This window comes from Alosa alosa, chromosome 2, assembly GCF_017589495.1.
Source record: "Alosa alosa isolate M-15738 ecotype Scorff River chromosome 2, AALO_Geno_1.1, whole genome shotgun sequence".
Taxonomy (NCBI): domain Eukaryota; kingdom Metazoa; phylum Chordata; class Actinopteri; order Clupeiformes; family Clupeidae; genus Alosa; species Alosa alosa.
This window is the reverse complement of record NC_063190.1, coordinates 5486305-5558393: the sequence shown is the minus strand read 5'-3', so window position 1 is coordinate 5558393 and position 72089 is coordinate 5486305. Positions and strand designations below refer to the sequence as shown.

The 72089-nt window shown below is 41.5% G+C and overlaps 3 protein-coding genes across 4 annotated transcripts in view; 2 read left to right on the top strand and 1 right to left on the bottom strand.

Moving 5' to 3' along the window:
- Positions 1 to 1452, bottom strand: part of hsd20b2 (hydroxysteroid (20-beta) dehydrogenase 2) — a 10347-nt gene extending 8895 nt beyond the window's left edge. The window contains exon 1 of the mRNA XM_048237465.1: positions 1423 to 1452. The gene's annotated coding sequence lies outside the window, so the exon portion shown is untranslated. The remainder of the gene's footprint in view (positions 1 to 1422) is intronic.
- A 41625-nt stretch (positions 1453 to 43077) lies between these two features.
- On the top strand, positions 43078 to 60188 carry gucy2d (guanylate cyclase 2D, retinal). The gene is made up of 20 exons (XM_048237963.1): positions 43078 to 43403; positions 46392 to 47459; positions 47806 to 48107; positions 48846 to 49218; positions 49326 to 49401; positions 49575 to 49677; positions 50068 to 50175; positions 50497 to 50580; positions 50683 to 50859; positions 51068 to 51224; positions 51506 to 51652; positions 51878 to 52026; positions 52284 to 52447; positions 52778 to 52970; positions 53182 to 53356; positions 55624 to 55722; positions 57798 to 57892; positions 58013 to 58098; positions 58496 to 58591; positions 58788 to 60188. Exons 2-19 carry the CDS (start codon positions 46619 to 46621, stop codon positions 58578 to 58580), a joined length of 3414 nt encoding a protein of 1137 aa, XP_048093920.1. The 5' UTR covers positions 43078 to 43403; positions 46392 to 46618; the 3' UTR covers positions 58581 to 58591; positions 58788 to 60188.
- A 5579-nt stretch (positions 60189 to 65767) lies between these two features.
- si:ch211-284e13.6 lies at positions 65768 to 69813 on the top strand. 2 transcript variants are annotated; one of them, XM_048235753.1, is made up of 3 exons: positions 65768 to 66107; positions 67802 to 68846; positions 69028 to 69813. In XM_048235753.1, the coding sequence occupies exon 2, from the start codon at positions 67827 to 67829 to the stop codon at positions 68838 to 68840; it is 1014 nt and encodes a 337-aa protein (XP_048091710.1). In that variant the 5' UTR covers positions 65768 to 66107; positions 67802 to 67826; the 3' UTR covers positions 68841 to 68846; positions 69028 to 69813. The 2 variants fall into 2 exon arrangements, with proteins under 2 accessions (XP_048091710.1, XP_048091702.1); XM_048235745.1 differs by having other exon boundaries at positions 65768 to 66112.
- Positions 69814 to 72089: the final 2276 nt, after the last annotated feature.

Genomic DNA, 72089 nt, shown 5'->3' with positions numbered 1-72089 from the left:
TTCCTTCAGGAAATGCTTTTCTAGTTAGAGTGCATGAAAATGCACTCTACTGTTATCCGATTTCTTCTTATTACAGTGCATGAAAATGCACTGTACTGTTCTTCCTAGGCTTCTTATTCTTCTTCTTCTTCTAACGCGTTTAATGCAGCTTCAACCGTTTAACGTAGAAACTTCATTCAAACTATGTTACGTAGGTCTTACTTAGGACAAGAGTGCTATGTATTTTTCATCTTTGTAACTTTTATACTTTTAAAACTATCAAAAGTTTCCCATTGACTTAATATTGCCCTTTATGACATCACAGCAATTAGAATCTTCTGCCAGGTGGCCAGTGATGTTTCATCCCAATAATGTCAGGTGATGACTTTTTTACATAACTGCTCAACTAACTGACTAACTAATAGACTCGATAGTCTCTTTTTCAATCAGTCTTTAATCAACTCTCTTTTTTGCCCTTCTTAGAAAAAAGTTTAAAGAGAAACTCTGTTCTAACAACAATATTAGGTTGTGGTAGCTAAGGAGGATGCAGTAGTTTGAAAAGCTGTGGGTTCAATTCCTGGCTTGCTTGAGCAAGGCACTTAATAAGTCACTTTGGATAAAAGCTTCTGCTAAATGAATAAATGTCATGTAAAAGTAAATCAATAACCTTTTCTTTGCTGTGGGCTAGCTAGTGGGGAAACATGGACCCATAGAACATTCTATAAAAATGACGAGAAAGTTTAGTTTTCCCCCAAGTCTTTATTTTAGATTATTTGCATAACCAGGTTTGAACTTTTCCTTCCGTTTTTGGTCTATAGTTCACTCTTTTGAATCACTACACTGACCACATGTAGGCTACTACAATAAAAGCTTTTTGGAGAATTTTTTTTAACAAATGATGAATTCTGCAGCGATATCTTCTCAATGTACTGTACAATGTAATGCTACTTCTTTTGGAATAAATACTTGAATGAACATGAAGAAAAGTGCGTGAGTGTGGGCGTGGTGCGAGTTCACAAGACATAAGTACATATTATTGAGAGTATTACTTAGGGCAGACAGACTATAGCATAAAGGTCTACTAAAAGAGTTCATTGTTGACTTTGGTAATAACCACATATTCACGTGTCATATTGATTGCTGAGTTATTTATAAGCAATAATATAACCAATATAAAAATGATGAGGGACATGGATGGGGAAAGGAAGGGAGGCCACAGAGACTGTTCATGCCCAGAGTTGATTGTAACGTCGCTGCAGGTATAGTCTGCATGCATTTTAGGAAATAATAATAACCTAAAGGCTTGCTAGACTTGACTCTTTCTGGTCTATATGTGGTCTGTTCATGCGTAAGCGGGTTATCCAATTTCGTCCGTTCTTAGAAAAATCCTTTGCAAAGGTCATAATAATCTAAGACATGAGAAATAAAGAAATAAAATCTTACCCGCCCACTGTCCGTACACTCTCAAGTCAGTTTGCCGAAATTCTGACAGGAGGTAAACTCTGAATCCGCACCAACATTTCCATGACCATTTCAACAGGATAGAAACCAGGGTTGGTTGTCACAATTTTTACTCATGCATGAATTGCTCATCTTCAAAAACTCTTTCAGCAGTAATTCCTACATGAAATGAAAGCTTGGGGTCTTGGCTTTAAATGTGTATAATTTTTACTTTTAGAATGTATTGTAACAGGGAGCAATTAACCATCAAAGACACTCTGACACAATGTGACAATCAACCCCATCACGGGGTTGGTTGTCACAGGGTATGGGGTTGGTTGTCCCTATAGAGTTTCAATGGGATTTCAGTGATAAAATGGGATCTTAAAAAATAATGTGTAACTTTTTAGTTTTTTAAGCTAGAAACTGCAAATAAGTTTTAATATGAATACCACCCCTATGATAGTTGTCATCAATGCCCCTTATGTTTAAACAATGGGATTAAAGGAGGTGATCAGTTACTTGAATTGTCTACTGTGTTGAGAAATAAAATGAAATCATTTTCAGTGCTAAAACCTCTTTATTATCATGTAAGTTGCAAACAAAGTTGCAAACACAGTGACAACAAACACATGTGACAACCAACCCCACGAGCTATGTGACTAACCATCCCCAACTGACCTCTTGACAAAGATGTTAACCTAGCTGCTACATGGCTTTAACTTGATAGCTAAAATATGACTCAAAATAAAGCTACTACCTTTGGCTTTTTAACGAGTGTTTTGTTTTTGAACTACTAAAATCCTACAAGCTCTCAATACAACAACAACACCAACATGAAACTTTACTCTGACCCATGAAATTTAAAAATTGTCTCCTCACCTCAATGCTGTGTTACTGCTCAGCAAAATTTCTAGTGCAAATGAGTAAGCTATCAACGGGTAACAGTTTGATATCAAAATTTTACCACAGCATCACCTAGTGTGCCCGGAATAAGCAATGTGACAACCAACCCGTGAGACAACCAGCCGCGGTCTCCCCTAATGTATCCGACGACGAACACCAATTTCTCTGCAGAGGGAAATTTAGCTGTTAATTCCATGTCCGGGAAGATATGAGGGTTTAGTAGCCTGTTGTCCCTTATGATGGTAACGGCAGTTAAATGTATGGCAGGACTACTGTAGACAGCAGGTTGGTTTTATTGACTGAATTGTGCCCAACACCGCCCCTCGGAACTCTGTCATTTTCTTTCATTGGTTACTATGGCCCGGCGGCCTGGAGCAGCAAATTACTTCATACTCATGTAATATAACGCCACCCCTATTTAAGTTTTTTTGGCGGACGACTTGCGTGTCTGCATTAGGGATTGATATTTTTCAGCAAAATGAGATGTATAACCCCTTATTGAGAATATTGAGGAATTACTCTGAGGCATTCAACTAGGCTGGCCTGGTCATTTCAAGCAACACTAGGCTAAATGCAACACGATAAGCATATGTGTTCCCAACCTGACCGTGACCTTAATCATTAATAGGGGCAAAAGAACACAATTTATGTTAACTTGAATGACTGAATGCCTATAAACTGTGTTCGCATCCAGCATGGACCGAAGTCCTGCTTGACGGCAACAGTCAGAATTATGAGACAAGTGTCCGTGATTTGTCCTCTGAGAATAAATATCCTCATTAAAGCGATATTTTACAAATATTCATTATATAAACTGGCGAAATGTGTTAAAGCAAGCCATCCATTTGGTGTTTTCTAGGCCACTCTTAAACAAATTAGCCTATTCTACAGCTCCGCTATCGCGAGAGAGTGCAAGCCAAATCGTTCACTCGAAGTTAACACAACGTTTCTTAATTTTTGCAAGGCATCCGTGAATCTGACTGTTTACTTTACAGGTGCCTGTTATCCTGTCATCACCTACATCCAGTAGCCTAGGCCTAAATATCATCTACATCATCACACCTAGTAAATATAATCACCCACACCCAGTTTTCAAAACGCATTGGTAATCATATACATTATCTGTGTACCATGACGCATCAGTTTGGCAGCTGAAATTATGACTCTGACAACTCATTCAACAACCATATCAGTTCTCGGTTATTCAGCCTGATGTTTACGCATAGCACCGCTGACTGGAACAGATAGCACGTTCATTGACTGGAGGTGAGTGTACAAACCATTTTAAACAAGATATCCTTTTTGAGAAATTTGCTCAAAAATGTTGGCAAAAAGTCTATGACGGAAGTTAGCAATCAGGCAAGTCGACAATTTGCCCGTCGCCTCTGCGCCACGGTCCCTCGTGCATCATAGCGTGCACATCATGTTCCTTCATAAATGAGAGCTGGCCGCGCACCGTTAATTTAGACATCAGCACTCCGAATAAGACTATTTGAATAAATTGTTCTGTATACAGTAGGTTTAGCTACATCAGCTGTGGCTGTTACAATAATGACCACACAAATAATGTCTCAGGTGGTTCTTCTTAGATAGATAGAGATAGATAGATACTTTATTGATCCCCAAGGGGAAATTCTTAGGGGTGTATATAAAAAAGGACCCAGAGGGGTACTAGTGGCAACATTCATCCATTAAAGTTTACAATAGATCATTCTCTGGTCAATATAAAATGGGTGGCTCATCCATAAATTGTAAGCCTATTCCCATAGATTGTAAGCCTACTTCACCTTCAGGCCCAGAACTATCCTCACCTGCACTCTATGGTGCAGTTGCTTGGTCTATCCACAAGGTCAAAGAAATCAATGAGCAAGAAATAAGCAATATGGCAGGAGTGAGAGTGCGCTTATGGGCGCTATGGGCCTACCCACAGTTGCAGTTTGGCTGTAGGTAACAAAAACACCAACTGTTTTATTGATCTTTTCTGAGATCGCTCCCTTTTGTCGTGACTTTTATTGACATATATCCTTTAGTTTATATATCTTTTATGTAGTATCTTTATTCTGTGTAATATCACTGTTTTGTGAAACTGAACTCTGTAGTATGTTCAGTGTGGGGGAAAGGAAGACTGGTTTAAGGGAAAGAGCAGATGGCTGACAGGGTCATCAATAAGGTTTGGCGCCAGGAAATGTGATCAAAACCTAAAGAATGGGGGAATAACAGGATGAGAGGGCAAAGGTGAAGTACCATTACTTGGTCAGTTATCTGTAAACAAAGAGTGTCTTGTCTGGGATGACTTGAAGGGGTATAAAGGCTGGACAACAGCCAGAGGATGCTAGCTTACTGAGCTCACTTTGCTCACTGCTCACTTTCTTACTTTGCTTAGCTTAGCTTGCTTCACTAACTAATGCTCCGGAGTGCATTAAAGCCATCATCTGCAGTATACATCCACGGTGTGCGGACTTCTTTTGATGTTGTATTATTTAATGTGGATTTGACACCACACTTTCACTGTAGTCTCCCACTTCTGATACTACTTCCTGACACTCACATTTACTGTGCACTTATGCAAAGGCAGATCTCACAACTTCATAACACTTGAATTCAGGCTGCAACAATACGCAAACCGAAACCAAAATCGCCCCCCATAAATAAATAAAAATAGTAAAACAATTAAAATAGGTAAAATATAAGAAATGAATCATGGATAAAACAAATGTATCATCCTATCTAAGAAATATCTTAAATTATAATACAAATATAAATTAAATGAAAATAAAACAGAGATAATTATTTTTGGTCCACTCAGCTCTGTTCCTAAGATAAGAAATGCACTTGGGCCACTGGCTGTAAATTGTCACAGTGAGGTCAGAAATGTAGGTGTTTTCCTAGATTCCTCTTTGAATTTCAATAAGCAAGTCAGTAGTGTGGGTAAGGGAAGCTTTTTTCAACTAAGACAAATAGCTAAATTAAAGCCCTGGCTCTCATATACTGACTTAGAAACTGTAATCCATGCTTTTGTTACATCTAGGCTGGACTATTGTAACTCTCTGTATTTAGGTCTGAACCAATCTACCCTTGCTAGACTTCAATTAGTCCAAAATGCAGCAGCTAGGCTTCTTACTGGAACAAAAAAAACATATGCACATAAGTCCTGTGCTGGCCCAACTCCATTGTTAGCATAGTTATCATTTTTGACAAAACTATTAGAAAACATTAGCTAAGTAACATGGTTAGCATAGTTAACATAGTTAACATTGTTAGCACAACTGCTAAAAATGAATAGCTAAGTTAGCTAAGTCACATGGTTAGCATATTAGCATTCTTAGTATTTTAGCATAACTGCTTTAAATTATTAGCTAAGTTAGCTAAGTCACATAGTTAGCATTGTTAACATAGTTAACAGCATTAGCATTATTAACATTTTTTAAAAACTGCTAGAAAACATTAGCTAAATTAACTAAGTTAAGTAACTTGTTTAGCATTATTATCTTTGTTAACATAGTTAGCATAACTGCTAGCAAACATTAGAGCCATTCCAACTGTCAGTTATCATCAACTATCTACCTAAATTATTTAACCATTTAAACTATCCACTTATTTAACTGTTCAGTCATTCCAACTATATTAAACCTCATCTACCTAGCAACCAATATAGTTTGTTTTTACTCTGTATGATATTTTACATCATATTTTTGCATTTTCATGCACTGTATTTCCTTCAGGAAATGCTTTTCTAGTTCTTCTTATGCTTATTCGTATTCTTCCGCTAACACATTTAATGCAGCTTCAACCGTTTAACGTAGAAACACGTTCAAACTGTGTTGCGTAGGTCTTACTTAGGACATTGGTGCTATGTATTTTTTAGCTTTGTAACTTTTATACTTTTTAAACTATTGACTTGATGTAACCCACAGTTCAAATAGAACCATAAATAACATTAGTAATATAAATATTTATACGAATAAATAGCAATACATACTCAAATAGAACCATAAATAAACTTAGTGATATAAATATTATATAAATATTTATATAAATATTTATATGAATAAAGAGCAATAAATATATAAATAAGACATTAAGTTATTTATGTATACATTTATTAGAACCCACAAAACGTGTTCAAATATTGTTTTTGTAATAGTTTCAATGCTTTCAATGATGTTTGAACCATCCCTTTAATTTAATATCACTGCCCCTTAAAGACCCTGTCCCAGCTAGACTATGCACAAGCTAGTTTTGAACACAAACAGCAGACGCTAACGGAAAATCAATACGATAGACACAGAAATCCAGACACCTTGAATTAAGCTCCAAATAAATAATAAATAATCTCTCTAATAAATCTCTAATATTGTTCAACTCTCTAATAAATCTCTAATATTGTTCATCAAGAATCAACTCAGTAACATCTTAGCGGTGGTTTTGATGAAGGTGTTTTGAAGACGGTTTTGGTGAGTTTCACTGTGTTTTTAATGTCTATTGAATTGAATGAACATATCACAGCGTAATAAGCTAGCGATGTAAAATGTACGTGTATACCTAGAAAAACACAGTTACTCAAGGTTTTTTCACTAGTTTATGAATGTTTTATGTTAAAGAAGGGAAATGTATGTAATGTCTAGGGGAAAGTAAAAGCATGTATGCAAGTGTTCATGTGGGTGTGTGTATGCCAAAGTCAGTATGATGTTCCAAGGTAGAAAGAAGGTGCCAGTGGGAGAGCTCTAACCCAAAGGTACCAGCAACAGAATGTGCCTAACAGAAAAGTGCCCAAATCAAGAGAGAGAACAACCCCTTAAAGGAAAAGGTATTCCGGTATTTAGCACTTTGAGTCCCTTTTCTGGTTTGTTTTGGATGAACTAGAGTGGTGGACACCGAAATTTTGATGATTGGTCCTGTCTCGACTTTTCTGACTCGTTTTGAATCGCCTTACTCTGACTACTCAGAGTGGCTGCCAACAGGCATGCTCAAACATGTCCTAAAACAACCCTTAACGTTTGTTTTCAAAACTGTGCAACTCACCAAGTGACCATTCGGTGAGTTGCAGTTTTGAAAACAAACGTTAAGGGTTGTTTTAGGACATGTTTGAGCATGCCTGTTGGCGATTCAAAACGAGTCAGAAAAGTCGAGACAGGACCAATCGTCAAAATTTCGGTGTCCACCACTCTAGTTCATCCAAAACAAACCAGAAAAGGGACTCAAAGTGCTAAATACCGGAATTTTCCTTTAAATACCCACACCTCTTCACCAAATGTGCTAGGCCTGCATTGCCCGTGCACTGGCCATGCCAGGCCTGAAGGGGGCATAGGGGGTCGTAACATTATGAATTTAAAAAAACTCATACATTTAATTGATTTAGCAAAATAATGGATGATGGTATAAAAGATTTTTTGAAAATGTTTCTTGTTGATGTAGGTATTCTGTATCTCCTTCCTGAAGGGAGTCTTTCAAAAGTGTGATATAGTGGATGTGAAGGGTCCTGAGCTATCTGTCCTCTTAGTGTGGGTTGTGTACAGTTCCACCAGCTGCCTCTGGGATTTCAGTATGATTTTACTGGCTATATTTATAATTTTTGTGAGCTTACTTTTGCTCCTAGCCCCTAGATTCCCATACCAGCATGTGATGTTGTATGAGATGACACTTTCCAGCAGACTGGAGTAGACCATCCTCAGGACTTCTCTACTAACATCAAAGCTTTTTAGTTTCCTTAAGAGAAATAATCTTTGGGTTGCCTCCTCTACTAAGGACTTTAAGTTCCTGGCCACAACCATCACCAACACACTCAAATGGGACAATAACATCTCCCAACTAGTGAAGAAAGGCCAGCAGCGCCTGTTTTTTCCTCCGCCGCCTGAAAGGACTACAGGTCAGTCCCCCCATCTTGGTACAGTTCTACAGAGCGGTCATTGAGAGTGTGCTAACATCCTCCCTGACAGTCTGGTTTGCCTCTGTGTCAGCCCATGCAAAGGCCAGGCTACAAAGAGTCATCCGGGCAGCAGGGGGCAGCTGATGATGTGCTCTGCTGTACAGATCCAGGTCCATTAACAGATCTGTGAAGATGGTGGCTGACCCCTCTCATCCTGCCAATAGTCTGTTTAATCTTTTCCCAAGGTTAGTTGGTTGTCGAAAACAACTCCTAGATTTCTTGCAGCCCTGATGGGTGAAACGGACAGGGAATCAAATTTGATGTTGATGTCATGGCGTATGGTAGGTTTAGCTGGAAAGACCAGCAGTTCCGTTTTTGAGAGGTTTAGCTGGAGGTGATGTGCCTTCATCCATGTAGCTATGTCTGAGAGGCAATCCGAGATCCATGCTGAGACCTGAGAAGGGGTCATCAGGTGGAAAGGACAGATAGAGTATCGTCTGCATAGCAGTGGTATGAGAAGCCATGCGAACGGATAATCTGTCCCAAGGAGGTGGTGTAGATAGCAAAGAGAAGGGGGCCCAGCACTGAGCCCTGGGGGACCCCTGTGGTGAGATAGTGAGGTGCAGATAGATGTCCAAGCCATGATACGTTAAACGAGCGTCCTGTGAGGTAGGATTCAAACCATGTTAGAGAGTATAGAGAGAAGGATGCGGTGATTAATCGTGTCAAAGGCAGCCGATAAGTCAAGCAGAATGAGCCCTGGCCGCTGGCCTGGCCGCTTTTGAACCCAGACTGATTTGGATCCAGAAGGTTGTTCTGTTAAAGGTAATCAGAGACCTGTTTGGAGACTGCTCGTTCAATGCCTTTGGATAGGAAAGGCAGGAGTGAGACAGGGTAGTAGTTCTCGACTTGAGCAGGGTTGAGAGAAGTTTTCTTAAGTAACAGTGTTACCCGGGCTGTTTTGATCGCTGTTGGAAAGCAAAGCATTGATCACGTGTGATAGCTGGTGCGATGATCGGGCTGATGGACTGAAGTAGGCTCATACGTATAGGGTCCAACGAGCATGTGGAAGAATGACTACATGTCAGGAGTCTAGATACTTAACTCTCAGAGAGAGGAGCGAATGCTGAAAAAGGTGTTCCAGCAGCCCCCAGAGGAATGCATTGGGTATGTTGCCATAACATTTATCGCGTGGGGCAATGTTGTAGAGTTGGCAAGTGACTGGAGAGATCGCAGTTGTTAAAATCCCCAAGTATGAAGATAGGCTGGTCCACCGAGTGTGAGAGTGCGTTGTTATAAATCTCACTTATCCGATTCACGGCTTCCTCATATTTGGGTCCCGGTATATACTGTATGTCAGAATGTTGGTGATTTGTCCGTATTCCATCGCTAGATAAAAAGTTCTGAAAGATACCGAGAGCAATTTATAATCGGGGGTACACACTTTCTCATGAATGTTCAGTTGAGTGGCCCAGTTATTGTCCACAAAGATACACATGCCCCCTCCAGTATACCTGTATAAAAGACACCTGTCTCAACTTGTTACCTGTCCACAAAATCAATCAATCAGACTCCAATCCATCCATCATGGGAAAGACCAAAGCAGGGACAAGACCTGCACTACAATGGGCTACAAGACCATTGGCAAAAAGCTGGGTGAGAAGGAGACAACTGTTGGTGCGATTATTCGAAAATGGAAGAAACACAAAAGGACCATCAATGACCAGCTTGTGGAGTATCAATGATCACGAGAAAGGTGAGGGATCAGCCCAGAACTACACGAGATGAACTTGTTAATGATCTAAAGGCAGCTGGGACCACAGTCACCAATAAACGCATTGGTAACACACTACGCCGTAATAGATTAAAATTCTGCAGCGCTCGTAAGGTCCCCCTGCTCAAGAAGGCACATGTCTGGCCCGTCTGAAGTTTGCCAATGAACACCTGAATGAGAATTCTTAGGAGAAGGTGATTTCTTTGGTATCAAGAAGGTGAAGTCTTTGGTATTAATGTGACTCGCCGTGATTGGAGGAAGAGGAATTCTGACTAGAAGAACACCATCAAGAACACCATCCCCACCGTCAAGCATGGAGGTAGAAGCATTATGCTTTGGGGGTGTTTCTGCACTAAGGGGACAAGTCGACTTTATTGCGTCGAGGGAAAGATGGATGGGGCCATGGACTGTGAAATCCTTGGTGACAACCTCCTCTCAGCCAGGACACTAAAAATGGGTCGTGGATGGGTCTCCCTGCACAACAATGACCCAAAACATACAGCCAAGGCAACAAAGGAGTGGCTCAAGAAGAAGCCCATTAATGTCATGGAGTTGCCTAGCCAGTCTATGGACCTTAAAGGTGCTCTAAGCCAGGGGTCCCCAACCTTTTATGTACCATCAGAGCCCGTCTACGGAGAGCCTCCCCACTCTCTATTAATCCCATACAAACCGAATTTGGCTGCAGTTCACCAGAGTTCACCTAGATGGCGATGCAAGGGCGAAGTCCAAAATACATGGGGTCCTATGGAGCTACATGGCTACATTTATTGTTTTCACCTATTTAACAACTGAAACCCTCAGATTTTATTTAATTTTTCGCAAAATGGAAATGGATTATCAATCAAAAGTGAAATAATCCGGGAGTCATGTCCTTTCTTGACTCAAGTCATGTCCTTTTCTTACAGGTTGGGTCGTTGTTGCCCATAACACGCTAGCATTGATGCTATGCTATGCTATGATCACGCTAATGAATGACGTCATTGACACGTTTGAAAGGCTTTTTAGAACAATTAAGTGACTTTAAAAAATATAATACTCAACCAAGTGTATTGTCTTTGCCTCCCCTTTCGAATACAATATTCAAATGACTTCCATTCATTCTGGACTTGCCCGCGAGCGCCCCTAGATGCAGTACCACACCGGAAGAGTTCCAAGAGTGAAGGTTCTCCCCTTATTAGACATTCTCTGGTACCATGGACCGGTTTGATTCCTATTTTTTTTTCACGGACCGGCAGGGGGAGGGGGGTGGTTCGGGGGTTCCATGTTCCATATGTGATGTGCATGCATTACTTGAAAAGAACTAACTCCAGTTATGTATGAACAGTGAAGGTAACGATCTCTTAAACATGTGAAAAACTTGAACTTGAAGAAGTGAAAATTGAACAATATGAACTATGAATATTGAACAACTTGAAGCTACATCTATAAGTATGAACATGCTTAACAAAATATGGGAACAAAACATGGGAACTAAACGTGCATTACGAATATAATCAGTGGGAACCCTGCTTGTTTCCCTGCAACAAGAAGGTTCCATCTGGGGGTGATGGAAGACAGTGACACCCTCAGTGTGTTTGAAATGTCCAATCGATTGCGCAATTTGGTCTTAATTGCAGTCATTGCCGAAAACCCGGCCTCGCATATAGATACGTGGTGGGAAACGTTTTCAGCGCTTTTATTCTGCTTTGGTTTTGATCCAAAAACCCGCCAGAGAGGTTTCCTTATACACATTCTTTTTTTTATTTTATTTTTTTTATATTTTATTGTTTTTCCAGGGAAAGGGGAAGTGGGGAACAACACACATTAAGAACATGAACTATGTACATACAGGGAGTTTGTCACATACATATTCATACAATAAGATACATTTACATTATAAAGTCATATTAATAAGTTCGGGCTGTTAGGCCACTTGGCTGGAGCAAAGAAATACCATTTCAACCATCGCTCTAAGAAGAGTTCCATTTTTTGGTTAACATAGGCTGATATTTGTTCCATCTTGCAGAGGTGGAAAGTAACGAAATACATTTTCTCACGTTACTGTATTGAGTAGTTTTTCTGTGTATTTTGTATTTTTTAAGTAGTTTATAAAATCGGTATTTTAAATTTTACTTGATTACATTTTGAGTGAAGTATTGTACTTCGCTACATTAAAAATCCCATCAGTTACTTGAGTAAAAAAAAAGTTAAGACTAACGAAAACGGAAAGGGAGAGAAAGAAATCGCGCCCTAAACCACTAGCCTAGTGATATCAAGCTGGCGCCATGCAGTCTTTCTGAAAGTGATGGATGGAGACTGGATCACGAGATGCATCAGATTAGCCTAACCTATGAAAGTGTATTTTCCGCTATTCCAATCGGTTGTCTCAGTTTGTTTTAGCACTAATGATTGCGGAGATATTTAAGCAAACACCATGGGATTTAGTGTTTTGACGTTTGTGCTCACCTTTCTTTGGAAAGAAGTTTATTAGCAGTTGTTTCCCCTCATTTTGATGTCTCTCTTTTTCCTGTTTTGGCCTTTGTTTTTAGTAACCTGACTTGGCTTTCTTGGAGAAAGACACTGCACCAGCAGCAAAACAATTAGCGGTCCACTACTAGCGATGCTCAACTAAATAAACAAAAGATAGGCCTAGACTATGAATCGTGCAGGTGGACTGAACCATTAGCTCTTTAGCAAGGGAGAGTGAGAGTGACCTTACACAGTTTTCACTATGATTTGTATACAAAATCCAGTCAGTCAAACTTTAAATTTCGTCTGACATTCATTTTGACATTTAATTTGGAAGTTAAAAATTCAGGTAAAATAAATATATGTTGGAAATAAGTATTGAATGCTTTTTTTCCCCAGTAATTAGCCTAAACTTCCAGTGAGTCTATTCGTGTATTAAAGTGGAATGACACAGGAAAAAAGTATTGAACGTGCCTACTGAAATTTCTTCAATACTTTGTGGAAAAGCCTTTGTTTGTAAAGACAGCTTCAAGACATTTTCTGTATGACAAAACCTATTGGTAGCAGTATCAGGTCTGATTTTGGCCCATTGTTATAAACAGATTCCAGGGGTCCCTCTTGTGAATCCTGATCTGTAGTTACTTCCAGAACTATTTAATTGAATTGGCTGCCTTCAAGTCTTTCTGGAGCTTTCTCCGAGTGGTCCTTGGCTCTTGGAATTGACTATCCTTCTGACTCCCTGGTCAGAAATATTACGAGGAGATCCTGTGCATGGCTGGTTGATGATGCAGTGATGTTTCTTCCACTTGCAGATAATGGCTCCCATGCTGCTTACTGGAAGATTCTGATGTTTTGAAATGCATCTGTAACCAGTTTCATTGATATGTTTTGCAACAATAAGGTTGCAAAGGTCTTGGGAGAGCTTTTTGCTTTTATCCATCATGAAATGTTTCTTGTGTGACACCTTGGTAATGAAAAACCTTTTTATAGCCCATCAATATGTAGGCTACTAACCAAGCTTATATTAATTTGCACAGATAGAAAGGATAACTACTCTCTATACAGATTCCAGCTCATTCCTTCCCTTTTCTTTGCCTTAGTGCTTTTTCTTAGCATGTTCAATACTTTTCCCCTGTGTTATTCCACTTCATTACATGACTCTACTTATGGAGTTGTTTGGATTTTTTATGTGTGGATTACCTGAGTTATTACTAATGCTTGGTGAAAATGTTGTGCCCCCTGTATTCCACTTTTCACGGGCCCTCTCCTCCATTGGGGCCCTATACTTCCCACCCCAGTACGATGCCCTTTAATCTGCTGAACCTTCTGCTCGTTTCGAAATATAAAAAAAACTCTCTGCAACTCAACATTGGCCTGCCTGCCTCAGCTGCCTGTGAGGGGCTTTTCAGTTGTGCTGGATTACTGTTCACTGCAAAGCGACCCAAGGATGAGTGCAACTAACTTTGAAAATCAACTACTGCTCAAACTTAAAGGAGAACTCCGGTGATTTTTCACATAGATCTCCATTTCTCAACGTCCTTTTCAGGCAAGTACCTCCACTCGGTGGCCATATTGCAACACTTTTTGGGCGCTTATCGCATCTATTTCAGCAGAAATGCGTGCGCGGGGCTTCCGCGACACCAATCTTGCTCCAGCAGCGAGATCACAACAGATGATTGGCACGATGTCTTCACAGCACACCACATGATTGGCTCAATGTATTTTACAACACACCACATGATTGGCTCAATGTATTCACATGTCGACGTTTTGCATGAAGGGTTGTGATATGTGTAGACATATGATGTGTAGACAACTGCCATATTGGCGTTACAAACTAACCCCATGCATTACTATGGAGGATTTTTTGAGTGCTATATCTCCTCATTAGAAAGTCTTTGGTAAAACTGGTTGTTTTGGTACCCCCCTTTTAACTTGTAATTGAGTAATATTTCATCAAGGTATTGGTACTTTTACTTGAGTACAATATTTTGGTACTTTTTCCACCTCTGCCATCTTGTATATTTCCACAACAATGTCTCTCCATGTACCCAGTGTTGGGCTTTCTGGTTGTAGCCATTTTCTTGTGATAGCTTTTTTGCTGGCCACCAACAAAATGTTCATTTTAATGTATTTATCCACTTTCAGCCAGTCCTGAGGAACACATCCCAGATATAAAGTCTTAAAGTCCAGTGGCAAATCCTCTCTGAAAATGTCCTGTATTGAATTATGTATTTCTGACCAAAAACCTTGAATTTTTAGGCAATCCCAAAAAACATGGTGGTGATTTGCACTTTGTTGACCACATTGTCTCCAGCAGGTAGGGGTGGTGTCACTGAATTTAGATTTTTGGGATGGGGTAATAAAATATCTAATAAAGTTCTTCCAGTTAAATTCCCGCCAGGTCATTGAACTGGAGCATTTCCATTGATATTGGCATATTCTTTTCCACTCTTCATCTGATATTTCACTCCCTGTTTCCCTTTCCCATTTTGCTTTAATATATGCTGTGGAGTGGGTGTTGTTCTGTGATAAGCAGTTATATGTGGCTGATATACAGTAATACCTTTACTTAAGTTTGAATTATATGTTCTTCAAAATAGTTCAATAAAACTGTGATTTATTTCTGTCATATTTTTAACCTTTGTGTTAACATAATGTCGCAGTTGTAAGTATCTGAAAAAGTCTTGCTTATCTAATTGGTGCTTTTCCTGTAATATCTCAAAGCTGAACATTGAGTTATCCTTCATAATGGTACATAAAGCTGTTATTTCCTTTTGCGGTCCAAATTTGGAATCTATTATCCATTGCATTTGGTGTTAAATCAGAATCATATGAGCACCATTTCAGGAGGAGCCAGTCTCCCTCTAATTTATAAATTTTCAACATTTTTTCCCACACTTTTAGAGTAAATTTTACCCGTGGGTTGTCTGTTTGGTGTATGTAGTGTTTTAATTTAGAATCTGCTACAACTGCCTGTATAGGGATGGGAAGCAGCCTGTATTCAATGTCTTTCCATTGTGCATGGTATGATGGGTTGCACCAGCATATAATATTGTTCTTGTCTGGGCAGCAAAGTAGTATTCTCTAAGAGATGGTAAGGCCCAACCTCCTTTTTCTTTCATTAGTTGTAGTGTTTTGAAGCGGACCCTTGGTCTCTTCCCTTGCCATATATATCTGGACAACATCTTATCCCATTCATTGAATTGACTCTGTGGTATTTCTATTGGTAGAGTCTGAAATAAATATAGAAACCTTGGTAATATGTTCATTTTGATGGATTGTATCCTGGAGCTGAAGCTAAGAAAGGGAATGAGGTTCCACCTTGAAATGTCCTCTTTAATCTTTTTATCTAGAGGGGAGTAGTTATAATCTGATAGTTTTAAGAGATCTTTTGGAATAGTGATACCCAGATACTTAATATGTTTTGTTTGCCATGGCCATGGGTATTTGGTCTTTATCTCAGCTGGTGTATCATAATTATAAGCTAATATTTGGGTTTTGCTTACATTGACCTTATACCCTGACAGTTCCCCGTACTTCTCTAGTGCTAGGATTAGTTGGGGCAAAGAGTGTGTTGGGTCACTGAGATAGGTTATCACATCATCTGCATAACAAGCTATCTTCTGTTCTCTTTCTGCAAGATTTATCCCTTTGATTTCTGAATTTTGTCTTATATATTGAGCAAGTGGTTCAAGAAAAAGTGCAAACAACAGTGGTGACAAAGAACATCCTTGTCTTGTTCCCCTCTCCAAGGTGAAACTATTAGAGAGCTATCCATTAACTTTGACCCTTGCTGTGGGATTGTCGTATAATGTTTGTATAGTGTTAATGATCCTATTGTGGAAATTAAATCTGTGAAGGACTCTGTATAAAAAGGTCCAGGAGACAGAGTCAAATGCTTTCTCTGCGTCGATACTAACCACTATTGCCTCCATTTTGGTCTTAATTACGTGGTAGAATGTGTAGTGTCCGTCTTATGTTATCTTGTGTTTGGCGTTGATGTATAAAGCCTGTCTGATCATTGTGGATCAGGTGGGTCATTAGCTTCTCAAATCTCCTGGCCATTATGGAAGTAAACATCTTGTAATCTAGATTTAAAACAGATATTGGTCTATATGATGCACACTTTGTTTTATCTTTTGGAATGGCTGATATAATTGCCTCACTCCAGCTTGGAGGTATTTGTGATTTTTCCAGGGTCCAATTTAGTGTGGGGAGTATGATTGGGATTAATTCGCTTTTAAACTCCTTGTACCATTCTGCTGTATAGTACAACCGGGACGATTGAAACGGGGGACGAATGAAACATTCCGGTTTTCTCCGAGTGCAACGATGATAGACAGTCATCATTTGGACAAAACATAGAGCATATTAACCTCCGTTGCTCAGCCAAATTCCTTCCTGTTACGTCCTGGTATCACGGAGTTACAGGCGATAAACGATTTTTGATGGTCACAAGTTTACTTCATTAGCGGTTTATTTTTTTTTTATTATTAAAGAGTGTTTTTCATTTAAAGTTTTGACTTCATGCTTATTCAGTAGAGTATTTAGTGATTTCCCCAATCCCAGACGTTCACATTGCATGTTTGTTTTTAATGGATGCAAAACAGCCTATAATGCTAAATGTCTATGGCGGGACGATTGAAACACCTGTTTCATTTGTCCCGACCAGGCAGTAAACCCTATTTATTCTAAGTCAATGCACACATATCTGTGTTTATACTATATTTTATGCAGGTGAGACATGGAAAAGCAGTTTTAGAAAGATGCAAATATATTTGGGGCTATCAGGTAGGGGGTCGAGTTTTTCCATGTTAACCTATGCAGACTGACGGCCTGTGGGTCATGAAAGGCATTATTTGGATGTGTGGTGGCTTTAACCAAGTAAAAACAGAGTGAAATAACATTTTGTACTATAGAAACATTATATAATTCGAAACATGCAGTATTCTAGCTATATTAATGGCATAGTGCATGCTATTTAGACCGCGAGATATGCGCTTCACCATGACGGCAATGAGTTGTTAACAAACATGAACCAAGACATATAGCCCAGCTGCAATCTATCTAAAATAACACATACTTGAAGTACCATTTCTGATATTTTGTCAAATATTGAAATTGTGGAAGTTTACATAATTTAAGCTGTATGTTTCATTTGTCCCCCATGCTGTTTCATTCGTCCCAGCCAGGAGGGACGAATGAAACAAAACGCACGTTCGACTTCTCCTTAAAAAACTCTTGAACGGTTTTGTTCAGAGCTGTAAATGAATCTGTATTTGACAGAGGATAGATGTAGGTTGCTAGTGACAAAATATTAACTTTCAGTGTTTTACGATGTCTTTGTAAATTACGTTTAATTAAGAAGTGTTTCATTCGTCCCGGTTCTCCCCTATCCGTCGGAGCCTGGGGATTTACCCACTTTCAGTTTATTAATTGTGGCTAGCGATTCACTTTCTGTTATCTTTGCTATAAGTGTATTGTTCTGCCCCTCTATCAGTGTAGGCAGTTGCAATGAGTTTAAAAAGATGTCAGTCTAAAGTATGCTTCCACCAGGGACTCTGATATACAAGCTTTTGTAGTATTTCTCAAATGCTTCATGAATTTCACTTAAGTTCTTTTGTTAATGGGTCGTGTATTTTATTAACTGTATTTTCAGCCATTCTCTTCTTCAACTTCCATGCTAGCAGTTTCATTGATTTGGAACCACTTTCATAGAATCTTTGTTTTAAGTATATAAGGTTTCGTTTAACATCCTGTGTAGTTATATTTCTTATTTCGGTTCTGACTTTCCTGTAGTGTATTCCTATCTGAATTCAATGTGCTTTAATTCCAGATCCTTTATTTTTTTTGTAGTCTGTCAAGTGCTCCCTGCCTTTCTTTTTTCTTATGTGAGGCTATTGATATAATTTTCCCTCTTAAGACAGCTTTCATGGTGTCCCACAACATGGGTGGTGATGTTTCCCCATTATCATTAAGTTCTAGGAAAGTCTTTATTTCTTTTCTAATTTCTTCCTTAAATATAGGGTCATTTAATAGGCCAGAGTTTAGCTTCCATGTAGTATTTCTGGGTCGTAAGTTAAGATCAACTGTGAGATACATAGGTGTGTGGTCACTTAAATCTATTGTCCCAATATCACAAGAATGTATTTTATCCTTGTCCTTTCCAAATGTCATAAAATAATCTAGTCTTGTATATAGGGCATGGGGGGCTGAGTAGTGGGTGTAGTTCCTTCTCCCTGGGAACAGCTCTCTCCAAATGTCAATAAGACCAACATCCTTAAAAAGTGTGTTGATGTTTTTAACCAACCTTGTTTCATCTAATTTCCCACTTGAACAATCAAGTTTTGGTTGTAAATGAATATTGAGATCTCCCCCACATATAAGAAGACCCTCAGTTTCTGTTATCATCATTTCAGTTATTTTTTGAAAGAAGGATATATCACTTCCTGGGGGTGCATAAATGTTTAGTAATGTGACTATGTTTCCATCTATCTTTCCTTTGACTAAGATGTACCTACCCTCTTTATCCTTTATTTCAGATAGTTTTTCGAAAATAACTTTTTTGGAGATAAGGATCGCCACTCCTCTTCTGTGTCCTGATTTATATGATGAGAAAAATAATTTGTTAAAACCCATTGTTCTTAGTTTTCCATGTTCCATGTTCCATATAGGTGGGTCTCCTCTAAATAAACCACGTGCCCTTTCTCTTTTCATTTTAGATAGAATTTTAGATCGCTTAATAGGATTTAACAGCCCCTTACCATTATATGAGATTACTTTGGTGTTATCACCAGCCATTTGTATTGTCTGTGTATCCTTATGTTGTGACCAAAATCAAATATTTCACTCCCTGTGAGAACGATGTAAAAAGAACTTACAGTGTACATACCAAAACAAAAAACAAGAAAACAGGGATTCCAAGGCAGGGGTCTCTAAACGACCCTTTGCTGATCTAGTATGAACGTCTAGCATGGGAGGAAAGCCTCCCCTGTTCATGAGGTGAGGGCCTCCCCTAAAAAACAAAAAATATTCATGAAAGACATACAAAAAGAAATTACAGGTGGTTTTAACTCCACCTGTGTCTCCAGCTGCAGTTCTCTTCTGCTGAGTAAAAAAATAAGTCTCTTCCTACAACAAGAGGTGTATTTGCACCCTGTCCTCTGTACACCCATATAATATGAAAATTAAGTACTTGTGAAGTGAACGGAAGATTTGATTATCCAGACTAAAATCGCCAGCTATGGGATATATAAAACAGAAATAAAACATTGGCTGCCTTTCAATATATAAATGTATAAGTAAAAATAAATAAATAAAAATTGTGACCATTGGTCAGCTTTAAACTTCAACCAAAATATTCTCTTTTCCAAAGGCAGGGAAATTAAAAGTATTGTATGATTTAAATTACATGGAAAACAATTTCCATAATGGTTTGACACATTAAGCTCACATAGTCAACATAACCATGTCGCATTCTCTCTCAGTGCGTTAAGGAATGCTGAACGAGAGGAAAGAAAAATAAAGAGAGAGAGAAAAAAGTGGCTGGCATATTAATAATAAGAGTAGTAAAACAAAATATGTCCCCATAGTTCTCTATGAGTGCATACCTAAAAGGCATCACTCTGCATTTGAAACGGTCTCACCAGGTACGTTGACAAATCCATGCATCGCTCGCAGTAGGTTGCCGTCTATCGGCGCTCGGCTGCTCTTCCCACTCCAACCCATGCGATGCCGATCTCTCTCCAGTCGTTCCTCTTTGGATAGCTCCACTTCGATTCCCAAGTGTCGCAGGCCGTCTGCTGCCTCCCACGCAGAATCGAAAACCAGGGTTGTATCTTGAGTGAACACCTTCAACTTCCCTGGGTAGGGGCTTTGGAATTTGATTTGTTTAGCTTTCAATTGCTTTTTGATGGACGCATATTCCATTCTCCTCTTCTGCAGCTTAGGTGAGTAATCATGGCTCAGCGTAATTTTCTCTCCCTTATAAGTTAGATTCTTCTCCTTCCTTCTCTAGCACTAGTAGTTTAGTTTGAAAGCCGTGGAATTTCAAGACAAAAGACCTGGGACTTGCCGTTTTGCTGGTGGGTTTTTGTAGAAGGGACCTGTGAGCGCGGTCCAGTCGTAGCTCAAACTCGGCCGGCAGTTTAAGAAGTTCGTGGAGAAATTGGTCAATCCACTGGACTGTATCTCCTTCCTCTGAGCCTTCTTTAATTCCGTAAATCCTCAGATTCTCTCGACGTGATGCATTCTCCAGCGTTTCACAGCGAGCCTCCAGCTGTCTGTCACGATGCAGGAGAAAAGACAGTAGCTGTGTGTGCCGGTTGTGCTCATCCTCCATAGTGCTCACTCCTTCCTCCACCTCGGTAATTCTCCCCCCCAGACCTCGGACAGTTTGGTCCATGTTGGCAACTTGTTCGGAGAGTTTTTCAAGCGTCTCATTTACTTCTTGTCGAAACTTTCTGAGTTCAGTTATGATGGTGACACTGATGTCACTGTCAGGACCTTGCGTGGTATTGCTAGTCTCACCAGTCATGGCTAGGTTAGCTGGCATGGATGTGCTATCCTTGTTGAAGTAATTTGATTTTTCCTCTTCCTTTGACTTTGTGGCTTTAGTTTTTCCTTTGTTATGACTCATCTTTATGTTAGGCGTCGAGTTTTTCAAACTATGGGGACTAGTTCGTTTTTAAAAGTTTATATTAATAATATAGGACAGGGAGCGAACCTCTCAAGCAGCCGCACGGCTCATGACGTCACCGGAACCCCCCTTATACACACGCCCCTGATCCACTAGCACGCGATGCGAATTCCCCAAATCACGACGCTACCCTCCATGAAGACGCTTTGATGGGCGTCCCCTTTTGTAGATGTGTGGTAACGGCAGGGCAAGAGCAGGTAGCCTAGTAAACAACCAAACAAAATGTTTCCCTCCACTATTTTGAAATTACCGAGGGAAAGTCACATCTATAAATTAGTTTGCAATTTGGGCGGACATTTCAATCATGAAGTTATCCATGTAGGATTCTAGCCACACATCATACAAACACGGAAATGTAGACACTGCTATGATTATTTTTTCTCATCTGACATGTTTCTGTACATTGGCGGTAACCACACTACCGGAAAATTAGGTTTTGTTTAGGCTACGTGATGATGGACCTCCCCCGCGCTTTTGCTCTACTATTGGATTTTAAGCCACGATGGACGGATTCATTTGCATAAAGTTGGGGATTGTTGAACTTTTGACGCCGCAGCAGCCGTTAGCACTCGCCGCACCGCATACCCAGAGTCCCATGCGGTGCGAAGTTCTCATAGAAATGAATAGGAATACTGCGTCGCGGTGTTCGCATTGCATGCTAGTGGATCAGGGGTGACACTCTTAAGACCATCGTCATTTGCAATTTTGATCAACTGATCTTCCTCCTGCGCTGACAAGTTAGGACTATTCGGGATATTGACAAATTTGCGGACCCACTCATTGGTTTGCCGTGGATCTTTGGAGGATGGGAAGTAACGCCAAACTCATTTGAAAGCTGGGTGATCGCGCAGACCAGCTGCGAGAAAAGGGCCCTGCCTCAGTCTCTCCCAAAACCCCCACTACTGTTTGGAACATATCAAATACACCCCGGTCCACTGCCGTCCCCACAAATCAAGCTTGGCTTTAAATGCAGCGACTTTATCTGCCAGTTTAAAGACAGTCGTCATTCTCCCCTGGAGTGACAGGTTGAGGTCATTAAGCAACCCGAATATGTCACACAGGTAAGTGAGTTTTGACACCCAGTCCTCATCACTAAAATGTACAGCTAACGGTGACTTTTTTTCTGTAAGAAATCTCTGCAGCGGCTCTCGCAACTCAAACACTCTGGCCAGTGACCTGCTAAAGATGCTTGTTTTTTGTTGCTCATTCTAGCAGTTTAGCTAACTTCGTGTGACACTACCGCTTAAGCCAAGAACTGATCAAGTGAAGTGAGCTGACCTGAGGCTGCGCCTTGGCCAGCTGAAGGCAATATGTAAAAGTGTTGAAGGCGGGACAGACAGACGAAGAAAATAGACCTTTGCAATGCAAACATGCGTGCAATCAAATAACTGCATATAAACCTATGCCATGTAAAAACGTGACATTATTGCGAATTAAATTTAGTTTAGTTTGCATGCATTTTTTTTTTAAACTCATGTCGTAGGCTACGGCCAGGTTAGGAATGTCCCGGTGGTTGGGGACCGCTGCTCTAAGCGATGCTGGGTAACGTCACTTCTGTTGAGCTAGCTCACTACTTCCTCCACCTCCTTCCCCTGCTGCTCCTGTGCAATTGAAACTCTGCTAAACGCGCATCTTTTCTGTGATTTGCTGGAACAGTTTGTTATGTTTTTATGGGCTAGGTTTGCCCAGGTGGTTTTTGTTGCCGTTTTTGGAGCCTGGGCTGTCCACAGAGATCGCGTTTTTTTTACAGTGTCAGGACACAGACAGCTAGCGGTTGGTTAGGTGATGTTTGCAGTAAGTGACATAAAATGTTTCAGCCTAAAAAACGTGTGGCATCGCTTAGAGCACCTTTAATCCTATAGAAATTCTGTGGAGGAACCTGCAGCTTTGACTTGCCAAGCGAGTGAAGCGACAGCCTCAAAACCTTAAAGATTTGGAGAGGATCTGCAAAGAGGAGTGGTCCAAAATTCTTCCTGAGATGTGTGCAAACCTGGTAATCAACTACAGGAAATGTACTTCTGTACTTGCCAACAAGGGTTTCTCCACCAAGTACTAAGCAATGTTTTGATAAGGGAACAAATGCTTATTTCACTCAATGAAATGCAAAATAATGTATATAGTTTATTTAATGAGATTTTCTGGATGTTCTTTTTGATATTCTGTCTCTCACTGTTAAAATAAACCTATGTAAATTATAGACCGTTAATTTCTTTGTCAGTGGGCTAACTTAAAAAATTACGGAACCCTAGAGGGGTCATTGCAAGATATTTTTTGGTATATATCCAGAAAACGTGCGCTCATTTTACTAAATGTGTGCACATTTTACTAAATCATATGCACGTTTTACTAAATCATGCGCACGTTTAAATTGTGCTCTCAATTTAGTAAAAAGCGCACTATTTCGTAAAACGTGTGCACAATTTACTAAATAGTGCGCACGATTTACTAAATTGAGCACACATTCTCTCGATACACAAAGATATATTGCAATGACACCTCCTGGGCTCCGTACAAAATCGATGAGGGATCAAATCATTATTTCCTTCTCTGTATTTTACACATACTGTACACACAGGTTGTGTGCTTGGTTGGCACTTTGTTTTTGGATTGTGTGCAGACTGTATTTAAATAGTGTGGTTTGTATGTTAACAAATCCAAAGTAGGCTACGCCTAAATTATGTTTTTGGTATAATTCCAGATGTGCATTGACCCATTCAAACTTGCTTCGTTAAGCAATCATTAGGCCTATATCATTAAAGGGAAATCATTGCTAAGAGGAGAAATTGTATGACTTGCAGGGGGGACCAAATCTGTGGTGGGGTCTGAATTTCAATACATTTCCTACCATGCAAAAATATTATTAAAAATCACAAACAAGTCGTTAGTTAGGTCAGTCAATTAGGTTATTCCGAACTTCTGACGGACATAGGCATGGCATGGATGGATTATGAACCCCTGGACACAGATGCCCCCCATCTGGTGAGTTTTGTAAAAAGAGAAGGGTGGAGAAGTAGCAACTTCACACAGAGGCTTGGGCTTCAGGGCCCCCTGAGCTCTTGGGCCCAGTAAGCCCATTCAGGAATCCATCCCTGGACCCGTGACTCCATGTCACCTCCATCACCTCATGTTACCCCTGTATGCATTATAGACTTAGCCTAGAAATCTAGACGCGTCCCTAGCGGCAGCGAATTACATTTGCTGCCAGGGCTAGTCTAGCAACTCTCCGTTGGCTTGTGAGCTCCAGAAATCAAAACTTAATCAGGCCAATGAAATCGTGTATAGAGTCGTTAGGTGGGCTTAACATAATGATTGATGGCAGAGTTGCAACGGTTTGGCTACTTGAAAACAAATAAGATGGATGTTGCTGCTGGCGAACAGTGTGACACGAGTTAAGCTTTTATTAAGTTGGCAAACGTTTGAACTAGCCAACTAGCTCCGCTGGTGGGACTCATAGCGCTGCCGCTGTCCTATTGCGTGCAGAGGGAATTTGAAAGACAACTGATTATCCCGCCCTCGGACTGAGCACTGCGAACGGTGAGTGTCCAGACCCTACATTTTAATGTGGGTCTGGCTCGTCAGGCTATTATAGACTGGCTTCTGACAGAAATTACATTTTGTGCCAACATGTAGAAACACAAGGCCTACTACAGCCTTTAATTGGTGAATGGAGGTGCAAATTCCTTTCTTTGGTTATTGTCCGCGATTCACATTAACTGTAGGCTATCACGTATTGTAAACGTGTTTTCCAACTTGTGTGCCGTCGCCACATTTGATCACGTTTTGCCTGCATTGATGCGCGATTGAGTGCGCATCTAAATAATATGCAAGATGCAACAATCATTTCTAAGAGGCCTATAAACTATACATTTCTGGCATTACTACTAGCATATGAATGCATTATTTATGTTGAAAGACGTGAAAGAAATGACAGGCTTGCACAAATTCATAATTTAAAATAAAACGTTTCACTTTCGCTATCATTGCGAGAATAGGCTACAATATGGAAAATGTTCCCTTTCAGTCTGATCGGCTCCAAACGTGTATGGTATTTCCTTAGCCTGTGCTACACCTTTCCAAGAAGTTTTGTGAAAATTGTACCGGTAGCTTTTGCGATATTGTTGACAGCCCTACCTCACCGCAGTAGGGTGCAGTAAATGGAAGCTTTTGATTGCGCACGCCAATAACGAAAAACGGAAAATCACCAGGACAAACCACTCAGGGGTGTAGGCTACTCTGGAACCATAGGTCACTAATGTGTGCGTTATTTACGTTTGATTACATTTCAGATGCGTGTTGGTTTCCTGTAGGCCTAGTATAGCGCTTTATTCTTTCTTTATTTTTCTTTGTCCGTATGTGGGGGACATTTTGGTCATATTTGAATATTGGTGGAGACACGTCCCCCTCAATGTCTATGGTGACTATGGCCCTGGGCTAGCCTACTTAACGAAAATAACCAACAGAGGACGCTAGTTCCTTATCCATATGAATGACTGTCTGGCTCTGGGTCATTTATCAATTATTTGCTATTTTAGGCTGTTGCTAAACAACGTTTTTTGTGGAAGATATTTGTCAAACGTGTTTTGGTTTATTAGGGAGCTGCAACTGCGTTGTAGGGAAGACTTTGACTTTATTCCCTTGTGCTTTTATTGTGGCAATGTTCTTAACAGAAATTGAAAGCATTGCTGTACACTTTCATTTTTGAGTGGGGACTTAACCCAAACCAACCCTTAAACACCAAATGCACATTATCTTTTAGTTTAGAAAAAAGCCTTTCTGGAAATAACTTCTGACCAAAGAGGTAGGCTACTAAAGTCCCATTACTTTCATTATCTAAATTATTATCTTATCTAGAAAGTTTACAAAACCATAGCCTAGGTCTATAACTACGTGAGAAAAACGGAATGCGTCAGGTAGGCTATCGTCTTCGAGGTTGACTTTGTACCCTACCTCTGTCTGTTATTTAGTAGAAGCTATTCAGTAAAACATATTTTTCTTGTCAACTATCTGCTTATAGCTTATAGCCTACTAAAAATATGCTAGGCTACTAAGGATTCATACGAGGGTTAACTCATGTCGTCTTCGAACAAATATGAGTCAGAGAACACAGAAACAGTATAAAAGTAATGTAGCCTACAATGCAAGTACAAAATGCATTAACCAGAAGAATTATTAAGATAATAGAACTTGTTGAATCGAGATTCGCAAGTTTCAAATAAGCACCAGAGTATAGTCGCCTACGTCCTAGGGTGTCAGAGAAACAAAAGCGCTTACAGTAAAGCTCCATGCAGGTGAAACTCCCCCTGTTCTGTCCTTGAATATCCCAAACAAGGATCTGTGTCCTCTTAAGACACTATAGTTGCAATCAAATTAAGATGATATTACCGTATCAATCAGAGTCAGACCAAGACGATTGGTGAATCTTTAATGTTAGTTTATTGACTTTGAGTTCCATGTTCATGTTATAGGCCTACTGGCAAAACAAATTCAAAAGATCAGAAGAGATCAATTTCAATATGGCAATGTCAATATCAGTTGTACAAATACTGTAGATTACCATATGATTCAAACATTGTACCTAGTATTGTACCATTGTATAGGCCTGTGCTGTAATTGTAAACCAATGAACCCAGTTCCAGTTTGATATTGCCACATTATAGAGACTGTTTATGACCACACAATTGCATGCATGTTGTTAAAGACACCTGAAGATGTCAGTCAGAAAAAATAAAACAATATGATTACAGCTTACCTAAAAGTCAGGTCAAAGCAATAAAATGTGTCTCAGTGTCACATCAAAAAGCAAAATCCCATATTATATGCTGCTCATCAGTAAGAGGAGTTGCATTGGTGACAAAAACTGAAAATGTTTTTACTTAGGATATAAGAAAGAGGATAGGAAGTGATTGGCACAGTGAGTCCACTTAGCGTGGTTTATTTGTTCATTCAGTCATTGAACATTTTCTGACTATAATTTGAGGAAAATAAATATACTGAGTGAGTAATATGAATGAATAAATAACGTGTTAGAACCCATGCACAATCCTTTGAATCATATAGAGTTAGGAACAAAATTATTCATACCCCTGGCAAATATTGATTTAATGTTGGTTTTCCCAATATGTTTGTTCTGACTAGCGTCCTCAGGCGGAAAACCAACCTTGCAACATTGAGACTACCGTCTCTAAGTGAGAAACAAGGAACTAGTTTTAAGTTGTGTTTCTTACCTTTTAACATCCACATAGTTCTGCCAAACTTATGCTAACCGTTCGCTAGCTTGTAAACAAATCTATGTGCTTTATCGTTACCTTTTCCCACAGCTTTAAATAGCATAATGCACAATTTCTCCAGCAGAGGGGGAAATCCTGCCAAGTTTCTCTTTAATTCATAGCCTCACACTGAGAGGCCTGACATGATTAGTGTGAGTGAAACAGTAGCTGCACTTCACTCCTCTCTGTCCTCACCTCACTTGACCGCCTCTCTCCTCCTCTGCTGTCTCATCCATAGACATAATATACATAGACGCCGCATCGACCGCAACTCCCTACTAGTGCTGACGAGACGTGGGGCCGCCATCTTGGATCGGTCATCCACTCCACTCAGTGTAATCTCTTTGGCTGGTGCAGTGAGCTGTCAGCGCATTAAATTAATCATACCTCACTGAACCGAACAGATTTTCACACGTTTTTTTTTTTGCTGCAAAGGTCATACATGTAGCTATGATACAGGCCACATTGTTCGAAAATACAAAATACAACCAATAGTACGGTAATGTTAAATCTTACTTGTGAAAAGTAAATCCCCCGAGTATGGTCCGCCGATTTGAGCAGGAACATGCTGCACAGTGCTGTCATCTTGTGTTTTCTGCTGCAACGTAACGAGGAGTATGACCGGTCCAAGATGGCGGCCGCATTTCTTGTTTCCAGCAGCCAATGCGGCGTCTATGTATATTATGTCTATGTCTATGTATATTATGTCTATGGTCTCATCCCTCAGCCCTCCACTTCCCCGCCACCATGGCTTCCGCTTTGGCCGGAAACAGACTGATGACAAGTGTCGCCTCCAAGCAGACACAGGTAAAAGGACGTGATGTCTTCTTTGGGTTGATATATTTTTGTTTGTCTGCTTGTTGTCATCTGTAAGATGATTATTGTTTGTAATATTGTTTGTAAAAAAAGGACAGTATGACGTCAGTGATGCACATGGGTTTTTTTTTTTACGAACGAGGGTGAAGTGTAGAAGGGGCTTATACGTGGTGAGGATTTGGTCCTGGGTGTCCTGTGTTTAGTTAAAGGCATTATTATGACCACCGCTAGCATAGCGGTCACCGAAACACCGGGGCACATGAAACTTGGTGGGCCACATAACGTAAATTAATTTATGTGTACATTTAGTGACTGTACACCCATCAGCCTGTAGATGGTGGTGTTGAGCGAAGGGTTGCTGGTAGAGGATGATGAGGAGAGGAGCTGCAAGGCAGGACTGCCTCATACACACACACACTCTCTCTCTCCCTCTCTCTCACAGACACACACACACATACTGTAGAAACATGCACACGAACACACATGCATGCATGCACACACACGCATGCACACACACACACACATCCACACGCACAGACACTAGTGTTAATTTTGGCATCTATTTTTTTTATTTAGTCTTAGGGCCAATCTCAATTCTCTGTTTTACCCCTTCCCCTTCCCCTATCCCTTCATCTTACCCCTAGCCCTTGTCCCTCGAAACCGAGTGGCAAGACATAGGGTGAAGAATATTCCCTTGGAAATGAGATACCACTAGCCAACCATAAGGGAGAGCTGGATGATTGAAACACTTGAATTAACGTAATTTACAGAGATCGCAACCACACTGAAAGCTAATATTTTGTCACTAGCAACCTGTCGCCTGTCAAATAGGCTATAATTGCATTTTCAGCTCGAATAAAACCGCTCAGGAACAACAGCTGAACGTGCCTATGTTCGTCAAGAGCCTACCTTGGTCCGGTGAATGAAACAGGGATGGGGACAAAATAAACATGCAGTTTGCTATGTAAACATCCCACAACTCCTTTGATATTTTACAATAATATCCAAATGGTCGCTTACTTGACATCAGAAGCAATCGCTACCTGCCTATGCGAAAGCAGGCCTATGCAGCATTCATATCAGACGAAGGTAAAAAAAGTTCAGCTTAATTTAGCTGCTGTTGGACTTTACATTTCTGACATGGTATGCTGCCAATTCAAGGGTAGACATGGAAATATGTAAAATGCGAGACATTCACAAGAAATAATGATGTGCTGTTAACATTCACAAAACAGCGATTTTTTAAAACTTCCTCGTGAAGAACAGGACCTTCAATATATGGTCACAAGATTGAATGCAACATAAAACAATTACCATTTTAATTTTATAATCCTTATTAATGCCAACACTTCATGTCAATGAATCTCTCGGTGTGCTTATTTTTCCGGTGAGCGTGTATGTTGGGTATTTCTCTTACCCCTCGGTTTCAAGTAAGCTCCCGATCTTACTTGGTTTTAAGGGGTATCTACCCCTTGCCCTTATCCCTACCCCTCGATCGAAATGAGAATTGAGATAGCCCTTCGTCTCACGTGCACGCGCAAAACTAAGGGGAAGGGGAAGGGGTAAAATAGAGAATTGAGATTGGCCCTTAGACTTGGGTTCTTTCTCCCAGAATCCATTCTTCCAGAATCGCATTTGTGAGGTCACACACACCGACGAGAAAGCCTGGCTCTCAGTCTCATCAGAGACAGAGACTGTCAGAGACAGAGACTGAGTACAACAGAGTTTGGTGTAGATGAATTAGACTGGCCTGCACAGAGTCCTGACCTCAACCCCATGGGCCAGGCCTTCCCATCCAACATTAGTGTGTGACCTCACAAATGCGCTTCTGGAAGAATGGTCAAAAATTCCCATAAACACACTCCTAAACCTTGTGGAAAGCCTTCCCAGAAGAGTTGAAGCTGCTATAACTGCAAAGGGTGGACCCACATCATATTAAACCTATGGATTAAGGATGGGATGTCACTTAAGTTCATATGCGAGGCAAGGCAGGTGACCCAATACTTTTGGCAATATAGTGTACCTTTGTTAAAATGACTGCCGTTGCCTAGAAATTTCATTTTCATGAAATGCTCATGTACTGTATGCCCCCTCTCTCTGCCCCTTCCTCCCTCTCCTCTCCCCTCCCCTCGCCCCTCCTCCACACCCCCAGTGCCCCCGCTGCCTCCAGCCCGACGGCCGCGTGGTGGACGGCCACCGCTCCGTGTGCCAGCGCTGCTCCAAGTCCCTGCGCCGGGTCTACCAGTTCTGCTGGGCCTGCAGGCGCGAGTGGCCCAGGACGGGCTCCCAGGCCCAGGGCCACGCCTGCACCCTCCCTAACTGTGCCCTGCGTGCCGCCCTGCTCTCGGAGGAGCGCATCATCGACCCCAAAAGCGCCGCTTTCAGCTGCCCCTTCTTCAGGGCCTGCCCGAACTGTAAGGAGCTGATGACCCACAATGGTGTGGGCTGCAGGTGCATCACCTGCACCAAGTGTTACACAGAGTTCTGCTTCCACTGCCTCCGCAAACAGTATTGCTCATCGACTAATAAAACCTGTTTCATAGTGGATAACAGTGCAGCACTTCAAAGCCTGTAGCTTTGAGGATGATGTTTGTTTCGGAGGTGCAGGATCAAATCATTGCTATTATATTGAGATTGTGATTTCAAACCATTTTGAATATCAACCAATTTTGATAATTGTCTTCATGGACTGTTGATTTTCCACATGATGCCTGTCATCACGTACATCCAGTAAAAATCATCTACATCATCACCTACACTCAGCAAATATCATCACCCACACCCAGTTTTCAAAATGCATTGGTAATCATATTTGTGTACCATGACGCTTCAGTTCGAGAACTGAAACTCATGCAACCAAATCAGTTCTCGGTTATTTAGCCTGATGTTTACGCATAGCACAGCTGACTGGAACAGATAACACGTTCATTGACTGGAGGTGAGTGTACAGACCATTTAAACAAGATATCCTTTTGAGACATGTACTCCGCAACTGGCAGTATGTTGGCAAAAAGTCTATGACGGAAGTTAGCAATCATGCAAGTCGGAGCAATTTGCCCGTCACCTCTGTGCCATGGTCCCTTTCAGAGATGGGAAGTAACCAAGTGCACATTCTAAGTAAAAGTATACTTAAGTAGCATTTTCAGGTATCTGTACTTTACTGGAGTATTTATTTTTCAACTTTTTACTTCATTCCCCTTCATTTTCTGAGAAATATCTGTACTTTCTACTTCTTACATTTTCATAACTCTCTTCAAAAGTTGTGATACTTTTCTATTAATATATTTGAGGTGAGTTAATTGTGCGCTTTCCCAATATCAAGTCTGATTTCAACCTAAATCGATGGGACAATAGAGATGCAAAAAGGGGAATGACTTTGCAACTGGGCCACTAAGGGCATTATCAAAACAATCAGTACATGATAATGGAAAACGTCAGTGTCTAATTCAGTGCTTTATTACAATATGTACAGACATAAGAACATCATATTCTTTGTTAGCTTTTCCATCTTAAAAATGTGTCAAATTAAAATATTCTGCCTTTTTCCTACTAGGTCTATTCTGCCAGCGAGCTTACCTTAAACAAAATGTTTGTCTCTCTGGCCTCATCCCTGGCTTGGTAGTAGTTTTTGTGTAATGCCATAGGGACAATAAAATAGTTGTTAAGGAGTTACAGTTTCTTTCTTCCTTTAACATACTGTAAACAGCTGGTAAAATAGTCCTTCAAAATGGCTCGGATAGTTTTTACTTTTATACTTTAAGTACATTTCAGAGTCTGTAGCCTACTTTGTCACTTTTACTTGAATAAAGAACTACTTATACTATTATTTTTACTAGAGTCTTTTGTATCTGTATTTCTACATGAGTATGGAAAGTGTGTACTTTTATCATCATTGGTTGCTCGTGCATCATAGCACGCACATCACGTTCCTTCATAAACAGATGAACCATTAGTTCTCTTAGACATCAGCACTCCGAATATGATTATTTGAACAAATTGTTCTGTATACCCTGGGTTTAGCTACATCAGCTGTGGCTGGTACAACAATGATCACACAAATAATACCTCGGGTGGTTCTTCAGGTGTATGTAAAAAAAGACCCAGAGAGGTAATAGTGGCAACATTCATCAATAGTGACAACATTAATCCTCTCATACTATACTCCCAGCTTCAAGGCATAAATATTGATAAACTGTGTGCACTGTGTCCATTGTACACTGGACTTTCTAAGGAACAGAATTCAATCAGTCAAGGTTAATAATGCTACTGTACATCACGCCTTCTGACTCTCAACCCTGCTGCTCCACAAGGCTGCTATCTCCTCTGCTATTCTTCATCTATACTAATGACTTGATATCTCACCACCACTCAGTCAAAATCTTCAAATATGCAGATGACACCACCATCATTCACCATCACACCACCTCATAAGTGACAATGATGAGTCTCAATACCGCAAAGAGGTCAACGGGCTGTAGACTGGTGCGGCAGTAACAAGCTGCATCTCAACACCTCAACGACTAAGGAAATAGTTGTGTATTTGAGGAGGAGGCCTAACACCAAATGGCGCAGTTATTATATGTGACCAGGCCATAACATTAAATAGATTTTTTAAAAGTCCTGTATATCAGCAACAATTTGAAGTGAGAAATTAACACCACTCACATAATCAAGAAGGCTCAACAAAGACTACTTCCTTAGACAATTAAAGAAGTTTCATGTGAGCAATCATCTGCGGGTGCATTTCTACAAAGCCATCATAAAGAGCATCATTACTTCATCCATCATTATTTGGTATGGGAGTTCAGACTGTCGCACCAAAAGGAAATTAGAGAGGGTTGTCACCAAAGCCTCTGACATAATTGGGTGTGACCTCCCTACAGTCCATGCTCTGTATTCTGAGCGCACCTTAAAATCGTGCTTCAAGAACAATTTAAGATCCCTCTCACTTTTTCCAACTTCTCCCCTATGGATTACGTTACAGATCTATAAAAACTGAAACCACATGTTTCAAAAACAGCTTCTACTCTTCAGCAATAAGACTCTTGAACACAACTAAACTTAAATGATCATTTCTTTGTTTTTGTATATCTTAATTCCTTCTGTACCACACTATTACCACCAACATTGTTGTGGGGCAATAAAGTATATCTATCTATCTATCAATCTATCTATCTATCTATTCATCCAGTGAAATTTACAGTAGAGTAAATGCAATGTCTGGTAAATGCAAAATGTTTAGTACAGCTGGCCAGCCATCTTTATCAAGGGGGAAATCATTGCTATAGTCAAGAGGAGAAATTGAAAGACTTGCAGCTTGAAAGAAGCCTACGTCTTGGTGAATTATGAGGCAAAATTAATAAATGAAAATAACCAAAAGAGGGCGCTAGTTACTTGCTTATTTCAGATCCCTAAATGACTGTCTCTGGCTCATTTATCAATTAGGCTACTTTAGGCTAAACAACGGTTTTTTGTTTGTTTTGTGTGGGAAATATTTGTCAAAATATTCAAATTCATGTCATAGGTATACATAGGAACATCTACCACAGGTAGACACAAACCTATTCTCATCTCTACTGGCCTATTAATTGTAAACAAGTAGCCTAGCCTATCTAATCTAGCCTAGGCCTATAATAGGCTGCCACTGCTAAATCTCTCACTGAATCTCACTTAATCAAAGCATATTTAATCATCATGTTTAATTAGAGTATGTTTTGATTTAGGGGGATGCAGTAAAACGTATCTTTGGCTTCATAGGCAGTCTTTATTGTGAAAATAGTTTTGAACTTAAATTGAAACCATAGTATAGGCTAGGCTTAGCCTGGCGAGCCAGACCCACATTAAAATGTAGGGTCTGGGCACTCACCGTTCGCAGTGCTCAGTCCGAGGGGCGGGATAGTCAGTTGTCTTTCTAATTCCCTCTGCACGCAATAGGATATTTGTTTTCACGTAGCAGGGAATTCAAGCCAAACCGTTGCAACTCTGCCATCAATCATTATGTTAAGCCCACCAAACGACTCTATACACCACCAACTTTTTCAGACCAAGGACCACTTAACCAATGAAAAAAACCTCATGGACCACCTAGCTAAAAAAAAAAGAAGAGTAGACGTACTTCAACAGTATATTACACAATAGGCCTCACTGGCTTATTGTGTCAGAGGATTCATATGATTTAAACTGGCGTAGTAGGCTATACATAGGCATGTTGCAGAACTGTTTGAATTTACATACAAGTTGGTTCAATATTGTAAACAACTCATCTATATTATATTCTACCACGTCTGCTCGCGGAACACTTGGGATAACTTGCGGACCACTAGTGGTCCCCGGACCACACTTTGAGAAACACCCCAGATAGCAAACATACATTGGGACGGAACTGGGCCACACCTACCACAACGTCCGGCACGGATCTGCATAATGGACCTGATCCGGCGTCCAAACGCACATCGGTCCAAAATTGGTCTGGATCCGTTTGACGGATCTGGTACCAATAAGGGCTAAGACTGGCCCAGTTCCGTATGGTAGTCTGTGTTACTGACGTGTTCCAGTTCTGTTTATCATATGCAATACGGGTCCGCTTATTGTGTGTGGTATGGACCCGTTTATCAGACATCAGCCGGCTTTATTGACATGTGAAATGTGATTGGTAATTAGGGCTAATTATCCTGAAAAATCTGTTTGCTACACATTTGCTAACAGGTTCGTTATAGGTTCACCCAGGCTAAAGTTCGTAACGTTTTCCCAACAGCTCAACTGATAATCTGACACAAACAGACACAAAAGTAGTCAATTGTTGACACAAACAACAATTGACTACTTTTACCACTGCTAATAAAAATAATGAAACGAACATGATCAATATTGAGCCAACTATATCTTCTTTTCCAGCCTTACTGTAGAAATGAAGTGGCCATGGGAACATAGAGCACCCCCATGGTTTCTAAATTTGTGCCATTCCAAAATACCTTTTTTTTCTTTAGCAGCCAGTTGACAATGAAGTAGGGAAAGGACTGTCAATTTAGCAGAATCAGCACCTTAATTAATATCATTACCACCTGGGTCTGCTGTGAAAAAATGGTCCTTCGGCTCATATCCGTATCACAGGTTTGGGCCAAATCAGTGTTTTGTATTTTAAACGCATCTCCTGACTTCCAGTTGAGTTGCGGAAATTGGACCTGGGACAAATCTGTAAATTGGTGATAAAACAGCATAGCAGAGCGGAAACCTGTATCAGGTGTAGACCTGGCCCACAGTCAGATACCGTATGTCCGCTACAGGCGGATCTAAAGGCTCTTATGCGGATCCGGCCCAAAGGAAATTGCTATCTGGGACTGCTATACACGATTTCAATGTCCTGATTAAGTTTCGATTTCTAGAAGGTCACAAGCCAACGGAGAGTTGCTAGACCTGGCTGCCGCTAGGGGCGCGTCTAGATTTCTAGGCTAGCCCAGGCTTACTTTCATTTTTGAATGCGGACATCCCCCAAATTGAACCAACAAATTCACCTTCTCTTTATATAGAGAAACAGAGTTAAGTTCCGAAGCATAAAAAAGGGATAGTGAAAAAAAGGTCTTTCTGGAGGAAACGTAACCAAAGAGGTAGGCTACTCAAGTTCCATTAGGCCTACTGTCATTAGGCCTATCTCGATTACAGAATATTTGATCTAGAACATTCACTAAACATAGGCTAGGCTAGTCTAGTCTATCTACATGAGAGAAAAAAACGCAGATGAAAAACGGGATGCATAAAGACGTCAGGGGTCGTCTTCGTGTTTAGCCTGCCTCTGTTGTTCAATAGCCTATTGGCCTACTTATTTAGTATAAACTTTGCTTCTCAACTAGCGGTCAACTATGCTACTTAAGGATTCATACTAGGGTCAACTCATGTCGTCTTCGGACAAACACGAGTCAGAGAACACAGAAACAGAGGTACAAAATGCATTAAGTAAAAGACCACTATAGATAATAGCTAAATAATTGTCTTGTCGAATTGAGATTCGCAAGTTTCAAATAAGCGCCAGGAGTAGCGTTGTCTTCAGACGTCAGAGAAACAAATGCGCTTCTCAAAGCGTGGGGCGGGCCCCCTTAGTGGGGACTAAAGGTGGGGCACGATGAATAGGAGGATTTTTTTTTTGTTAATCTTTAATAATGCCTTTATTTTTTTGACAAGATCATAGATTCAAAACAAAATAGCCACACACAAACATGTGTGTCATAAACAGACCGACATATTAATTAAAATAGCATCTGATCCAGCGGACCAAGACAGGAAATGCAACGTGGAATCATTTTTTTTTTACATTTCCATGAGTTGATTGGGTCAGGTGGGACCGGAAAATTCTTCACTTCCAAAGTGGGGAATGACAAAAAGTTTGAGAACCACTGCGCTAGGTGAAACCCCCTCTGTTCTGATCTTGAATAGCCCAAACAATGATCTGTGTCCTCTTAATACACGACAGTTGCAGTCGAATAAAATTGTATGACTATATCAGTCAGGTTAAGAAGATGAACCTTGTTGTTATTTTCTCAAACTCACATTAACATTCTGTGTGTGGGAAAAGGGCACACATTTTTTTCTTTAATTCATAGCCTCACACTGAGAGGCCTGACTTGATTAGTGAATGAAACAGTGGCTGCACTCCTCTCTGTCCTCACCTCACTTGACCGCCTCTCTTCTCCTCTGCTGTCTCATCCCTCAGCCCTCCGCTTCCCCGCCACCATGGCTTCCGCTTTGGCCGGAAACAGACTGATGACAAGTGTCGCCTCCAAGCAGACACAGGTGAGAAGACGTCACGGCATGACGTCAGTGATGGCGCACGGGGGGTATTTTAGGCAGAGAGGGAAGTGCAGAATGGGCTTACGTAATGAGGATTTAGTCCTGGGTCTCCTGTGTTCAGAGATTTGGTTAAAGACATTATTTGTTCCACTGCTGAAGACACTAATGCTTCATTGTTGCCCCAAATTGAGAGTCCATGCTGAACAGTAACAGCAGAATAATGAGATTTAAAAAACAAAGGCTTCGTTTAGGATGTCCTTATTTTTAAAGTTGTATAAAGTTATGGTTTTACATCATTCACATCCTTGAAAAAATACTTTTGTTTAAATGGCTGCCACTGCATTGAAATGACATTTTCATGAAACATGAAACACTTTGTCAGTGTGAGCAGGGGCGCTGCTAGAAAATGTGGCCCTACGACATTCTGGGCCCCTCCAAAATGCTAGGGGGTCCAGGGGCAATTGATAAATTGAGACTTAAAATATATTACATTCATTGATTGTAGCATATTACAATACAGCCTATAAAAACCCATGGTATTAAAAAAAAAAAATTCAAACACAATTTTGTGCAAGTCTATTGCGAGTTTGATCTCTTCACATAGACAACATCAATAGAGTAGCTCCTGATCAATTATAGTCTAGCACTAGCATAGTTGAATAATGTAAAGGTGACACCTGTTAAACTCAGCTCAGCATGACATTTAATGAGGGTAAAAAATGAAAACCCTTGACAGGAGGGGAAATGAAACTAGCTGTCAGAGCTATGTGATTACATGAACAGACTATGTGATAGTATGTCCAAAATTTTTTTGCCCTTTTGCCTTCATTTGGATAGGACAGTAAAGGTTGACAGGAAGTGAGTGGGAGAGAGAGAGATGGGGGGGATCGGGATATGACCACAGGTTGGATTCGAACCTGGGTCCCCATGGGCACTTGGACCCGTACATGGTATGGGCACTGCAGCCTGTTGCATCACTAACCCCCCCCCCGTCATTATGACATTTAAGTTGGATTTGAAAATATTCAGGAAAAATAACATTTATTCCATTATTCCAGACTTTTCAAGGGCCCTCTTGTGTGTGTGAGTATGTGTCTGTGTGTATATATGCTCATAAATGCCCCCCTCTCTCTGCCCCTTCCTCCCTCTCCTCTCCCCTCCCCCAGTGCCCCCGCTGCCTCCAGCACAACGGCCGCGTGGTGGACGGCCACCGCTCCGTGTGCCAGCACTGCTCCAAGTCCCTGCGCCGGGTCTACCAGTTCTGCTGGGCCTGCAGGCGCGAGTGGCCCAGGACGGGCTCCCAGGCCCAGGGCCACGCCTGCACCCTCCCTAACTGTGCCCTGCGTGCCGCCCTGCTCTCGGAGGAGCGCATCATCGACCCCAAAAGCGCCGCTTTCAGCTGCCCCTTCTTCAGGGCCTGCCCGAACTGTAAGGAGCTGATGACCCACAATGGTGTGGGCTGCAGGTTCGTCACCTGCCCCAGTTGTGCCACAGAGTTCTGCTTCCGCTGCCTCCATGAAGAGTGTTCCCTTGAAGATGAGGATGCTGAGTCTTTCTTATATGAAGATGAGGAAGACGAGGAGGAGACTATTGAAACCTGTTTCATAGTGGACAACAGTGAAGCACTCCAAAGCCTCTAGCTTTGAGGAGGATGTTTATTTGGAGGTGCAGTTGTAGTTGGTGTCAAATCATTGCTATTGTTTCCGGTTATTAAATCGTGGTGCAATAATGTGCTGAAAATAAGAACCGAATAGTATTGTATTGAGATTTCAAACCATTTTGTTCAACAAACAATATTGGTAATGGTCTAAAACGGACAAGTAACTGTGAATCTTTTGATTCTTTTATGGACTATAGCCTGGTGATCACGTAGCAAAACAACTGCATTTTCCCATCCTGTCCTCCCCCATCTTACCTGAACTGTATATTTTACTATGCTCTTCCTTGATGAACTCTTAATGAGATCCTAGACTAAATAAAAACGCCTATCACAGAAACTTCACAGACCTTTTCCTTGCACTCTCTGACATAAAGGCTTGATCTAATAGGGTCAGCATGCAAGTCGGTCAGCACCCGCAGCCTGTCTCAGCTCCTATGAGAGGACACACACACAGACACAAACATTATGTAAGTCAAGAGGACAGGAGCATGTGGTAAATATAGACCTAGGCTAGAGATGTCTGGCCTTTTTCTGGACCAGGATTACTTGGTAAGAATCTTCAGGTACAGTACACGTTCCCTGGCCCAAGTCGCAGAACCTGAATCAAACTGCGGAGAGGTTATTGCATAGAGTGGATTTGGATGAACTGGATAGCATGACAGGCGGGCGTGGCCGCATAAATAACTAAATAATCTGCTAAGAACAGCATCAAAGCTTTGGTATTAACTCTCAGCGGTCAGCAGTGGAACTGTTACAGCGAGCCCTCCACACATGGCCACTCCAAAGACCACTGCCCACTGGTGCCTGCTCACTGGCATTCACAGACTACCCAGCTGCATGAAGCAGTGGCTCGTTACTGGGGACTTCTGACCAATCAAATGCCAGTGTTTGAGTTTGGCTGTCCAGTGTGCTGTGTGTAGATGGTTGACACAGACATGCACAGGCATTGGTGGGGAGGAGCGGAGAGTGAAAGGGTTTGGTCTTACACAATTTGCGGACAGGCAGCTTTCCCAGAGTTAATCTGTGGGGGTAAAGAGGCCAACCTCTCGTCTCTGGAGGGTGGGGGGAGGAGGGGGGATTCTCTGCTGTGTTCAAAGGGTGTTGCACAAATCCACCGTCTATTTTGGGAAGCACTTATTTTGGGGTCAGCTCTCGGCACACGACTAATTTCCACTGCCCCATGCACACTTCATAATGATCCTAATAATACCACCTATCTCTGTAACTTGCTATATATTTAGCAAGCCAGTTAGCTTTCACGCTCATGGTAATGTAATGATGGACTCAACACATGCTACATTTTCTACTGAATGTCTATGATAAATTGCATTTTAACTAAGATACATTCTTTTTCATTTTGATTTTTTTTGAGAGAAATATCAACCTTTCCTGGTATCCACAGCATTCATCTTACAACTACTCAATTTTTTGTCCCTATATACCTGGCTGTCTTTGTCTGTCCGCTTCTTAATTAATCACTACCTTGTTCATTCAATTCTACAGTCTTTGCTCATTTTTGTCTGCAGTTCTGCGTATGTCACTAAATTCACAAATGTGTGCATTTAGGCCATTGCTCCCATGTTGGGAACGGTTAAATAGTTGGACCTGTCTGCCACAGTCTGTCCTATCTGCCGTGGTCACATCTCCTTGAGTCAACTATTGTCCAGGTGAAGCCATGGTGAGGGAAAGCCTGGTCTCTTCTAAAGCTGATTTCATTAACTTGCCCTTAGGACTTCTAAGCCACAGGCACAATAACTAATTCACTTTGACTTAGAGCTTACAGGTATAAGACCAGAAGAACTGAACCAAGGGATGGACAAACAGTCTGGGAGAAGAAGGAGAGAAAAAAGAAGAGAAGAAAAATGCACAGCATGCTGAAGAAATGCACGAGAAAAGCTGAAAAGCTGAAAAGCTGCTCTCCATCAAACACTTTCAAATCATACTGTATCATGTTCTCAAACAGTACATTTGCCCAGTTAAGTTGTGCAGTCGAATTGATGCTTTAGACTCCCCTGGATTCCATTCCTCAACAGTGCATCCACTCTGGCCTAGTTAGGTTTACTGGACTAACCCCAAGTCCATCCTGCAAGTGTGTGTGTGTGTGTGTGTGTGTGTGCCAGTCGTTTAATGGTAGCATGAGTCTGCACTCTGTCCACTCGACTCTTGGCAGGTGACCTTGCCCAGGCAGGGCTGGGTAGCCAGGCTGCCACTCCCCCGCACATGACGCAGAGAGGCTTGCAGCAGGTAGCCGCTAGGTTTAGCAGAGCCCAATCTCTTTAATCTGATTAGTCCAACTGGGCTGAATCAATTGCAAGACAACCTGATTGATCAAACATTCACAGATGCTCTTTTTCTCAAACTTGTTTGCATGTGTGAGTATGTGTGAGTGTGTATGCATGTGTGTGCATGTGTGAGTGTGGTGTATGCATGTATGAGTGTGTATGCATGAGTGTGCTTGTGTGAGTATACGTGAGTGTGTATGCATGTATGAGTGTGAATGCATGAGTGTGCTTGTGTGAGTATGCGTGAGTGTGTATGCATGTGTGTGCGTGTGTGAGTGTGTATGCATGTGTGAGTATGTGTGAGTGTGCTTATGTGAGTATGCGTGAGTGTACTGGGTGTGTGCGTGCCTGAGAGACCTCTATAGCACCAGTCTGTCTGTTGTGTCCCAGTAAGCCTCGGTGCCCTCTTACTCCCCACTGTGTCTGCCAGCTCTTGTGCCACCACTGCTCCAGTCTCCAGCAGATGTCATCTATTGCCCAGGCTCATGGGCTCCTGCCCCCACCCTCCTTCGTGGCGTGATTTTTTTGCTCTGTCCACCTGTAACTCTGTGCAGGTCATCTGCACTTGCACTGGGAAGCATTAAGACCCTTTCGATCTGTTCCTAGAGGGTTTCAGATTGAAACCTTTCATACTTTGAAATGAAAATTAATCAGACTAATCAAACGTCGACTTTAAAAACTCCCCAGGTTACCATTAGCTCAATGTTCAACTAAATGCTTTGGGACGCACATGTTTGTTTATGCAGTTGAAAGGGTCTATATTCATTTACACCTCATTTTTGTAGCTTTAGTGGTGACAATTCAGCTCTTTTTTATTTTTTTGATTACCTTTTCTCCTTTTTCTTGTGATCTGGCAATGGTCTTTTTCTGCCTCAGTATCACACCATTGTGGATTGTCTTCAAAACTACAACCCCAAAACAGAAAAAAGTTGGGACGTTGTGTAAAATGTGAATAAAAACAGAATGTAATAATCTGCAAATCTCTTAGACTCATATTTAGTTGCAAAAAGGACACAGACAACTATCAAATGTTGAAAATGACACAATTTGACTATTTCATGGAAAATATATGTTAATTTTGAGTTTGATACCAGAAACATGTTTCAAAAAAAAGTTGGGACAGGTATGTTTATGACGGGCATGTTTACCACTGTGCTGGTTCACCTCTTCATTTAACAACATCCTGTAAATGTTTAGGAACTGCTAAGAGTTTTGCTTCTAAATATGGGGTTACAAGACTTGTATATTATCACATTCTGTTTGTATTTGCATTTTACACAACATCCCAACTTTTTCTGTTTTGGGGGGTTGTACATTCCCACCGACCCTTAAATGCCACTCTGGGTCCTGGTCATCCCTCTGATCTGTACAGTGTCTGGGCTTCCAGAGAATGCTGTGCCAACATGACTGTCCAACTGACCATCAGGTTCTTAGAGTAATTGGTTTTGTACGTTGTTTTCTCGAGATGGACTACGGCCATTCGGCTTAGCTATTCCTGGAAAATCAAATCTCTCGCAGCAGCCAGAAAGGGACTTTTTCTTTGTCCTGAGAGGTATTGCACACCAGTGTGTCATCTCCCCACGATATGACAGGAGCCTATATACATCAGTCTATATTTGGTATTCTCATCCCCCATTAAAATTGCTTCAGAGGGTTTGGTCCACATCTATTATCAACATCAAAGTCTTAAACTTAGAGAGAGATGTGATGAGGGAGTCTTGTCCCCATCACTGCCTTTTCTCTGTGGCAATTTGCAGTCTGTTCTCTGGATCTACTTGTGCTTTTCCAGAAAATAATTTGATAAGCACTGGTCCTACATCACCCTATGTTTTTTGGCACATCAGTTTAGTTGTGTCATATGTTCTCCCAAGGGAACCCACCCATTCACTTCACACACACACAGACACACACACACAGGCACACACACTCACACACACACACACACACACTCATACACACACACACTTACTCGCTCCCTGCTTGGGTAGTGTGGATTAAAGGCTCAAGGAGGTTGAGAAGTCAAATCAAGACCTGAGTGTCCACCCCCCCTCCCCCTTCTCTCTCATCCCCCCAACCCCTCACCCCACCCTCTTGTGCTCCTCCTTCGGCCTGACAATCGGTCCATAGTCACCTTTCTCGACTGTTCTCTCTCGGATCTTTCAGGTGGCTTGGTTTGGGGCAGGTCCCAGTCCATCACAGGGCCATAACCTCCTGGGACAAAAAACATCAGAACCGTCACAATTTCTCTGGAAAACCTGTGGATTTTCATTTTTCATCAAATTACCACAAAGACATACATCCCAAGAGGACAAAACCTGAAGAAAACATTCACCACGTATCTGGGATATTTGTTTCACGACTTCTATCATTACATTTAATCTGGAACCTGGAACTCAGTTGGGTACAGCACCTGGAACTAAGCCTCCAGTATGGAGATAACTAATATGGATGCCAACTAAATGCCAGTTCGACAATTATCTGCAGGTAAGAATCGCTTGGCTTACATGACGTTTACCTTAAACTTTGTGATATATCCTCTTCAAATTCAAAAGGCTCTGGTACAAGTAGTGGTTTAAATATTTTAAACCATTTATGGTATTAAAACTATAAAATAAGAAAATATATAACTATCAGAAAGTTCCCAACATGAAGTAACAGGCAGTTAGGTAACTCACAGTGCGCGTAGCTTACACGTGTCAGATGAAAAAGTACAGCATGGCTGATGAAGATCTGGACTACAGTGAGCCTAAAACCAATTTAGGTCTGCATAGGGTGACAGGTAAATGTAACTGCACATTTGTTGCCTGTAAAAGCAGTATATAAGTGTTGTGTTGAGTTATGAATGTGTCACAAACGTATCTAACCTGATAATGTCAGTCTAACCACCTTACCTAACTGTGACAATAGTACAGTATAACGTAGTTGTGCAGTAGGCGAAAGTGCTTCAAGGACAGTCAAAGGACAGTGAGGCTATGAAGAGATGACCTTGTCCAGCTGCGTGTCAACCACCCTGAGCCTGTGGTGTGCACAGAGAAATAAACTAAATTAGGAGCTGATTAAAGTCCTTAATTGGTGATTAATGAGCCAATTGCCATACTGCAGGGGAGAACAGGAGAAGTTAAGCATACAGTAGGGGTAAGATGAGCCACCCCTTTTTTCTAGGAAACCTTAAACAGATTTTATCATGTGACAACATTTTAAGGAAGAGGGAATCAGTCCTTGCAATCTGTGGAAAGGTACAGCACATGGCAAATGTGGTAAAAAAAAAATGTGTGTAAAAATAATATTGTTTTGCTCTCCAAGTGGATTCCATTCCAAGTGGATTCCATTATTTTTTTTGTTTAGTGTAGAGGTTACAAAATAAAATCTCTTTGACACATTAGAATGTTCATAGGAGAATGTAAAAAATGGCTCATCTCAACCCGTTCTCCCCAATCATACAAAAGTATTTGCTCTGAGTTCATACAGTAGATGAGAGTCTTACACCTACAATAAAGTATAAAAGCACTATTTTGTTTTACACTGTGTGTGGGTGACAAGTTTAGAGTTGGTATCTTTCTACCACAGGGACAAACATGCTTTAGATTACCAATTGTTTGTAGAACTTTAATCATTAAGATGGAATGGCATGGGAAACTGTTATTCATTTCTGAACTTATTGTTTCTACACTCTGCGGCTTCAGTGTCAACTTTCTTTGACTGATCATGGCCAAGTTCCTCCCAGGTCATGATTTCAAGAACAGAGTGCTAACCTGGTTAAGAAGACGCTAAGCTAAACTAAGCTAAATTGTTCTGCCTACTCGTGTGGACGCAATCTAATGGGCCTCAAATTCATGGTCAGTCTATATGTCACAGTCATTGACCATAATGTATATGAAGTTTATTTTTCAAGATAAAAACAGTTGTAAGGAAGGAAGTTTAGACATTCACTTGTTGTGTTGATAAAGATTTACTAATATTCATACCATGTGTGCATACTTACTTTGGCTCAATCTGCATGGCAGGTGGAGCATATAGACTGTAAATGGGGTTAAACAGGATTGGTGCTAAAATGCTAAGGTGCTAAACATTACCATTGGTCAAGATGCCCTGAGTAAAGCAAATTGATAGTTGTAATTTTCAAGGTAGTTGAACATTTGTCTTATTTACATGGCTAGATACAAACCAGGCTCAATGAGCGTTCTAAAAAAAACATAGTTTTATATATGTCCTAGTATTTACATCTACATTTAAGGACACAGTGTTAAATATATAATGCAGATATGAAAGTTGTTGCCATGTATGCATACATCTCAAGTAGGTGTACATAAACTCATTGTCTGTTTGATGCAATATGGGAAAGAAAGAGCACTTAGCACTTGAAATCAACTTAGAAACTTGTTCAACTTGTTCTATTCTATAAACATTTCATACAATCACTGCCTGTACATTATTGAAAATGAAAGGGCAAGCTCAAGATTGTGATAGTTTTAATGTGCCAACCACCATAAGCACCCTGTATAATCCAGGCATGAGTCATGACCTTTTGACACTGTACACTGTAAGCCACAAATCTGTTGCTTAGTGAGGTGAGTATAAACATGTGTCTTTCTTCTGACAGTTCTGCCCTCCAAATGTTTAAAAAAACGGTCAAAAATAATAATGAAAAGATACTATGCTAACATTAGCATTGAGATAGAATGGCAAAGTCTGAGGTTAGTTCTGAAAACAATGCTAACGGGTGTTATCAACAGTAGGCCTATAGGGCGACAAAAATTCATGTCAGACTTACAACACAGGAAAAAACCTGATGAGGATAGCTTGATGAACGTCTAAGGAAATGTAACATAACGAAGAGGAAGAGACAGAAAAGAAAAGATTTCTTCTCATGTTATCAGGCAGTAAACCTGGGTGAGACTGGGGTTATAGACTCAATATGCTAAGACTCGCTAATCAGCTTTCCACATGTACTCTTTGGGAGCCAGCTAGCGGGGGAAGGGAACCTGGCACAGGTATGTGTACTGGCGCCATACCTACGGCACCGCCACCGCTACCATGGGCATCGACAAATGGGACCGAGACAATCACCTGATTCAACAAAGAAGTTGTTACCACACTTCCAAGTTTGGGGGCAAATCTGTTTGAATTTCTCCTTTTAATGGTCTGTTGGTTCAGTGCCCTCAGGCATCAGGATGTGTCAGAGATGTTTGGGTGTGTTGACATGGATGTTTGATTTGGGTGGCAGATGGGCTTTTGGCCTCCCTCAGAGTCAATCTGACTCAGGCGTTCATGGGTTTAGCGGTTCTTGCTCTGTACACTGGCAATCATGATGGCTTCACACGACATCTTTAGGTTCTTAAAAAGTCATGTTGCAAAAATGTGCACTTTGATTGACAATAACTTTGTTTGTCTTTTTTTCTCTTTTTGCCCTTAACCACTTTTCCCTTCCCCTGGTCTCACTTCCTGTGTGTCCCTCTCTGACGGTTTCTGTAGCGATGGCTGGGGAATGGTAGACTCTATGATGCCTTTGGGATTGTACCCCTAAGAGTGTCCAAGGTTGACAGCCAAAGACTGTATCAGGGTGCTTGTCACCGGGCAGCTGGTCAAACTCTCCTTTGTTCCATATCCCAGGGGCCCCTACTCACCTGCCTCACCCCCACCACCACTGCCCTCCCATCGCCTCTTTCTCCGTATTGTTCACCAGCAACCATTGGAGCTGAATGGCACCGCAAACAGACTCTGGCTGCTTGTTCAGTCTCTCGAACCATCCACGATGGCAACCAGAACACCCCTCCAGAGGGGCGCACAGGTCATGGAGGCACCAAACCAAACGCTACAGATCTGGCAGACCAAAAGTGGAGGGAACCGCCAACACAAACGACACCTATCCGGCTAACACGGTCATCCGGCGCCACAGCTCATGGGGCTCCTGGCTGCTGGTGCCACTGATGATGGTCTGCTACCTGCCCTGTGAGGCCTGGGGCTCCACGTTCAAGATTGCACTGGTGGGGCCGTGGACGTGCGACCCCATGTACTCCAAGGCCCTGCCCGACCTGGCCGCCCGCCTGGCCATGAGCCGCATCAACAAGAATCCCCATCTGAGCAAGGGCTACTGGTACGACTATGCGCTGGTCAACGAGGACTGCCAGACCTCGCGGGCGCTGGCTCGATTCGCCGAGCTGGAGGGCTACGGTGCGGCCTTCCTGGGCCCGGCCAACCCTGGCTACTGCTCGTCTGCCGCATTGCTAGCCAAAAACTGGGACAAGGGCATCCTGTCGTGGGGCTGCCTGAAGCCGGACATGAACGACGGCATGTTCCCCAGCTTCCTGCGACCCATGCCACTGCCGTCGCGTGTGCTCTTCTCCGTGCTGCGCTTCTTCAAGTGGGCGCACGTCAGCATCATCGCCGAGGAGGCGGATCTCTGGGAGGCGACCGGGTACGAGCTGGCGTCGTCGCTGCGCGCCCTCGGCCTGCCAGTCGGCACGGTGTCCATCATGGAGCTGGACGAGGAGGGCCCGCGAAGAGCACTGAGTAAGATCCGCGACTCCGATCACTCCAAAGGTATGTGTGTCTGAGTGGACACGAAAATGCAGAAAAGAGACCAAAATACAGAAGGACTGTTCTGTCATCTTGTTGTCTGTCTGCTTTACACCATCCATTTTTCACACACATTTAAGCAATCTAATAAAAAGCAGTGTCACCTTTAACAAAAACAGTCACTTCAGCAGGTCAATGTCTATCAGTTTCCTGCTTCCACAAGACTCATCAAATGGTAAGAGCACTGACAAACTCTTATGTATGTATTGTTTTCCTTTCTTTCTTTCTCTCTCTCTCTCTCTCTCTCTCTCTCTCTCTCTCTTTCTCTCTCTCTTTCTCTCTCTCTCTTTCTTTCTCTCTCTTTACCCAGTGATCATCATGTGCATGCACTCAGTACTGATCGGTGGGGATGCTCAGTACAAGCTGCTGACCACAGCCCTGGACATGAGGATGATTGAACGAGGCTACATTTTCATCCCTTACGACACCCTGCTCTACTCTCTGCCGTATAAGAATGCAGAGTACCCTATACTCGTCAACGACAACAAGCTACGGCGCGCCTATGACGGAGTACTCACCGTGACCATCGACCAGGGAGAGAACTCATTCTTTGAGGCCTTCAAAGAGGCCCAGGAGAAATTCGAGATCCGGACAAGCACCCCACCTGAACAGGTGAGTTACAGTTACAACATGTCAGGGACAACTTGAGGCCACTGATAGTTATTGTGAGTCAAGGGAAGGGTCTTGGGTTGTGTAATTGTTGTCATTTTGAAATTATTTCTTTAAGGCATGCATGAAGAGCAGAGTTGGTATAGTTTGGACATTTTCATTAGTTTTTTTTAACTCAGTGTTCCCTTTTTGGTTCCATTTTAGTTATGTTTACAGTTGCAGAAGTAGTTTACATTGAGTTGATTCAGTTGATTACTGATTATTACATTGAGTTGATTCAGTTGATTACTCATTATTGTTACTTAGGTATTACGTTATTTCAGGTATTATGAGAAAAACTAAAAGTGAAAAATATGTGTCACTGTGTCACAACTATGTTACAAAACAGTCAGATTAGACTGTGATCCTCCACATGTATACTCTATCGCTCCATGTCATGGTTTTTATAATTGATTGCATAGCAAGCAAATGTTAAAAAGTAACATAGATGAACCCTGGTGGAGAAACTGGCTCTCTTCTTGCAATAAGAAGTAACAAATAATCACTGCTGTGTTGCACTGGAATATTTCAGTTAAAGATGCTTTTATGCAACATATTGTGTTGAATCATGAATAATAAACACTCTTTAAAAATAAATATACACATTATCAGAAATACTCACGACAGAGGGCTGATTTGAAGTTATTTACAGGAATTGCTAGTTTTGGACTTTTCATCAGCTGAACCGTTGTTTCCCACCAGGTTTCTCCGTTCTTCGGCACCATCTACAACATGCTGTACTACACCGCCATGGCGGTGGAGCAGCAGCGGGCGGCCACTGGACGCTGGGTATCGGGCACTACGCTGCCCGAGGGCGAGGGCGGTTTCGAATTTGACGGCTTCAACCAGCCAGTGTACAGTGACACGGAAGGCGAGGGCATGCAGGTGAAGTATGTGGTGCTGGACAGCACTGGCCTTGGCGGCAAGCTCCACTCCACACACATCCTGGAGGCTGCGCACACCGTCGGCAGGTTCGGTGGCCTCAAGTACCTGGGCCGCTCCATCCACTTTGCCGGCTCCACCCCGAGCAGCGACTCCAACTGCTGGTTCAGTCCCTACATTGCCTGCACAGGAGGTAAGATACCTGTGTGAGTGTGTGTGTGTGTGTGTGTGTGTGTGTGTGTGTGCGTGTGTCTAGGATGAAAGACGTGACACTGATGTCTCTCTCTCCTTCTTCATCAGGCATCAGTGGAGCAGCACTTTTCTTCTTGTTCCTTTTCCTGGTTGCCGTCGGTGGAGCAGCCTATATCTTTATCAAGTAAGGAAGGCACCTACACTGTGCAACTAAACAACAAAAGGATTGTTTGATAACATTTTTGATACCTTACTCTAAATCCCATATGAAAAGCCATTGAGGATGTGTTTGTATGTACTACTATTGTAGCACATGTGGCTCATGGGATATGTATGCATGTATTTTTATTTTTACAGGAGAGGGAGTCTGTTAGGCTTCAGTTTTGGTGGTGGTGGTGGAGGAAAGATAGTTCTCAACCTCGATGACCTGGTCTTCATTAACACACAGCTCAGCCGAAGGGTCAGTCTCTCTCTTTCTCTCTCTGTGTCTCTCTCTCTGTGTCTCTCTCTCCGTGTCTCTCTCTCTCTCTCTCTCTCTCTCTCTCTCTCTCGACTCCACCACATCCACATCCAGTATAACATACATAACACGTGTGCATTACACACCAAATACACACTGAACATTTGTTCTCTTCCTCCAAATTCTTTTGATTCATGTGAATTTTTTTTAAATTGTAAATCCATTTGCTTTGACAGGAAAGCACTTAGGGTCACACAAATAAAAGTGACTTGATTTGACACATTCACAATATTTCATGCATTTCATAGTGAATTGATGAATATGTCTCGAAATAACCTGTATGAGTCGAGTCACGTCGCCTCACTCTCTCTCCATGTCCTCCTTGAGCAGAAACTGAATGAGGACAGTCAGCTGGACGTGAAGACGCCTCGGCACTCTGTGTCCGGTCGAAGCTACATCACCTCCACTCCGAACAGCTCCAATGTGGCTGTCTTTGAGGTAGGCAAGTGTCTTTTTCTGTGCGTGTGTAAGTTGGAGATTTGTTGGTTGAATGAAATAAATTAGAAACTCTAAATTCTAAATTCTAGTTTTGTATTATCACTGACTGTCCTTGTCCAGTATATGAAGACAAAAACAAATGTTACTAACAAAAAGTTGTGTTGTCATCAGGAAGATAGATGTAAGTGACTAAGTGAGGAGTAGAATGCACTTTAATTAATATGATGTGTGATGGGATGTTGATGCTTTGTCAAAAACAACAGAGAGTGAGAGACAAAATTGTTTTAAGCTTTTCAAAAAAGTGTTTTTTCTCCATTCTAGGGTGACTGGGTGTGGTTGAAAAAGTGTCCAAATGCGGAATCAGTGTCTTCTGTTAGTGATTCCACTCAGACAATGTTTATAAAGGTATGTTCTCTGTGTTAGTTTAGATATGTCTGTACTTCTACTGAAGAATTGATCATTTTGTTCTTTACCTTTGCCTTAGCTGCCCTGTGTTTCTGGTTTTAGTATCGAGACATGAGGCATGAGAATTTGAATCTATTCCTTGGGCTCTTCTTCGATTCTGGGATCTTTGGCATTGTCACAGAACACTGTACCAGGGGAAGCCTAGAAGACCTCATCAACAGCGAGGAGATGCGCCTGGACTGGATGTTCAAGTCCTCCTTACTGTTGGACCTAATCAGGGTAAGAGATTGATACAGAGAGAGAAAGAGAGAGAGAGAGAGAGAGAGAGAGAGAGAGAGAGAGAGAGAGAGAGAGAGAGAGAGAGAGAGAGAGAGAGAGAGAGAGAGAGAGAGAGAGAGAGAGAGAGAGAGAGAGCACCTTTGAACTGGCTCTATATCTTTTCTTTTTCTACCCCTTTGTTTGTCACACCCTGTTGTCCTTTCTACAGGGGATGAAGTATCTGCACAACAGGGGCATTCTCCACGGGCGTCTGAAGTCTCGGAACTGTGTAGTGGACGGGCGCTTTGTGCTTAAAGTCACGGACTACGGCTTCGGAGAGATCCTCAAAAGCCAAGGCATCTCGCTGGATGAAGAAGCACCAGAGGGTAAGCAAGAGACTCAGAACAAGGCAGATGGCTAAACACAGCACTTGCAGCAGCTTTAATGACTGCAACAACAACAACTTTACTGCAACAACACTGACTCTCGGTCTGTCTGGAAAGCACCTATAGTGTGTAACCTATAATGTGATAGAATAAGCTGCCAAAATCCCCGAAGTCATGGGTTCAATCTCTGTGGGCTGCTAAAAGATTCAAATGTAGAGCATAACTGGTTCCCTGGTTGCTGATACTGATAGTTCCTCTTGTCCAACCTCTTGTTATAACAGATCAATTGTGGACTGCACCAGAGATTCTGCGAGACCCAAGCTTGCAATTTGGCACTTTCCCGGGAGATGTTTATGGCTTTGCCATCATCATGCAGGAGGTGATCTCACGCTGCGCCCCTTTCTGCATGCTCGACATGCCTCCCAAAGGTAACTAGGGAGTGGACCTGGAGAGATAGAGTGGTAGTGTGGAAAAAGAAAAACATCATTAATGAATGAAAGATAGGAATGAGACAAAGACTTGTGTGAGGGATTTGTTTTCACATGTAGTGAAGTCCAAAGAACATCCTGCATTCCTTCTATCCTTCTCAAAAATTCAATGGAATTCCACCTCAGTGGTAGAACAATTACCAATACTTCTTTTCTAACTAACAGAAATTATCAGCAAAGTGAAGTCCCCCCCTCCGCTTTGTCGGCCTGAGGTGTCCCTGGACGAGGCCCCTCTGGAGATCATCCAGATTATGAAGCAGTGCTGGAGTGAGGAGCCAGAGAAGAGGCTGACATTTGAGGAGATCTTTCGGCAGGTAAAGCGCTCCACCCAATACATTAACATGGAGATTTTACCCATTGAAATAAAGGCATTTTTAACCTTTTTTGCCTATATACGAGTGCCTTGGTTTTTCTGAAGATTTTTGCCGACCTGTTCATGCCCCTTCAGCTAAGAAGCTCTCCAGATCTCCAGCTTTTCATCCTGCCTATCCAATTTCTCCCTCACACATTGGCTCACATCCCACCGTGCATTGCACTCACTCATGCACTCCCCGTCCACCTCATTTTGCAGTTTAAGAGCGTGAGCAAAGGGAAGAAGACCAACATCATCGACTCCATGCTGCGCATGTTGGAGCAGTACTCCTCTAACCTGGAAGACCTGATCCGAGAGAGGACAGAGGAGCTGGAGGTGGAGAGAGAGAAGACAGACACACTCCTGGCTCAGATGTTACCCAAGTGAGTCCATCAAACTCACATCTCATTCTGACATTACATCCAACACGGCCCTCTTGCTTCCATCACGACTGACACTTGGGACTCTAACTGGATTTCCCCTAATGGAGTCTGAAGGCACATGCTTATATTTAAATACAGTATACACATATTCATCATTTATAGATATTTGTCCTGCAATGAGAACAATTATTGGTCCATGTGCTTGGCACTTCAGACTTTCATTCAAACCTGTCCTAACCAGCCCTTGAAATTAGGTTTCTTCCTCTTTCGTTATGTTTGTCCCTCTCCTCCTCCACTCCTCTCTGTTCATGTGCTGTTCCTCTGTATCAGATCTGTAGCTCAGGCGCTGAAGACGGGGAAGCCTGTGAAACCGGAGCACTTTGCCGAAGTGACACTCTACTTCAGCGACATTGTGGGCTTCACCACCATCTCGGCCATCAGTGAGCCCATCGAAGTGGTCGACCTACTCAATGACCTCTACACGTGCTTCGACGCCATCATTGGCCAGCACGACGTATACAAGGTGACCAACTCTCAGTTGTCAGGACTGAGTGTAAAACTTTGTGCAATGAAACCGCTAGGGGAGTTTTCAGTGATAAAAGTAGTTAAGTACTGTAGTCTGTGAAATACTCAAGAGTGTTGGGGTGTCAATAGAGAATTTTGAGGTATGAAAGTGTGTTAAAACAAAATGGAAGGCTTTTTCTTAGGGTGCTTTTGCTTTGATGTTCCCTCAGGTGGAAACCATTGGAGATGCCTATATGGTGGCGTCAGGTGTACCGAACCGCAATGGGAGCCGGCACGCAGCTGAAGTGTCCAACATGTCTCTGGATATCCTGCACGTTATGGGGGCCTTCAGAATGAGGCACATGCCTGAAGTTAAGGTCAAGATTCGCATTGGCCTCCATACAGGTCAGTCAGGTCTCTAATGTAACTTTAAAGGTGCTGTCTGCAATTCTGCCAAAAAGTTGTCGATATTTGAGCAGAGCAGTGGCAGCCAATCAAATAGCACTCTTGCAATGTAGTGATTGGCTTTAGTTGTTTAGGCCGATGTGTCACGATTCAGACAGACGACCAGAGGACCACAACACCAGAAAGTTTATTAAACTTAAGGGAAAAGGGAAGTAGGGAGTGAGTGAAGGCTCCAGGGGTTACCGGGAATAACAGGGATACAGGGGTTCCGTCCAATGTGCTGTGTCTGTGCCCCCCCCAGTGGCAGCGATGCGTCCTACGACGCCGGTGGTGGGTGGTCCGGAAGTCCTGGGGGACACAGACACAACAGGGCGGATGAAACGAGGCAGAAGTACAGTTCAAGGGAAATCCAAATTCGTAGTAGCAAGGCAGAAGGCTGGTCAGAGTTACCGGGATCGAAGAGTAGTCAGGAGTCGTTACGGCAGAAAGCAGGTCTGGTTTTCTGGGGCAGAAGAGTATCCAAGATTCAGGCAGGTCCGGGGTCACAAAACAAGAGTGAGCCAGACGCACGAGCAAACAGGTTCCATGTGTGCGCTTTGCAGACGATCTGACAAAGGAGAGCTGAAAGACAGGGCTTTAAATACTGGGAGAGGTTAGTGGGTAATGCAGCGCAGCTGGCAGAGTAATTAGAGCAGAGCAGAGCAGGGACAGGTGGAGCTAGTTAGGCTGAGTAGAGAGAGTGGTGAGCAGAGTGGAAGATAATGGAAACCAATTAAGGTGGTAACCCGGTGGAGTGAGAGGGCTCATGACACGATGTCTTTTTCTTTTTTTTTTTTTGAGCGCACACTGAATGTATAACGAAAGGAGTATGAGGAGTTGTGAGCTGAATCTGACAAAAAGTGTAACAGATTCAAATCCTCTCATGACAAAAAGTGTAACAGATTCAAATCCTCTCATGACGCTAAATACATTTGATGAGAAATAAGCTCACACACAAACACTTGCAGATTCCCATATGCAATTCCTTTCCGAAATAATAAGGGCACAAATATGAACGGGACCTCCTGAATCAGCACACAGAGTAATGTCTGCAAAAATCCAACATAGCCAGTTAGTACAATTGCAGATGGCAGAGATAACAGGTGACAAGTATGATATTGTGTATGGAGTCTACTCACTATCGAGTTTTATTTTTACATTGATAGCCCGTGACTGCTTGCTCTTGCTTTATTAGTACTTGATTCTTGGTGCTGGGTATGCATTCTAAGAACAAGTGAGATGTCAACCTAAGGCATATTCCGATCATCCAGTTAGGCCCTCTTATCCAATTACAGGCCTCCGTCCCTTTTGTCCCGCTGTCTCAAGGACGTGTCAGCCTGGTCACACAAACCAATTTCCGTTTCTGGAACATTCACCTTCATTTATGTCCATCCATCCCTTTGAATATACTCTACTATACTATATTATTGTTTGTTTATTTATTTATATATTAAAATTATTTCTATTTCTTTTCAGCATTATATTAACTGCCATCTTTAACTTTACTGTACATTGTGCTCTATGCCTATAGTAGTAGTAGTTTAGAAACTGTATCTTCTTTTTTCTACAATCATAATCAGTTTATCATTATCATTACTATTATTTTTTGTATTTTTATTTATTTTTTGTCACTTATATTTTTGTTTTTATTACTGTTTTTGTTTTATTTCTGTGAGCACCTTGGGTCAATTGCATTGCGTTTAAGTGTGCTATATAAATAAATATGACTTGACTTGACTACCTTAAACTGTAGGGTTATAGTATAGATTTAGTGTAGTCTTAATTACTCTTAATTACTATTATTTAAGACAATGGACAAAGATCTATCTGAGCAATCTTTTACAATACTATTTGTAACGTTTATTGTCCAAGAATACTTTGCTTGAGGTGAAGCACACACTAACGCGGAGCAGTGAGCTGCCTTGCTTCAGCGGCGCTTGGGGAGCAGTGAGGGGTTAGGTGTCTTGCTCAAGGGCACTTCAGCCATTCCCACTGGTCAGGGATCGAGCCGGCAACCCTTTGGTTCCAAGCCCGAAGCCCTAACCAGTAGGCCACAACTGCCCCTTATTTTTACAAGCTATTCAAGCTGGTCATATTGTGTGAATGTGCACTATATCAATCTAAGGAAGAATGACATGTATGAATGCTATCTGTGCATGAATGCTAAAATGCTACCTGTGAAAGTACAACATGTAAAAATATGTATGTGTGCTTTATTTTTTTCTTAGGCCCTGTTGTGGCAGGGGTAGTGGGCCTTACAATGCCTAGGTACTGTCTATTCGGGGACACTGTCAACACAGCTTCTCGAATGGAATCCACGGGGTTGTGTAAGTATACAACCAAATCACACTCAATATCTATATAAATACTGTATCTATGTATAAGCCTATACAGATGATTTGTATGATTTGACCATATATGGGAGAGCCAATGCGATACAAATTTAAATTGATCTAATACAACTTGAAAAATAAGCACAATTTATTCTCCTTTTATTGACAGATAGCTAACTTTTGACATATGAATGAAAAATGGCATAGCATCATGAAAAATAATGTGATATTTAATTAGAGAATTAGAGAAATATTTTTAAACTAAAATATTTTATTTACATTTTATAGCCACAGCGTGTGATAAGCTCATATTTCTATTTATCCAGCTTTGTGTATATTCAGAGTATGCCAAACTGTATGTTTGCGTGTGTGTCTGTGTGCGTGTCAATGGAAAGGTCAAGCATAAATGTTTCTGAGTGCATGGTAGTGAACAGGCTCAGAGAGCTTTAAGGTGAAGAGCGATCAATAAGCCTTTAAGGCTATCAGTAGACTTAGTGAGACAACTCAGGGTTTAATGTCCAGTGTCCTCTAAGACTCTGCTATAATTTTACCTCAGTCTCAAACAACATTGAATAGCCTTAAGATGTTGGACTTAATTGTTGGTTTAAAACAAAAAAAAAAACAAGGCTGCAATGATTTCTAAGAAACAGGGACATCATTATTAAAACCTCATGATAAAACATGCATTCAAAAGAGAAAGAGAGAGCTTGTCTTTAACTTTCAGAAGTTATGGGTTATTTACAAGGTACAGGTGGAGTTTCTGTTTAGGTAAATTATTATGAATATACCTAAAGAGAAACTTCACAAGTATAGGCTACCTAAATTTGAAGCAACTTCCTGATACACAAGATGTATGTAGTCCACTACCATCTAGTGTTGAGATGCTGTAAGGTAAGGTAAGGTAAGGTAACTTTATTTGTACCCAAGGGTAGATTTGGTTGCAGGTCAAAAGAGTGGGTTTCTTACACACACACATAGATGACATTAAACAACATTGACAGAAAACAGTGACATAACAGTGACAACAGTGCTCTAGACCTAGGAATATAGATAAAAAATGATACATGAATATTGTATCAAAATTCAGTAGATAAGAATGCAAAATAAAAGTCATCATAGCAGATACAAGAGCTAAACCAGATTAAATAAATAAATACATTAAGATTAAGAGGGCTGTGCAGTCAATAAGTTAGTGTGTAGCCTAATCTAACAGTAGCCTAAGTGCTATTTAACACTCTAATAGCTGAGGGAACAAAACTGCCTCTGTATCTTTTAGTTTTACAAACAGGCATTTTGTAATTGCAGCATGATGGGAGAGGCTGAAATTCACCATATAGTGGGTGGGATCCATCCTCTAGGACAGACCCAACTAGCCTCTGTAGCTGCCTACTGTGTAGGGATTCCAGGTTCAGCAGTGGCTCTCCAATCAGCCTACTAGCCCACCTTACAATTTGGTTCAGGGAGTTCTTATTTTTTAGGGGTAGATTGCTGAGCCAAGACACCAGGCTAAAAGAGATGACTGATTCAATGAAGCTGCGGTAGAACATGGTGAGCATCTTTCTGTCGATGTGGAAGGAGGACAGTTTCCTCAGACAGTATACAGTAGACGCTGGTTCCCCTTTTTGTACACAGTCTCACAGTTTGCCTCAAAATTTAATTTATCATCAATGATGGTCCCAAGGTATTTAAATTTATTGATACACTCCACTGCCTGACCCTTTATGCTGATGATTTCCTTAGCCCTGGGGAGTTTCCTAAAGTCTATACACATATTTTTTGTTTTGGAAATGTTCATCTGTAGAAAGGACCTATCACACCAGTCTACAAAATCCTGGACAACTGGACCATGACCTGTTTCATTTCCTTGTAGCAGGCTTACGATGACAGAGTCTGTAACAACAAAGCTTAACTCCTACTGATTACCCACTCCCTCTGTTAATGGGATGGGTGGGGGGGTTAGAGAGAGAATATGGTTTATTTGATTCAGTAAATCTGTGTGGTATGTTACCATGAGTGATGTGAATGAAATTAAACAAATTGTTTGTTTTCTTTGCTTTTGATCGCTTTAGCTTACAGAATCCATGTCAACAGGAGCACAGTTGACATCCTCAGAAAAATGGATGTGGGCTATAAAATAGACAGCAGAGGCAGGACAGAACTGAAGGTATGGCCACGATATGCAGAAACACACTTCTCCATTTCTCTCTCTCTCTCTTTCTCTCTCTCTCTCTCTCTCTCCTTTTAATCCCCTGACCCCCTGTTCTCCTCTAATTTCCTCCTTCAGGGGAAAGGTGCTGAAGAGACATTCTGGCTGATGGGTAGAGAAGATTTCACCAAGCCCTTGCCCAGGCCTCCAGACCTTACTCCAGGGTAAGTACCTTTCAGGAATCAGGGACACTGTGCTCAGGAATTAATTTAGGGGATGAAAGAGTCCTTTGTCTCTCCCCACAAAGATTGATCTGGAATGCAGTTCAGCTTTGTGAGAATGCTTAAACATTGTCCTTGTTGCGGGTAAAAGGTTCTTTGTGTATAAAGGTTTCCAAAATGAAGCTTCTAACTGTAGAAACCTCATAAACTTGACATTTTCAAAACTGATATTCCATAACTGTTCAACAAAAAAAATGGAATGAGATGAGTAGATATGAAGAAAGAGATGTATCCCTCATTAACCTCAGAAACATGTTCTATTTGTGTTTATGAACTTCAGCTCACTTTGCATCAACAGCAGAGTACCCTGTAACCCTCCCATTTGCTCCTGTATATCTAGGGCTAGTAACCACGGCATCAGCCTCGATGAAGTTCCGCCAGATAGAAAACAGAGGCTCCTGGACCGACAGAAGAATATGGGCTAAACTCCAGCTGGGTAATTAAACTCTTTCCATACTCTCCTTTACCTCCTTTAACTCTATGGATGAATGCAGAGCAGTTTGGACATACACACCATCTAAAGGCCAAGAGATCCACAACATGCACTGACAACAATTCAAAATTGCACAGTGACATCTGATTGGTCCAGAGAGAATACCTGTTTGAGCTCTTGTCCTGCTCTACTTGTCCAGGTGGTGGTGCCCTCCCTCCTTAAGTGACCGCTAGTGGGAAAGTAGGACAGAAGAGGCAGCTGGTGAAGGGGCTAATGGGGCTTTGCTGACATGGCCCTCCGCTGCCCTGGCCTGTGACTGATCTTTTTTTCTCTCTTTCTTTCGATGCACAAAAAAAAGAGTGAAAGTCACTCCGCAGACACCAACCCCCGAATTTCACCTCTAGCAATGGCTGAGAGAAAGGTTTTACACACTGCTCAGCCAGGTAACTTGCCAGGACTCTGAGGAGCAAGGACACATGAGTTTCATAGAGATTACACAAAGACATCTGAAAGACGATCCACTGCATTTTGCTAGACACGAGACAACCTCCTCCAGTGAGCACAGGACAGCAAAATAAATTGCAACTGGGTGCATACATTTGCACGATAAATACAAGTTCTGCATCAAGCATAATTCTATAGTCCTGACATAGAAATATCCTCCATCAAATGACCAAAAAGGTGCTTTCTAGAAAACAACAGGTTATAAAGTTAACAAGTGTAGGCTATATTCCATTCTATGTGCATTTAAGCATATACAGAAATATGTATTGTTCTCTTAAAGGCTTACTAGTATCTCCAAATGAAATTGTAGAAATAGTTAGCCGTGGACCAGTAGTATTAATTTTCTGCTCCCTCATATTTAAGTTGCAGTTGTTTGAACATCACCTTCCTTATTGTAATGTCCTCGGGAGTTTGACACTGGATCTCAACAATGATTGTACAGGTTAACTTATCTGTATACCATGGAATCACAATTCATACCTGATTACCAAAAATGTGTAAATACAATCTGTGTTAATTTTAAAATCATAACGAGACAGTTGTGAAACTTTAAAAACAAGTGTTTCTGCAGAGAAAGGTCATTTAATGCAGTTTACTCTATCCTCTCTTGTGTTTATTGTGTCTGTTGAGCATGCTTCTTCATCAAGTCTATAGATGGGTTTCTTTATTGTATTTATATATGTGAACATGGCTTTGTTTTTGTAAAAAAGCAAAAGGATGGAAAACGCTGTTTTTTTGTTTTGTTATATTGGCAGAATGATGTGATGCACAGTTGCCAGTAAACTGTGTCACAATACGATTCAACGCTGTGTTGAACTCTTTGATATCCTCCAGTGGAGAAACTGGAGATCTGTCCTGTAGTGTAGAGCACCATCAGCACAGCCTTTGCATCACAGGAGACTGAGCAAGGGCCTCTGGAATGACCTGCATGTTACTGATGCAGACTCTTCATTGGTCCCATAGTCTAGGGCATTTTCTATTTAACGGTAAATAAATAAATAAAAGTGTAGTTGGATTGGTGTCAACTATACTCCCGTTTAAAACTGAAATTGTTTCATTCTTGTGCTTGTGTAAATAAAAGTTTTGGTTTAGTAAATATTTGCTTCTTTATTGATTTACTTCAAAGAAAAGAAATAAACAAATAATCATGGTAATAACACAAACTCGTGCGGAAGGACAGAAATAAAAGAACACATTGACTACAACTAAGCATCCAGCTGCACCCATTATTCTGAAGAGGGATGCTTACTGACAAAGAGCTTTGAGTCAAATGTTTCACCCAGTGTCTACCCCGCTCCCCCTAATGAAGCTATTATTGAATGCTGTACAGTCAAGTTTGGATCTGCCCCATCAGGGCCTGACAAAATCAGGTGTTGGCTTCTGTTTGTGTCTTGTCCAAGCCTGTAAAGTTCCAAAGTTCCAGTTACTGCAACTGCCCAAACATATCTTCTTCACCATAAACACACATTAGCCCAAATAAATCATCAGTTTGATTCCACAGCTCTTTGTGATGTGTCACTGTTACCATAGTTTTATACATGGCAAGATGATTTAGAATTAGATTTTTTTTTAAATTCAGGAACATTATATTATCACACTCGTTTATATATTGATATATATAAACAAATAACACCAATAGACTAATTATTCAGACTTTTTTCTAGAGAGACAGACTTAAGCAGATTTATACTGCAGGAGAGAAACCACAGAGAGAAGGGCCTTCACAAGAGGTCAAGATAAGACGAGAGTTTAGGGTCCTACCAAGTAAGGGGCAGTAAAGTGGTGAGCCAGATATAGGTCCTGATAAATGCTCTGCAGGTGACCCTGCAAATGTATAGACAATTTACCCTTGGGCTCTCCTTAATGTAATTCTTTGTTTCTCTCTCCCTGTCCCTGTCAGACACTCTCTCTTTCTATCTCACACACACACCCTAGGGGGTCAGTGGAGGTACTGCAGGGGGTCCCCCCATTATTATGACCGCCGCTAGCGAAGCGGTCATATAATTATGACTTATGACCGCCGCTAGTGAAGCTAGCTAGTGAATTGTCAATTTTTTTTTTTTTTTTTCTGTCATCTACTTCCTGAATTTTTGGTCAACGATACCCGGGACACCGAAACACCGGTGCACATGAAATTTGGTGGGTATGTAGCCCCACTAGACTTTTACAGAAAATTTTCGTTTCGTCCCCGGGGGCCACTCCCCCCCCGTGCTGGGCCCCCTGAACCGCAAAAAAAGCAGTTTTTCCTAAATAACTACCTGAACTGTGGCACTGAGGATGAAGAATCTTTTATGGTATGTTGGTCTCAAGGGCCCACATCAACCTGGCCCATAATCACTCATTTGTGATTTGCGCCCCCCCAGTAAAAACTGAAAATGCAATATTATTCTGCTTTAATCGCCCCTTTCTTCAGTTAAGATTTTCATGGGGGGGGGGGGTCTAAAAAAATTAGGTTATGTGTACATTTAGTGACTGTACACTCATTGGCCTATAGATGGCGGTGCACACATATACATATACACATGCACACACACACAGGCACTCACATACTATCGGTGTTAGAACAGCCGATACACAATTACAAATTCAGTAGGATTAAAAGAAAGCCAAAATAAATATTCATCATCATCATCATGGCTTCCAGTATTGGCGATAAGTAGTCGTTTCTCCACTAGATGGCGCATTGTTGCAGTGAGACGTAATTTTGTTGGAAGTTAAAAGTGGGTTGGAAAAACAATGGACGCTTCCTATAAGGACTGTAGTTTACCGCAGAGAACGTCTAATAAGGATAGGACGATGTTCACATGAAATGTAATTCCCATTTCTTCTTGAAGCCGAAATAAATCTGAGGATGTTTATCGGACATGCTTGGTTTTTACTGCAGGTACGTTAATCTTATAATATCAATAAGGACCTAGGTACCCAGATAGCAAAACCACACTGGGGTGGATCTGGCCCACACCTACCATGCGACTCGGCCCAGATCCATCTCACAGACATGGTCCAGCGTCCAAACGCACAACGGGCCAAAAGTGGTCAGGATTCGTTTCATGGCTCTGCACCGGAGATGGGTCAGCGCTGGCCCACTCTCGTACCAAAACAGTAAAACCACACTGGGGTGGAGCTGGCCCACACCTAACATTCCATCCGCGTCTGGTCCGTTAAACGGACACGGTCCAGCGTCCAAACGCACATCGCCAAGAAGTGATCAGGCTCCGTTTCACGGATCTGATCTGGAAATGGAGCAGCGCTGGCCCAGTCCCGTACAGGAGCGGCTTGGATCCGGGTAATGTTACCGTTAGCGTTGGTTGAGTGATGGAGGCCAATTTGATTGCATTTGTAGAAAACTATAAATGCGGTTATACCAAGCAAATTGATAGCAGCACTGTAATTGTATCTTTCGACTGTCATTTGTTGCACGTGCTACAAAAATCATTCTGTGCAATGGAAGATTTACCAACGTTACACTGGTCTGATACAGTTTTACCTATAGCCTACATGCGTGAGACTGAGACGCCTGTTTATTTGTTTATTTTATTTGTGCGTGCAGGGTGTGAAAGTGGAATCGATGTGCTTTGATTCCAGCTTGGTAGTTGTAGTCTGTGAAATTAAAAAGCACGTGTGTGTGAAGTATCCAAACAATGACACCTTCATTTCATTATGGCTGCTTTAGCAACACACCTTAAGCTACTGTGTAGAGGGTCCCATTTAGAAGTGGCTACTTCATTCGCGCTTTCCTTGACTCATGGAGCTGCGTGAATTTTATTACAACTTTTCGCAACGATATTGCAATTTAAGTCCGCTTGATACTGTAAGCCATTGGTTTCCAAAGGAGATTTTGTTTGTTTCGCCAGCACAGCCAATTGACAATTTATGTTGCAAATAGGCCTACCTGTAGCTTCGTTTCAGACTACTGTTACTTAATTTGTGCATTAACAATAACGTTTCAGACTATTACTTAATTTGTGCATTGACAATAAAGTATCACATGAACTAAAGATGACTAAAATCTTATGTAGAAGAACATTCACAAAAAATCCATCCATCCAAAAATGACCTTTGTTTTTGATAGCTGTTGAAAACGGCATGGAACTGACAGAGATGTTTTTGTTTATAAATAAATAAATAAATAACATTATGCTGATACCTTTTGCTTTTCCCAAATACAATGTAGCCTACAGGTGTACGTGACCTTTCATCAATCTAGTTGCAATGGATGAACTGTGATGAACTGCCCTACTTGTTATTGTTTAGAGATTTTAAAGGTTTTATAACAATGCTACATCTTCTTTGGCTATTCTACAATCTAGTCACCTTTTCAGCACCAGTAGGCTACTTTCTGTGCAGCCGCACACACACACTCAGGCATGCCAAACAAGCATACACAAAAGTTTCAAGAGTGGGGGATGGAGTAAAAGATGGAGACAAATTGAAGTGTGATTTATTTTCGCGGAACGGATGTACAGGACTGAGCGGCGGTCATATTTTGTACCGCTATGCGGTACATCTAGTTATTTTATCTGAAGCATTTTTTTCCCTCTTCCAAAAATAAAAAAACATCCTATAGGCTAAATAAACATAATCAGCATAGAAAAGATGCTTTCTATTCATTCCTAAAATAACATATAGGCTACCTTAGAGTTAACATGCAATCATGTGATCACTGTGTGAACATTTGCACCAATTAGCTATATTGCGTCAAAACACATGACCTCCATATGTCCCAGAATCTGTGCCAGTCACCAGGGTCAGACCTCTCATTTGGTAGGCTCTGCGATATTGCATCATTGTATCTGCTGTCTCTCCACAAACTAAACGTGTTTGTTCTCCTTTGACTAGTGTTGCACGGTGCACCAATACTACAAAAGTATCGCAATACCCTGAAATTAGAAGCGTCACAATACCTAATTGTATTAGTAATTTTATTAGTAACTGTTAAGAATGACATTCGGTGCTTTAGGCAGGCCAATATAGGGTTCAACGTCAAAAAAAATTATACAAAAGGTTTTTTTTCATGGATTCTGGTACTGTTGGATATGCTAAATAACATACTAAAAATCTAGTAAAATCTGACCTTGAGTAAGGGGTCATTTTCAATGGCTGCCAAAAGGTTACAATGGCTATATCTCAATTACTATTCAGCCTACAGTGGTAAATTTGAGGTCAAATGATGGTGAAATTAAACAATAATATGATTTTAAATGTTAACACTGAACATTTTGAAATGCTCTACCTTGTTCAGGCCTATATTAAAATCAATGCGTTTTTGATACAATCAATCAGGAATATGTACCATGTCCATGGCATGGAGGAAGATGAGACATGTCTTAACTGGTATTGTATCTCATCTGAAGGGTATATGCTTTTAGTAAATATATAGTTTAGGGTGTTTAATTTGTTCTCCCTTGAATGTACATGCCAAAATATATCCGCTTTACACCAGATTCACCTATAAATAAAAGAGGGCAATGTATTGTGCATGGTATGGAGGAAGATGGGAAATGTTTTAAATGGTGTTATATCTCATCTAGAGGGTATATGCTTTCAGAATATATATAGTTTAGGGTGTTTAATTTGTTTTCCCTAGACAGTATAGGCCAAAATGTATCTGCTTTACACTGGAATTGCCTAGACAGAATAGAGGGCAATGTATTGTGCATGGCATGGAGGAAGATGGGAAATGTTTTAACTGGTGTTGTCATCTAGAGGTTATATGTTTTTAGAAAATATATAGTTTATAGTGTTTAATTTGTTTCCCTTAATAGTGCAGGCCAAAATGTATCAGCTGTTCACTTGATTCGCCTATACAGAATAGAGAAGTATTATGCATTGTTTGGAGGAAGATAACAATTCAGCAGATAGTATACTTGATTTCATGATCTCTGAATAAGGTCAATCACCCACACCATCTTTTTAGGATGAACATTTGTAGAATGTCTCTCCCTATGCTGTCCGTTCGGTTGCATACTGTACTTGAATTACAGTTAGTCAGTCCGTGCTCAGTGTCTCTCTTAGCCAAAGGGTCCTTGAGCTGAAAAAGGTTGAAGACCCCTGGTCTAATGTCTAGTGACCTACTAAGGCCCTATGCCAAATACAAGTTAGCATGCACGTTATTGGTCTCACTCCAAGCTGAGCTCAAGAGTTGACAGCCCTGAGCACAATATGTCACCAACCAACATCTAGGTTACAATGAAGTTAGAGGGATGAACAGTGACTCCAATCCTAGGCTGTCCCCACCCTCCTCCATAGTAAGTCACAAGTGGATTATGTATAAAGAAACAGGGGATGTGATGAAGTATTTGGGTGATGTCACTAGGGGTAGGGATGTTAAATCAGTTGTAGTTAGATACTGTACATACAATAAAGGTTATTTCTAATTAGGCTATCCTGTGGTCATGTCTGAGTCCACTAAAATCTTCCCAACGTTGCCACCTTTCTTATTTGGGCTACAATTGATTAATGTGCTGTGGATTGGTCGTGATCCATAAGATATGTAGGATAAACTACAAACGACCTGAATCGCATCCAGCGAAGTAGGGCAGGGACGCTCCACCCATATGCCCACTGATAGCTCAATGATTGGACTATTGTACACCGAGGAGGCGGATTTTATTAGAGTGCTGTGAAACGTGACCATATTACCATTGGCCTTTGCTACAGTCCGTCACACTTAAGAGTAGCGGCTTTCAGGGCTAAACCACATTTAACACACCAAGCAACTGTTCCTTATGCAAGTAGATCAGTAACTAGTGTCAAAATGAAATGATGTTGCTATCTCTGTAAGACATAATCTCAATAGTCTGAAGATTGTAAAGAAACCAGGCGCCTTATCACATTTTTTTCGTGTTCACGTTTACTTTATTCACCAGTTCAGTGCTTAGATGGAAGCGTGTGGCGTATCACTAGTTGATTTAACCCTAACTATTCGCACTTGAATCTCACATGATGCGGAGCATATCACCAACAGTGACAAGAACCATCACGTGCACCGCGGACTTCCAGGAACAACGATAACGTAAGGTAATGTTTCTGAACACAGAATGTGACGTGATGGAATGTTATTTTATACAATTTTAGGAAACGTAAGTTTACATGATGCTGTAGTTGATATAGTTATATCTTATTATTCCGTATGAGTGATTTTCTGTGTAGGTAAATTGTTCAGCTACTAAGTTGACATTTTAAACAAGGTGTCTTAGTGTAACATAATCAATTGTAGGATGTTATACATTATGTAAATATTGACTGTTCGTGTGCGTAAAGGGCCGTGGCTCAACTTGTCCAGACTAGGCTTGACAGACATTAATCAGGTGTTAAAATGTTTTTAAACGATTTGTTTGAGTATTATATAGTTTTGAATATTTAGATTCTATAGTGGTTCACTTGACAGAATAACCTACTGCGAGCTGGTCGCAGTATCCTCATTACTAGCGCACAGTTCGAGCATCGAGGGCGGGGCCAGCCGAAATAAATGTGGGGAGGGAAAAGCGAAGACAACAAACCCTCGAAATGTAGGCCACCGCGCGTGACCCAATTCCTCATACACAACACAACGAGTATAAATGTAGAGCAGTTTCCCCCCTCCCCTCCTCACAGCTCGGCGCGGTTCCAGGGTTAGTTCTTGTGGGTGTTTTTAACTCTGTCAGGCAGTCTTCAGAAGATTCAATAAAATTAAAAGCCATGACCCAATAATAGCCATTGTTTATAACCTACCCTACCATTGAATGATAACTTTATTTTATATGTTGGCGTGACATGTTGAAGAAAAGTTCAGTCCTTCTAATGTCCACCACCAGTTATTTGAACAAAATATGTCAATAAAAGATATAAAGTGACCTATTTTTTCAACAAGGGATGTTCAGTCCAACTGATGTTTGCATTTAAGTTTGAGCTAGCTACTCACAATGTTGACACAAATCCTAATCAAATATTGAAATACATTTAGAACTTTTTTTTAACCCTTGGCCAAAAGAGTAAAGAGGCTTAACATTAAAACAACTAAACTTGTTATCACAAATATTCTTTCCATTCATTTATTGCATTTTCAACATGCTAGATCAACACAGATCTGGCTTTTGGGGTGAGGGATTTTCAGATGTTCTTTCATTTTATTTGTCACGTGTTTCTAAATCATTGGTTGTTTGAGTGTGTGACAGATATTTTGTTTTTGGGGCCTCTGATGAATGCGATCAGTTGGGCTCTGACCTACTTTCCTCACTCACTTCATACCTGCAACCCTATTTATATCCCTGACACAGGGTTGCGGGAGCAGCTCCCAGCATCTCAAACTCAGCTCAGTTTCCCACTTATTATCAACAAGCCATTATGGCCCCGCTGAGAGGCCAAACCCACCCTAGGCTATCGCCTCGTTTCGCTCTCTCACGGAGGGAAATCCTCACAGGAATACGTTCAGTGGCCATTCTGGTCCGTCATATTATGCACTTGCGCCTCCATAGAGGAGGAGGTCTGTTGGAAAACACTAGAGCAATTCTTCTTTCTTTCGACAGAGATTGCACATCTTGAGTCTTGTCTTGTCTTGAGTGCACAGCAAGTTATCTGTACAAAAGAGATGGATTTGTTTGTAAAATAATTCCCTTTATTAGACAGGCAATATATTTCACTTTAAGGCACTGGTTTATCTATTTGTGGTATAACCACTTTACAAATGGGTTAAAAAGCTTTAACAACTCTCAATATATTTTTTTGTAGGAACTGACTGTCTCAGTGTTTGGTCATGGACGATAAGAGTCACTGCTCTCTGCCAGGGAGTAGAGGGTCAAAGTTCACACCAACAACCATCCAATCAGAGCGGGAGCGACGGAGGATCCGTGCCCGGGAGCAGAGCAACGCCGTGAGTTCCACGCCCGACCGGATCACGAAGCGCAACGAGGGGTCCGGCATTCCCTGCAAGGTTCCCCGGTTCCAGTATGTGGACTTCCCCTCACTGCACCAGTGCATCCAGCAGCTGAGTGTGCCACCGCTGGAGAGCTGGCTGGCCGGCTGCCGCATGGGCCTGGACAGGGACAGGGGTAGACCCTCTCCTGGACTCACGCCAGCTAGCCCCAAGGAGAGGGCGCCCAAGTTCAAGTACGTGGACTACCCCTCGCTCTACCACTGCATCCAGCAGCTGTCTGTGCCTCCTCTGGAGAGCTGGAGCTCAGGCCTGCCTCAGCCCAGGGGCGATAATGGCAGTGGGGCCAAGACAGTGGAGAGGACCCCCTCTCAGAGCGGCTCAACGAGGGAGGACCAGGCCACACAGACAGCACCAAGTGACACCTCAGACACAGGTCATGTGCAACAGGGGGAGTGCGCAGCATTTCCTTTACCAAGGAGAGATCTGGCAGAGGAGCGTCCAAGCCCAGCACCACTCACCTCACATAAACGACAGCATACAGCTCCACCCCCACGCATACCTTCATCAACTGCATCAAAAACAAGGGTTCTGAAAGGCCCTTCGGATCAGGGCCCGGCATTGTCCATGACGCCAGGCTATCATCGTAGGCCAACAGCAAGCCCAGACCCAGACAGAGCGTCACCCCGGCCTGGTTTGAAGGGCACTCGGCCATCTGTGATCAATTTGCACCCTGGAAAGGAGACGCCAACGAGGCATCATCCTCAGGACCACCTGGCAGGCTATCCAGACTCCGCGCAGGTGGCCAGCAATGTCCACTCACAGTCTGTCTGCACTATTTGCCAAAAGATGTTCGCTGGTCCAGAGGAGCTTAGAAAGCATCAAGAAAAACACTGAGGCAAAGTGAGTCCAGATGTTACTTTAAAAGAGCATCCCAATTTGATTTTACATCATTAATGTTGACTATACTATACTATACTCACTATAGTTTGCTCAAGATTGGCCACGAGACAAAAGATAACACGAATACAGTATTTGCACTGACAAAAATAATCTGATTATTGTGTGTGTCTTGTCTGAACAGGCCCTCCATAGATGCTGGGAGATGCCGTCATAGCTACTGGTCAGCTGTGTGTGAGCCATGGGCAGCAGAGCAACTACACGTCAGCACAGGACTCTGTTTCACTGGGCTAGAGTGAGATGGCACTTCAACCATGCTGAGCACACCGCTTTCACATGATGTCTACTTAGACTGATGATACGAACAAAAACGCAAAAAATACGAAAGTCCAGGAAGAATATCCTTGGTCATACGACAAGTTATTCTGTTTGTTAACTTTTTGGCACTAGAGAAGAGTACAAGATCTTGACAATGGACATGTGTAATGTTGTGCTTTTTCATTAACTTGAGAAATAATATGCCTGAGAGAGAGAGAGTGCACATTCTTTTTTTGCAGTGGGCACAGGAGAAATCTTAGCTTTAATTTTTTTCTTTAAAAGGGATGGCAGTGTTTTGCTTGTTTACATGCTATTGTGGGGTGGGTGAGGTGTCATGGCGTCTCTAGCGCAAGTGAATGATGTGCAGCTAGTTGCACTGGGGATGCCTGTGAGCTTACCCACAGTGAGCTTGGGTGCCTCCAAACCCTGTGGCTATTGCAAATGCTGCAGAAGCAAAAAAAAAAGTCTTCTTTATAATTTGTTCTATGATCTTTTTCTTCTTTCTTTGTATTGTAATGTTTTATAAATACTTTTAATTGACTGCTGTTGCTTCTAGGCTAGAATTTATTAAACAACTTTTTTTAATTATGTTTTCAAATGTCTAAAACTTTTAACTTGTGGTTGCATTAAAGATTTTGTACAATTGCTTAAATCTGAGTTTTCTGTTAAAACTTGTTAGTTGTTCTTGTAGGAAAGACACACACACACACACACACACACACACACACACACACACACACCTTGTGGTCCACTCACACCAAAATTGGATTAGTAGCTTCAAAACTGGAGCACCATGACGCCACCTGACCTTATCTGTCTGAAGCCTGTAGATGGCAGCATAAGCTACTGAACAAAAACAATGCAGAACTACTGTATCTGTATCTTTCATCACCTCTTCTTTTCTGACCTACCACTGAAGATAACACCATAAACAGATATACGCATATCTACCCAATCATTTTAATAACGAGTTAATTTTCAAATTAAAAAGTGATGAAGTAGAAAGATAAAGTTCAGATTTTTTTTCATTCAGTACATCATGTGTTGCCCTCTCACCTTTGACCCATGTATTTATTTATAATCTCTGGGATTAGCCAGTAGTAGCCCATTACCACTCATAAATTTTTTTGGCTATTCATTTGATTTATTTATGCTCTGTTTTAACAGTCCCATTTGACATCTCAAGAGAGCCCTGAAACATTCATATACAGAATGAGTGCTTCAGATCAGTGCGCTCACACACTTGGGGACTTTCCAAAAGAACAAGGACATTCCTTTAACATATCGGGTTTCACTAAGAGCGTTGTAACAGTATCTATTCGAATTTGGGCACAAACAAGTTCTCCTGAGGTCAAATAGTCTGACTCAAACTACAGGTATAGCGCCCTCATGTGTTTGCTGTTGATGCCCTCAAACACCTATTCTGGGAGTAGTCCACAGTTTCACTTATAAATGTTATCATTCGCTTGGCCCCGGCGATTAAAAAAAAAAAAACTTTTCATTTTAATGTCAGTGACTGTCCACAGTGTTGTCAGTTGGACATTCTATATCATCTACTAAAAAATGTTTTGAAAGCACATCAGTAAAATGATCGAGGAATTAAGTGGAATTAAGTGGGACAAGCAGAGAAGAGGCCAGTGCCTTTCATTTCAGTACCTTGGTGACATAGTGTGTACCTGCATACAACCAGGCTAACACTGTTTTATATAGTGTATCTTTCAGAGGTCAAGAAAATGGACTCGTCCATGAGTATTACTATCCCCATGTGGCAATCTGAGAGAAATGTATTAAGAGATTGAAGCTACAAGCACATTTCAAAATTAATCAGATTTATTTTTAAGATGATGAAAGTATACATATTCATATCAAACTTTTGAAATGTTTAATTGTGCTATTAGAAAGTGTACATCTGTTTTAATTGCAGAAATGTTGGTCCAGTTCCACCAATCCACCTTCTTCCTTATGCATTGTCATCTCAAAAATCGCAGCAAACTCCGCATCCTCCATTTTGACAGCAGAATCTGCATTTCATTGCACGCTTTGCCCTCAGACGAGGCTGTTACACACAGACAGATTTTTTTTCATGAATGATGAATTCATATTGAATAATATCATAGAACTATAGAGTGCCCGTCACAATTACTGGCGGCATACCTGGTAAAGTTGACTAAAATCAGGTATTGAAGAGTTTTCAAATATAAACAATAATTTAAATAACAATTTATATATATATATATATATTATTAATAAATATTTAATTCAATACAAATAAATCTCATGACTAAAAGTTTGAGGGAAAATGCAGGGAATGGATGACTTACCAGCTCACTCTCCTCAGCTTTGTAAACCATCACTTCAACTCTATGCAGACCTACATCACCAGCCTCCTCTGGCATGCCACTCTGCATTGAGATAATTGTAAGAGCACAAACAGTAAGACACAGCAACAGCAGTTACAGTAGGCCCAATACTGTCACTTCTCTTTTTGACATGTGTAGGAGTTTGTCTACTAGCCTGACTGGGCTCACCTCAGTCTCCTGTGCAGAAGTGCTGTGGAGGATGCAGATGCTGAAGATCACAGCAATCGCCAAGGGCAGAAACTTCATTTTCAGGCTGGTTTTCAGGAGGATGGCAGCACAAGTCTATTTGGATGATTTCTCTTCTTAGCCGTTCCACTTATGTGACTTCTGAGATACAAGTGGGGTGCACTTATACTAACTTATGAAAGTGTAAATATTGCTTCGTACCTGGTGAAGCGAGCCATGGCTGTTCCCATTTTCCCATTTTCTGGAATTTCCACATTGCTAATGTGGCCAACTACTGTGATGATGCAACTCCCCTATACCAGCAAAGAGACCCCTACAATTAGGTGTCCACTCCTACTATCAAAAGGAGTCTTGGAGCCAAATTATAACATTACTTGACAAT

What these genes read in the sequence shown, in the direction of transcription:
- si:ch211-284e13.6 (XM_048235753.1), top strand. Translation starts at nt 67,827, where the DNA reads ATGGACGATAAGAGTCACTGCTCTCTGCCAGGGAGTAGAGGGTCAAAG.
- gucy2d (XM_048237963.1), top strand. Translation starts at nt 46,619, where the DNA reads ATGGCACCGCAAACAGACTCTGGCTGCTTGTTCAGTCTCTCGAACCAT. An exon ending in CGACTCCGATCACTCCAAAG is followed by an intron (nt 47,460 to 47,805) that starts GTATGTGTGTCT and finishes CTCTTTACCCAG; the next exon opens with TGATCATCATGTGCATGCAC. An exon ending in GCTCGACATGCCTCCCAAAG is followed by an intron (nt 51,653 to 51,877) that starts GTAACTAGGGAG and finishes TCTAACTAACAG; the next exon opens with AAATTATCAGCAAAGTGAAG.